The 72,089-nt window shown below is 36.7% G+C and overlaps 3 protein-coding genes and 1 pseudogene across 4 annotated transcripts in view; 2 read left to right on the forward strand and 2 right to left on the reverse strand.

The window, feature by feature from the left end:
- The first annotated feature begins 8,782 nt into the window (after positions 1-8,782).
- LOC131165705 (eukaryotic translation initiation factor 4G) lies at positions 8,783-42,103 on the forward strand. Of its 2 annotated transcripts, none has more exons than XM_058123711.1 (10): positions 8,783-9,346; positions 9,432-9,657; positions 9,857-9,993; positions 10,190-10,336; positions 10,551-10,618; positions 10,702-10,758; positions 10,923-12,311; positions 12,417-15,685; positions 41,320-41,514; positions 41,621-42,103. In XM_058123711.1, exons 2-10 carry the CDS (start codon positions 9,473-9,475, stop codon positions 41,949-41,951), a joined length of 5,778 nt encoding a protein of 1,925 aa, XP_057979694.1. In that variant the 5' UTR covers positions 8,783-9,346; positions 9,432-9,472; the 3' UTR covers positions 41,952-42,103. The 2 variants fall into 2 exon arrangements, with proteins under 2 accessions (XP_057979694.1, XP_057979693.1); XM_058123710.1 differs by having other exon boundaries at positions 8,804-9,346; positions 10,545-10,618.
- Positions 42,104-46,058: 3,955 nt separating this feature from the next.
- On the reverse strand, positions 46,059-52,196 carry LOC131166593 (metacaspase-1-like; annotated as a pseudogene).
- A 6,948-nt stretch (positions 52,197-59,144) lies between these two features.
- LOC131165706 (metacaspase-1-like) lies at positions 59,145-70,250 on the reverse strand. Its single transcript, XM_058123712.1, has 5 exons — positions 69,661-70,250; positions 60,445-60,775; positions 59,921-60,041; positions 59,602-59,814; positions 59,145-59,381 (listed from the first exon to the last, which is right to left on the reverse strand). The coding sequence occupies exons 1-5, from the start codon at positions 70,034-70,036 to the stop codon at positions 59,322-59,324; spliced, it is 1,101 nt and encodes a 366-aa protein (XP_057979695.1). The 5' UTR covers positions 70,037-70,250; the 3' UTR covers positions 59,145-59,321.
- A 1,157-nt stretch (positions 70,251-71,407) lies between these two features.
- Positions 71,408-72,089, forward strand: part of LOC131165708 (large ribosomal subunit protein eL43) — a 3,531-nt gene continuing 2,849 nt past the window's right edge. The window contains exon 1 of the mRNA XM_058123715.1: positions 71,408-71,667. Coding sequence (XP_057979698.1) covers positions 71,665-71,667 — 3 coding nt within the window. The 5' untranslated portion in view covers positions 71,408-71,664. The remainder of the gene's footprint in view (positions 71,668-72,089) is intronic.

Genomic DNA, 72,089 nt, shown 5'->3' on the forward strand with positions numbered 1-72,089 from the left:
GGTTCCCTCATTTACACGATGACCATGGCCTCCTCTTTGACCTCTCCTTTTTCCACCCCGCCCTGACGACCCCCGCCTCTGTCACCGGAGTCGACCCCAACTACGTCCACCCTCCCTGACTAACTCGGACTACTCTTTGACCTGCCCTCTTCTTCACCAACTCCAACTGCTTCGCTGGAACCTAATCCACACCTTCGACGACCTTCGCTCTCTAGCTCGGCTAGCCGCTTCCCAGCGCCACCGTTGCGTTTCTCCCGTCACCGTCACCACTTTTCCCTGCGAAGCGAATGCCAAGACTCAAGGTTTGTTGTTTTCTGAGGAGACACACGAGGGGTAGCACAGAACAATGATTTGTGCCAAAAACTGCAAGTCGTCGCCGTCAAGGACAGATCACGGAAACTGCAAGTCGTCGCTGCTCAGGGAGTCGCCAAACAATACAAGTCAGTCTCTTTTCCATTTAGAAAAGTTTGGCTTTAATCTCAATATATTACAATACAGTGTCGTCCCCCGCCGATGGCCACATCATCGGCAGGGAATGCCGTCCAGGCTAGTCTCGGGGTGTAGTTATATGCACAAATTGTGAGTAAAAAAGTGGAGATGCTTGCGTTCAAAACTCCTATGAGATTGCCCGTTAATATCAATGGGGAATTGGGATTTATTTTCTCATAAGCAGAGTTGGTTAAGGTTGAGGAAGAATTTCGTTTTGCATTAGTAATGAAATTTTTGAGGAATCGGTCATTTATTGATAAAATTCGGCTTTTGATTGTGAAAATGTGGGGTTTGACGTAAATTCTCCAACGATCAGTGTTATAAATGATTATCACGTGTTAATTCACATGAAAAATGAACGTGACTTTCTGCATGGTTGGGCAAGGGTAGGTAGAACTATGGAAGGCAATTCTTTTTGGATGTTCAAGTGGACAAAGGATTTTGATATCAAAAAAGAATCCCCATTGGCTCCTCAATGGATTTTCTTACCGGGGTTACCAATGCATCTTTACCGAACGTATTTTCTCCAAATAATAATGACTCGTTTTGGTCGTTACCTTGGAACTGATAATGCAACAATCAATTGTACGAGAGCATCGGGGGCACGTATTTGCGTGGAAGTTGACCTAACAATGGAGCCGGTAAAGGGATTTTCTTTTGTTTTATCTTCAAAACAATGTATTTGGCAAGAAGCCAAATATGAAAAGATGGGGTTTTTTTAATCTAAACGTTGCAGGCAAGGACATACCTCGATTGTTTGCAGGGTGGGAGAGAAGCACAGGGAGGATGAAAAATATAAAGAAAAAAATATATGGAAACTAAAGACTAATGACGGTGTAATAGAAACCAATACCGACGTGGATAAAGGGGCAAAGAAGGTGGTGCAAGAAGCAAGACCCAATAATGTGCATATGACAAAGTAGATTAATGATTGGGGCCCTAAAATAGCAGAAATTCCTATAGTTTAGGAAAAAGGGGATCATGCAAGGCAAAACTCTGATATACCGCAGAGAGCATTAGAAAATAATGGGAATGAAGATTCAATAGAGAGGAATGAAGGGGAGTGTGAAGAAGCCAGATGTGATGATGATCCTCGAGTTTCAAATGATGAACCTCTATCTCAAGAGGAAGTGGATCACATGGATAATTCTAAACTGACTGAAGGTGGGGACCAAGGTTTGCAACATGAGGAATTGGCTCGGGGTTATTTTTCTGAGAGGGAGGAAGGTGAAATATCAGTTTTAAAGGGCAAAGAAAAAATGTATGAGTCTGATACAGGGCAGGGATGGATTTCCGTAAAAAATTCGGTGAGGAAATCTCAGAGGGTTCTCATCCGACCGTATAAATTAAATTTATGATGAATACAATTCTTTTCTGGAATATTAGGGTGTTGGGCAGGTCTAGAGGCAGGTTAAAGAAGCTAATTAAAAATTTTAATGTTGGGTTGTTTGCTATTTCAGAACCGTTCGCGACTGAGGAGCGGATGGTAATGCTGGGTAATTTTTTGAATTATCACCATTTTATATCTAATGAAAATCAGGGTAGTAAATTGTGGTTATTTTGGAAGGATATAAATGCCTTTGAGGTGATTTCAATCACGACTCAAAAGATTTCTAGGTGGTTTTTTAAGGATGGTCAAACAATTTTGGTGAGTTTTGTCTATACCAAATGTTCTTATGTTAAAAGAAGAGAGTTATGGCGGCAACTGGAGAAGTACCAATTAGATTTTCCTTGGTTGGTCATGGGTGATTTTAATGTGATTCGAGCGGATACTGAAAGAATTGGTGGAAATCCAAGACCACTGTTACCTATGATGGAGTTTAATGACTGGTTACATCATTGTGGTCTCTTTGATTTATCAAATACAGGCTCACGAATGTCGTGGTGCAATGACCATGAAGCGGTGGCTCGTAGTTGGACTAAGCTTGATCGTGTTCTTATTAATAATGGTTTTTCCAACCTATATGGTTCGGTTCAATTCAAATATCTAAGTCGAAAATCATCAGATCATAGCCCTATGGTGATGTATACAAATTCGTCTTTCTCCCGGTATGGCCCTACCCTATTTCGATTCTTGAATATGTGGAGCTTGCATGATATGTTTTTGTCATACGTTAAAGATGTCTAGATCAGGAATGACTCGGCCTCGGGTCTTCTGAAACTTTCTATTCGCCTTAAGAGAACTAAAGTTGCATTATGTGCATGGAATAAAAATATCTTTGGGAGAGTGGAAGAAAATTTAAAAGCTCTTAAGGAAAGGATGAAATATCTAGAAAATCAACTACAAGCAAGTTTTTTTGATGACCTCGAAGCTAATTACTTGACTACAAAGGTGGAGATTCAGGTGTGGGAGAAGAGGGAAGCATCTCGCCTAGGACAAATTGCGAAAAAAAAATGGTTGATTGATGAGGATCAAAACTCTAAATTCTTTCATTTAGTTATCAATCAGAAGTGGAATAAGAGTCGTCTAGACCGTATGGTTCTGAACGATGGGAGGATATAGGAGGGTGCAGAAGCAATTCATAATAAGGCAACTATTTTTTTCTAGAATTTTCTTTCAGAGTCTTCAGCGGTTGAACCATGCGATCTCTCCGAGTTAATTCAAAGGCAAATTTCAGATGTTGATAATAATTTCCTCTGCGCCGAATCGACAGAAGAAAAAGTTAAAAGAGCGGTGTTCTCTATTCCCAAAGAAAACAGTCCGGGACCGGATGGATTTGGATCTGAATTTTATAAATCTTACTGGGACATTGTAAAAAAAGATCTCCTGGATGCGGCAATGGATTTTTTTCAAGGCACTACTCTTTTCAAGTTTTTTCCCTCTTCATTTATTGTTTTAAATCCGAAAGTGGATAATCCTTCTAACTTTGATAAATTCCGGCCTATTAGTTTATACTCTGTGGCTTATAAAACTTTTTCCAAGATTATTGTTTTTAGACTAACTAAGGTTGTTGATAAGTTACTCTCGCATGAACAAGGCGTTTTTATTCCTGGGCGAAGTATTTTTGAAAATATTACACTGACTTAAGAAATGGTTCAGTCTTTACACAAAAAAATAGCTGGTGGCAATGTGATGATAAAATTCGATATGGCTAAGGCTTATGACAGAGTGAATTGAAATTTTCTTCTGGAGGTTCTTAAAGCTTTTTGGTTTCCCTGAGAGGTTTTGCAAACTCATAAAAAATTATGTGGAGTCCCCATGGTTTTCTGTTTTGATGAACGAAACCTTTAAAGGGTTTTTTCAATCTATGAGAGGCTTGCCGACAAGGGGATCCACTCTCTTCTTATTTATTCATCATAATGGAGGAGATTTTGACAAGTTTGCTTAGGAAAAACTATGAGACTGGTCGAATTGGTAAATTTAATCATCCGATTAGGACCCCATTAGTTCTACATTTGTTATATGCAGATGATATTCTTATTTTTGTGAATGGTGGGAAGAGGTCTATTAGAAATTTAGTTTACGCTCTGGAAAGGCATGAGAAGTGGTCGGGTCAAAAAATCAGTAAGACTAAGTCAGCATTATTCCTTTCAAAATACATCACTCCCGCTTGGAAGCGTGGTTTATTGAGAATCACAGGTTTCATGAAAGGTAAATTCCCTATTACATATTTGGGCGTGCCTTTGGTGTTTAGAAAATTGTCTTCTAGGACATTGGAGCCTATTGTGGAGAAGATTAGAAAGAAAATTGGTGGGTGGAAATCTAAGTTGCTCTCGCAAGGTGAAAGATTGATTTTATTAAGACATGTGTTGTTTAGCATGCCTATTCATTTGATGTATGTTATTAAGGTTTCGCAGGTTACATATTCTCGCATTAAATCTCTTCTTTCTAATTTTTTTTATGGGGAGAGGTGAAAGATAAAAGGAAGATTCATTGGTGCTCTTGGGGTAAAATTTGTAAACCTACCTCGGAAGGGGGTCTGAGCCTAAGAGATCTTAAGGAAGTTTAAAAATCTCTTCTCATGAAATTTGCCTTCAAATTGCTCAATTTTAACAATCTGTGGGTAGGTTTTTTCAGAGTTAAATATTGTAGAAATGATCATTTATTAATAAAGAAGGGGAAACCAAATAACTCTCGGTTTTGGAAATCAATTATGGCCACCATTCCAGAAGTTATGGATGATGTTAAAATTTTGGTGAGAGGTGGCAACTCTTCTTTTTGGTTTGACAGGTGGCTGTCATTAAGCCCGTTATTTGTGAGCACTGAGAATATTTTAAACAAAAAACTGTGTATTAAGGATTGCTGGCTAAATAATAATTGGAACTCTGATTTAGTACGTGAATTGGTTGGTACTGATAAAACAAGGAAAATTTTGCATCAGGTGTCGGCGGGAAAAGTGGGTAGGATACTTTTGTCTATAAGCCTGCCCCAGAAGGTAATTTTCTACAAAAACGGCTTAGGAGGCAGTGAGGAGCAGAAGTGATAATTTTTTGTGGAATGACTGGTTTTGACATTCTTTATTGCCCAGAAGAATTTCAATGTGTTTATGGAGAGTCTGGTTTAGATGCTTGGCTGTAGATGATAGAATTTAGACTAAAAGAATATCGATGGCTTCGACTTGTGATTGCTGCGTTCAGAGAAGTCAGGAAAACATTGATCATATTCTTTCTTTAGGTGAGGTGGCTTTAGAGGTTTGGTGTCAGGCTAGTGTGGCGTTGGGGATTCCTTTCCAACAATCTCTTCGCTAGAAAAACAAAATGGCAAATTGGTTCCACTATGCTAAAAAATCGTCTATTGAAGGTATTTTAATTGAGCCGATTCCATGTTTGATTACGTGGTGCCTCTGGAATCAAAGATGTAAAGCAAGAATGGAAGGAGTTTATCAAAGTGCAGATCAGATGTGGAGAAGTGTTCGATTCTGTGTTAGTTTTATTGCTGAGAGCACCAATTCTTTTCAAAAATTGAAGAAGTCGAACATTAAGATTTTGAGTGAGTTTCAAATTAAGCATCAGAGAGTTTGCAACAGACCTGAAAAAATTATTTCGTGGGTTAAACCTCCAGTAGGGTGGGTAAAACTTAATTGTGATGGGAGTTGTAGGGGCAATCCGGGTACTTCAGGAGGTGGAGGAATTATTCAGGATTGCCATGGCATGGTAAAAACAGTTTTTTCAAGTTATTTTGGCAATGGTATGTATAATAGTGCGGAATTAAAAGCAATCAGGGAAGGAATTCGTTTGTATAAATGTTTGCATTATGTTAATATGATTATTGAAAGTGACTCGCGAATTGTAATTGATTGGCTTCGAAAAGGTAGATGTACTTTGTGATATTTTGGGAATTTTGAGAGGAGCTCGTGGCAGAGTTAGAAGGAGTGAATGTCTTGGTGATCCATCAATATAGGGAAGACAATAGTGCGGCTGATTTTCTTGCTAAAGAAGGAGAAATGGGAAACAATGTAATCTACGAATAATAACACCTTCTACCACGTTATCTGAAAGGTATCCTTCGAATGGATAGGTGGGTTCTCATTTCTGTTCGTCGTTAGTTCAACTCTAAAGTTTCGTTTGGTGTATTTCGTTTTGATTTTGGTTGTTTTTATGTTTTTATCTCCTTTGTTAGTTATGTTTAATTTTGTTTGTCCTAATTTGATTGGTTTGTTTTAACTTGTAACCACGGTATTCTTCTGTCAAAGTTGAGGATATATTAATAAATAAATGGAGGTGTCGCCCTTTTTTAGTTAAAAAAAAAAAACCCCATATCGTAACATATACACGTATGTATAATACAATTCATTTTCTATTAAATTCATAAAAATTCTGGTTTAATATATATTTTTTCCCTTACCTGATTTCTTGAATTACGCCAACAGGGACCTTGAAAAATACTTGCGGTGCTCACCCAAGCCCTGAATCAAAAATTTTAATTTCATTAAATTAATCCTAAATAAAATATTATTTTAATATTTCTTAAACTCATAAATTTCAAATAAATAATTATACTCTCAAATATAACTAATTTACCAAATTTTCCAAATCCTACTCTCGCTTTGGAGTGAGGCCTAGAAAACTCCAATTGAAAATTTGCTCACGTTAAAATGACGACGATCACGACTAGGACCCCGTAGTGGTGTCTAATCATCGATTTAACGATAAATTTAAGGAGAAATTAAGGATTTAGAGGAAATATACCTTTCCCTAGGAATGGTACCTACGCCACTCCCACGATAAATCCGCTTCAGTAGAAATATCGGTGGCGGAGTTAGGAACCCAACGGTACCTTCCGTTTTCCGATCAACACTCGTTAGACCGACAAAATTGAGGAGAGAGAGGAGAATGACAGAGGAGTGAGACAGAGACAGAGAGAGAAATTGAGAGAGATGCAGAAAGGCGCTAAAGAAGATGGAGTTGGATTTCAAATTGAAATCCAAGTCATCCTATTACATTTAATATATATTATTATATTATTAAATCTTATATATATATATATATATATATATCTTCATTCCAATTTTTTTTACTATTCCTTTTTATTTATTTATTTATCTAATTAATTTAATAATGTTTAATTAATTAATTAATAATTACTCTTAACTTTTTTTTTCATACTATTTCTTTTTATTGTTTATTTAATACATTAATTTAATAATGTTTAACTAATTAATTGATTAATAAATTTAATTAATTAATTTTTAAAATTTTTTTCCTGGGTTATTACATAGACCATATTATTACTAATCATTATTGTTGTTTTTTCTGATTTTCATGAACTTAGGGTTTTTCTTTAATTTTCTTTTTTCTTTTAAATAAAGGTGGTGATTTCATGTCTTGTATGTTTGTGTTTGTATCTGTTTTACCTCTCTTTTAATTTTCTTGCTTGGGAATCGTCATGCAAAATACAATCCGTAGGCACCCCAAACAAAATTCGATGTCAACAATCTCTAATGTTATTGGAGATGAATTATGTTGTTAGCTTTGTATGCTTTGTACAAAAGTTCCTATATAAGTTAGAGGGCTACCATTATGACACCTATCTAATACTTTCTAGTTTTCTATGCTCTGTGCAAGCTTATTGTTGAAACAATTAGCCATGCTATTGGGATTTCTAAATATTGGAATTGGCTGACTAGCAAGATTTTTTTAGAAAGATTTCACTGGACGGGTCACTGATAATGTCAAATCCATGATGAAAAATTCAAATTGGATATAAATTTTTGTATTTACATGCTAAATAATATGGACATTGTGCAACAAAGAAACCATTAAAGATATTTACCTCAACACTAACAAACTTTGCTTCTTTCCACAAATTTAAATAGAATAACAAAATCCTTCAAAGTTGGCGTGGATGGTGGTGGGAGGACCACACTTTTCTAGTTAATAGGGCATCATAGTTGCTTAATATTGCTTGGAATATAGTTTTTGTGAAGTTATTTTGAAAACAAAATCTCAAGAAACTCTTTAGCTTTTATTAAGGGCAAGTAAGATCCATCATATTTATATTTGATATTTGGTCTTTCATTTGTTGGATTGGAATTGTAAGTGCGATGTTAATCATGGGAGAAATAGTTGCGCCTTTTTATTTTAGCAAATTAGGGGCAAATCCCTCAATGACCTATTACCTCTATGCTCAGGCTCTCGTCACATTTTATCAACAAGTATCTTTAGAATTAAATTTTATGAGGCCTTAGATTTTTATTTTTCGATTTACACCAAAACTATACAAATACATTTGAATAAAGGCCATTGTTTGTTCTTGATTTATTTTTGGTCAAAGTAAATGTTGACTTAGGAAATGGTGACTAACCCCAATTATGAAGAAGAGTGAGGCTAAGTGCGAGCCAAATGACCGTGTTCAAATCAAAACGACCTCTCTTTCCTTATAATTAGTCAAGAGAGAGGAGAGAAATATAATATTTTACAGAGTTAGTGTCATATCCTAACTAAAATACTTCCCCAATCCAAATAAAGACTTTTTCTTAATTAGAATCATTTTTCATTATAAATTTAAAAAAAAGGAGAAAAAAGCATAATCTTTTACGGAGCTAGTGTCACATCCCAATTAGAATACTTCTCAAATCCAATACAAATAAAGTGTTCCATCTCAATTAGAATCCTTTTTCATTATAACTTTTAAGGAGAATAAGGCCTTTCCTCATCAAGAATCCTTTCCCATCTCAAACCCTAATTGAAATTTACCTCAATGCCAACCTAGCTCTGTGTTGTAAAGGACAACCAATTATTGAGAAGCCCATCTATTTGTTTGGGTAGAAAGCATAGCCCAGCCCATTAAGAAAAGCCCAAACCGAGGCCAATTTCGAAATTGATAAATAGGGGTAGTTCTCTACTTGTATCAGGTAACACAACCACCTTAGTAACCGTAAATCCCAAAAGCTCTCCCACTCCCACACTCATCCTTCCTTACGCCCGAAGTCTCCCCGCTCTCACATTGCCACATATTCTCCAATGCTTCCCCCTTTTTTATTGAAAGCATCTTTAGGATTAACTTTTTAACAAATTCACCCTGAACCCTTCTGCCCCACCACCACCACAACCAAAGAAAAGAGGCCGCCAGCGGAGGCGCGTGGCGGGATGCGCGTGGGAGGGATGCGCAGCGAATAGGAATAGAGGGAGGTCGGTGACGAAATAAAGGCTCAAAAAGGCAGAGTGATTGAGCGAACGAAGAGCTCTGCTCGTCGCCACGCGCGTCTCGATTTCGATCTCCTAAAAAACCTACCCCCCATTTGACCGTCCCTTACTGCTCAGTTCCTTGTCACTCTTTCTTTCTCTCTCTCACATTCACCTCTCTCTCTTTCTCTCCCCCCTCGTCTCTGTGTTGTTGCCATGGTTCCCGCCAATCGGCAGAATCCGTTTTGTAGATAAAATCCTAATTTGCGAACTAGCGGTCTTGTTTATCCAGGTGAGCGATTGTGAGGGGGAGTTTTGGGTTGTTGGGGGGTGATTTTGGGCGGAGGGGATTGATGTTTGGATCTGTTTGGGTGCAGGGAAAACCGAGGAAAGTTGGAGGATTTTAGGGTTTGAATATATGTCCCTTAATCAATCAAGGTCGGACAAGAGCGAGACCACGCAGTACAGGAAGACAGGTCGATCCGGCAGCTCCGGCCAGCAGAGGGGTTTCCAAGGCGCTGGGTCCGGGAAGGGCGGGGGCGGCGTCCCAACCGGGCCTCCACCGATCAGTTCGTCGTCTTCGCCCTACTCCTCGAATCGGAGGTAAATTGTGAAATTAGGTTTGATTTTTGGTCATGGGTTTTGATGCTTATTTATTTATTTGGATTGGGGAATTAGGGTTTGAGGGGGTATGAGTGTACGGTTATTGTTTGGAGTTGCTGTTTTTTTCTGGATTGTTCTGGACTGTAGAGTTAGGGTTTGTTATCATATAGGGTTTCATAGTCTTGTATTTGTTTGTCAGTTTCAAGAAGTCTAATAATAATGCACAAGGAGGGCAGTCTAGGGTCACTGGTTCGAGTTTGATTTCTGAGGCCAGCAATGCATCTGCTGTGCCACGCAGTGTACAGAATGGTGCCCATGGCCAACCACCATTACATGGTAAGTGTGATTATTTATCTCTCTTGTTCATTTTTATGGAATCATGTAATGGTGCTTTATTCGTTTTGTTGCCAGAGCAAGGACATTGTCAAATAATAAAACATGAGAATTGGAGTAACAAATTTGTTTCTTTGTCCATGATGCTAATTTGTTTTGGCTTGTTTGATAACTCTGTTTATTTCATCACTATTTTTAGGAGCATCTGATGCACCGGTTACGAGTGGTGCCATCAGGACTACTGATTCATCAACCCAGAAAACCACCCGACCTGATCCGAAGGCCCCAGCTGTTCATTCTGCAGCTGCTGGTTCTGATGCAACTGCGCCCACAACTCCTGCTAAGGGTACATCATTCTTGTACTTTAAGCTGTGAATGTGGTTTTGATTGATATGAATTATGAAAATATTTATACTATTTATTATTTTTTGATTTTTAAACCAATGGGCACAGTTGTCATATTGTAGTTATTTTTATTGTTATGCACCCTAGAGAAACAATTTCGACACTTATTTATTTAATGATGCCACATTAACATTGTTTTCTTGACATAGCAACAGGCGATGGGTCTAGGGGTTTCCCGTTTCAGTTTGGGTCTTTAAGTCCTGGTTTAATGAACGGAATGCAGGTATTTTTGTTGTCTCATATATGTGCAATTCTCCTTCTATTCGTTTATTTTCTTAGAAAATGTTGCACCAATGCTATATGTAGATACCCGCCCGAACTAGCTCAGCTCCACCAAATTTGGATGAGCAGAAGCGCGACCAGGTTTGTAGGTTTTCCTATCCTCTTGTCACAAATGCATGTAGTTGTCTAGTTGGGTTTGAAAAATCAATATGAGGACTCATCAAGATTTAATCATTTCCACAGGTGTGTAAAAGCATGACTGAATTGCTTAAACAGTTGTCAAATTCTTGTTCTTTATCTTGTAGGCACGCCATGATTCTTATAGGGTTGCGCCAGCTGTCCCAATCCCTTCAATTCCTAAGCAGCATTTTCCGAGGAAAGAAACAGGTGCTGCTGACCAATCTAATTCTGGGGAGATGCATCATGTATCAAAGGCCAAAAGGGAGACTCATGTTTCATCTTTGCCTCCTGCAACGCAAACGCAGAAGCCTTCAGTTCATTCCATGTCAGGGATGTCGATGCAAATGCCATATCACCAGCCACAGGTTTCTATGCAATTTGGTGGGCCCAACCCTCAGATGCAGCCTCAGGGCTTGACGGTGCCAATGCAAATGCCACTATCAATAGGAAGTGCACCCCAAGTGCAGCAGCAGATGTTTGTACCCGGTCTCCAACATCACTCTATGCAGGCACAGGGAATCATTTCCCAGGGTCAGGGCATGAACTTCGCAACTCAAATGGGTCCTCAACTGAACCCCCAAATAGGCAACTTGGGAATTGGCATCACTCCACAATATCCTCAACAGCAGGCTGGAAAATTTGGCAGTACTCGTAAACCTATCAAGATTACGGATCCCAATACACATGAAGAGTTGAGGCTTGATAAACGGGCAGAGTCTTACATAGATGGTGGATCATCAGGCATGAGGTCACATACAAATGCACCTCCTCAATCCCAGCCCATCCCTTCTTTTGCTCCAATTAATTATTATTCCAATTCTTACGGCTCTAGTCTCTATTTTCCAGCTCCTAGTTCTGTTCCCTTAACCACTCAGATTACTTCCAGTTCTCAGGCACCAAGGTTTAACTACTCAGTTAGCCAGGGTCCACAAACTGGACCATATATGAACACATCTACACTCAGCTCCGCGCCTACTAATAAAACAGGGACCGCAACACATGAATCACTGAATTTGGAACCTGCTGTCGTGTCTTCTGCTCCATCACCTGTAATTCAGGTGACTGTTAAACCAGCATCTGTTTCTGTTGGAGAGAAGGTTGGTTACTCATCACCATCGATTGGCTCACCTGCTGTTGAAAAGGGTGAATCACCTAGCCTGTTAAGAACAACTGGGGAAGGTGGTCTAAATAATCCTCAAAGAGATTCTGAGACTAGTTGTGAAAGAGTTCCACAGCAGTTAAAGCCTAGTCATGAACCCCCAACTTCCACGTCATTGGCAGTGGCAAGTAAGGAAATGGCTGGGACTGCAGCTGCTGCTGCTACATCTGTGGAAAGTCCAGCATCCAACGCATTGTCCTCGGCTCCACCTGCCCCAACTGCTTCATCTGAGGAATCAACCATGGTTGTCCCCAATGCTGAAACAAGAAGAAAGGAATCTCTTAGTAGGTCTAATTCTATCAAGGATCATCAGAAGAAGCCTGGAAAGAAAGGACATCTTCAACCACAGAATCAGGTATGTTATGATGCACTTGTCAGATGACCCATTTCATCAGATTTTCAATTTGTAGTTCAGCCAATAATGATACGTGGGCATGGGTTTGCATTTTTTTTTTCTCAGGCTCAGGTGAACCTGTCTGTTGCTACATCAACTTTGCCATATCAGCCTTTAGAACATGGTATTTCTTTTAATGGTGGGGTCTCTGAATCTGTAGAAGCTAAAGCAGCAACAATGACAACACCACATGCTTTGTCAAAAGCCAGTGAAAGTGTGTTGGAGTCTAGTGGAGAACAAAAATCAACCATTCATGGTCCCACTCTGGATGCTTCTGAAATAAAGGCTGATAGTGTTAGATCTGACTGGAAATCATGTGAAATATCTAATGCTGGAATGACAGATGATACTGTGGTCACCATTCCTCATTTTAACCAGGATAATTTTTCTCCTCAGGATGAACACCTTGAGGGAACTGCTGGAATGGGAGGACAGGAAGAAATTAATTTGCCTGCGGGGCTGAAAAGAGATGACGGTCGATTTGAGTCATCTTCAGAGTCAGCTTCTTCAAAATTTTTGGGGAGTAGTAGACAAACTGAACAGGACATGGTTTTGAATGAAACTGCCATTGGCAGTGAGGTTGAATCCTCGCAAACTGCACAGAGGGAACTGGAAGAACCTGTGGGATGTCTTGCAAATGATGATAGGCTGGACAATGATCTAGGGGTTTCTGCTTCCACAACTGCTGATTCTATTAGTGCTGAAACTGCCCCATCTAATGTTGTTTCTTCAGCAATTTCTGATGCTAATGGGGCTTCATCTTTGGATGCCTCTTCAAGTAGAAATAATAGCATGGGCAGTAAAGAAGGTGGTGTTATAAAATCTGGCACATCTAATCAAGATTTATCTTCTGTTCTGACTTTATTTCCATTGGAACCTACTTTGAAACATGAAGGGGAAGGGGCAGAGATTGTTAGCAGTGGTGGCGGCCTTGTTTCCATTCCTATATCAAGTCCCAAGGATAAACCCGCTCCAGAACTAAATAGATCAAAGAGCACTTTAACAAGGGGAAAGAAAAAGAGAAAAGAAATACTTCAGAAAGCAGATGCTCTTGGGACAACTTCTGATCTTTATATGGCTTACAAGGGTCCAGAGGAAAAGAAAGAAACTGCTATTTCTTCAGGAAGCACTGAAAGCATGTCTAGTGATAACTTGAAGCAGTTACCTGCTGGTGTAGTTCAAGAAGACATCATAGTGAGTGAGAGAGGTGGACAGAGTAAAGCTGAGCCAGATGATTGGGAAGATGCTGCTGACATTTCTACTCCAAAATTGGAAACTTCAAATGATAGGGAACAGATTCACAGAGGAGAGATGCATTATGATGAAGATGGAAATACCATTCTGGCCAAGAAGTATTCTAGAGATTTCCTCCTGAAATTTTCTGATCAGTGTACAGCTCTTCCTGATGATTTTCTTGTTAAAACTGAAATAGAGGCCTTGATGGTTGTCAGTACTACTCACTTTTCTGATCGTGAATCATACAATAGTCCTGGGAGAATTATAGATAGACTGTCTGGGGGATCCCGATTAGATCGCCGTGGGAGTGGTGCTCTGGATGATGACAAATGGAGTAAGCCAGGCTATTCTTCAGGACGGGATATGCGGTTAGATATTGGTTATGGGGGTAATATAGGGGGACTTCGACCTGGACAAGGAGGCAGCCATGGTGTTTTAAGGAACCCACGAGCACAGGCTCCTGTTCAGTATACTGGAGGGATCCTATCTGGACCTATGCAATCCCTGGGTCCTCAGGGTGGAATGCAACGTAATAGCCCTGGCCCTGATGCTGAGCGGTGGCAGCGTGCTACTGGTTTTCAGAAGGGTTTAATTCCTTCTCCTCAGACTCCATTACAGGCAATGCACAGGGCTGAGAAAAAGTACGAAGTAGGTAAAGTGACAGACGAAGAACAGGCGAAGCAGAGGCAGTTGAAAGCTATCCTAAACAAGCTAACGCCTCAAAACTTTGAAAAACTTTTTGAGCAAGTTAAAGCAGTTAACATTGACAATGCTGTGACTCTCACCGGTGTTATCTCACAAATATTTGATAAAGCTCTAATGGAACCAACCTTCTGTGAAATGTATGCCAACTTCTGTTCTCATCTTTCTGCAGAGCTGCCTGATTTTAGTGAAGATGATGAAAAGATTACCTTTAAGAGATTACTTCTGAACAAGTGCCAGGAGGAGTTTGAGAGGGGTGAAAGAGAGCAAGAAGAAGCTAATAGAGTTGAGGAGGAGGGTGAGATAAAACAATCTGAAGAGGAAAGGGAAGAGAAGAGAGTAAAGGCACGGAGACGAATGTTGGGGAACATTAGATTGATTGGGGAATTGTACAAGAAGAAAATGTTGACTGAGAGAATAATGCATGAATGCATCAATAAGTTGTTGGGTCAGCATCAGACTCCTGAAGAAGAAGATGTTGAAGCTTTGTGCAAATTAATGAGCACAATTGGAGAGATGATTGACCACCCCAAAGCTAAGGCATATATGGATGCATATTTTGACAGGATGGCAGACCTTTCGAACAACATGGAACTTTCTTCTAGGGTGAGATTCATGTTGAAGGATGCGATTGATCTGCGAAAGAATAAATGGCAGCAGAGAAGAAAAATTGAAGGGCCAAAAAAGATTGAGGAAGTGCATAGGGATGCTGCTCAAGAGCGGCAAGCACAATCAAGTAGGCTGGCTCGTGGCCCAGGTATCAATCCTTCGGCAAGAAGGGTGCAACCTATGGATTTTGGTTCAAGAGGGTCAACTATGGTACCTTCCCCGAATGCTCAAATGGGTGGTTATCGTGGGTTGCCAACACATGCTCGTGGGTTTGGCACTCAGGATGTTCGGGTGGATGATAGACATCCTTATGATGGTCGACCTTTGTCAATTCCTTTGTCTCAGAGACCCATGGGTGATGATTCTATTACGCTTGGTCCCCAAGGTGGTCTAGCTAGAGGAATGTCTATCAGAGGACAACCATCAATGTCAACTGCTCCTACGACCGATATTTCTCCCAGCTCTCATGATCCTAGAAGATTGGCGGCTGGTCTGAATGGTTACAGTTCTGTGCCAGAGCGGACAGCTTTTAACTCCCGGGAGGATCTCATTCCACGATACATGTCAGAAAGGTTTGCTTATGACCAATCGGGCACGCAAGAGCGCAATATGCCTTTTGGGAGCAGGGACGTGAGGAATTCAGATCGTAGTATTGATAGATCTCTTGCAGCTTCTCCTCACACACAAGTGCAGGGAACGATTTTGACACAAAGTGTTAGTTCTGAGAAAGTCTGGCCAGAAGAACGCTTGCGCGACATGTCCATAGCAGCAATTAAAGAATTCTACAGGTACTGGTTCTTCTCATACATGGTTTTAATTATTTTATTTTCTCAAAATCGCTAATTATTTGGTATCATCTCGAAATAACTATGTATGACAATGTATAGGTTCACTGATGCTTGCATGGCCATCTCTTTTCCTTGTTCTGCTGAGAATATTTTGATAGTAGCACTATAGATGGCAATTGATAGCTATGCATAATTCTTGATGGAAAACACTTAAGTACCAACTATAAAGAACAGTGCTTATGTTTGGTCAGACTCTCAAGATATGGGCACAAAAGTAAAATAAAGGAGCTAAAGGATGCTTCCCTAGTAATGAGTGGTGGTCCAGCTTCTGTATTTATTTATTAATTTGCATTGTTATTGTTATTGTTATCACAGAATGTTTCTTGCAGTCAAACTAAGTAAATCGACCCATTTCCTGTTGTGGATTCCAGTAAAAAATTGAATCTACAAGGTGCATCATTTTCAATGCATGGCTGGGAACATTAAAAGGAAATAAAATCTGAGAAAGTTATGATTTAGATTTGTAGTGATAATCCTTTTTGCTTTAAAAATTGATGGTGCATTTGTTGCAAGAAAAGATAATCTGGAGTAGTTACTATATATATATATGTGTGTGTGTGTGTGTGTGTGTGTTTATGTCTTTGATAGAAAAAAGAAATATATTGAGAGAGAAAGCATTGCGACTTTGGGGAGGACAAGAAATCCTAGAACAGAAAAAGTTCAAAAAGCAAGAAAACAAAAACAGTAAGAGTAACACAAGCAAATTCAAAGAGCCTCTTTTTTTAATCTTTTTCCATGATACATTGTTGAATGATTCAAATTATCTAACTCTAGTTGTCCCTTTCTTTGCCTTATTCTTACCACAATCCAACCAAACTACTTGTCTTCTAGGTTCAGATAACCACAAGCTTACCTGACCAAGCAATTGTTGAGCCTCAAATTTCTCCCCCTTAATCTCCTTTACAGGAGAGACAGGGGTAGGCAAACTGTCACTTTTGTGGTCTGTCAGCTGTAGTTCTTTACCTGTTGCTAACCATTGCGCTCCCCACCCAACTCAGATCTAGCCCCCCTCCCTCTTTCTTTTTTCTTTTTTTGCCCCCTAACTTAAAAGTAAAGGCTAAAATTAATACCAGTTTTAACCCTAAAATTTATTTGGCTTTTGGAAAATTTTTTTATGCTAATATATATATTTTAAAATTGTATTTAGGAGCAAATTTAAGTCTTAAATTTAAAATTTTGTATATTTAGACGACAATCAGTATAAGTTTGTGTTACACTTTTTTCTCTAATTTTACACATTTAAATTTTGAAGTGAACATTCCGAATACCTATTCCAAATCATCATTTGTGCTCTCATGTAATACTTTGAAGTTGTATTTTTTTTAGGAAAAATATTTTGAAGTTGTTTTTGGAAGTAAATTCTAAGCCTTGAATTTAAATTTGTGGATTTGGATGAAATCAATCTAAGTTTGTGTTGAATTTTTTTTCTAATTTTACGCATTTAAATTTTACTCTACTAAGGAGCGACAAGTACAATGATAAGATTATTAATAAAGTTAGATTATTAATGATATGTTAACAATATATATATTTTTTGTATACACTATTACACTGTACTCATATTTTTGACTCGTATAATATTGGTGAGCTGAAATTATTCACCATTCTGTTTAATGAAACTTTTCTTTTTGTTATTCATTAATGTTAATATAGTAGATAGTTTAGCTAAAAAAATATTTTTAATAACTTTATATATATAAGTGTATATATATATAACGTGCCCCCCTCCCCAGCCACGATTCCTGGCCCTGCCTATCTTTTAACAGAGTTTCTTGACACATCACTGACCAGATCAGAAGAGACTGACGCGTACCCATACTGTCCATGAAAATCATCTCGTAATAATCCACCATCACATGCAAATTCACTATCAAAACCACCGTCATCATTCTCATCATCCCATTTCTTATGTGCGTTTATTTGATCTCCTTCATTAACCTTCTCATCTGCTCCCAAACTCAGCTTTGCCAGGGTCTCCACTATAGAAAACAACCAGCATGATCTTGCTTTTAAATTCTCTTTTAGTCAAAAGATCACAAAGTTGATTCTTTGTGATTCAACGCCCTTCCCCTTCCCCTTCCCCTTCCCCTTCCCCTTTTTTGCATTCCCACATGACAAGCATAAAGTTTAGTATATTCATCTTGAGTAGTTAATAATTAAAACTCATATATTTTTTTAGTGCTTAAAATAAAGGCAAGGCCTCAAACCATGAAATTCTGTCACTGTCAAACTAATTCTCCTCAATATCTTTAAGAACTAACAAAATTTCTCCACATTTTATTTCTGCAGGTGATCCCAGCTATATATTGCTTGTCTTTGATAAGTTAATTTTGAACAGCTGATCAAATTTAAATTACTGGAAGTCTTTAATAACACATGATCAAAAAATTAGTAGAGAATAGGTAGTACACATACTTCATCTATGGTGTGTCCTGTGTTATGTAGTGTTCCCAAGTTCCCTTACTTTATCATTCATTCCTTTAAGGTCTTTGCAAATTGGACCTGAAATTCTCAAATTTTAGTGCCTTTTAAAAATGAAAAGTGTGATTCCATATGAATGGGTTATTTTAAATTAACACAATTGTAAGAGTTATAAGGAAAGTGTCTGGGAGGTTGGATGAATGGTGGGGGAGTTCCCCTGCATGGGGGGCTGGATAACTCCAATTCAAGCTTGTTTATATTCTATCATCTCTATTCTATCCCATATTGCTTTTCCTTGTTTAGGATTCTTGTAAAAATGAGTTATAATGGGAGAGGAATTAATGTTTGCTCTTTTTTTGTGTGTGTGGGGCCTGGGGTTGGGGAGTAGTGAAGGACCTTGTGAGTTGGGATGTGATTTGTGGGTCTAGGAGAGGGAAGGTTCGTCTAGGTGTTTTGTTGTCCAGACACATCTCATTTGTAGGGATAAGGTTATTGTAGTTATTTACAAAGCCTTATTCCATCTGTAGGAGGGCAAGACTTCAAAAGATAGTTGGAGGAAGTGTTACTTATGTGAGCTTCTAGAGATTTTTATTTATTTATTTATTTTCCATAATTTCATCATTTTTTCCTGTGAGTTTTACATTTGGGAATTGGAAGGGGGTTTTGGAAAGGATCATTTGGTTGGGGATGCTTCTTTCAATTGAGCTTCCCCTTAACTTTGCTGCTTGCCTATTCTCCATAATGCTCGTACATTTTTTCCTTGCACTTGGGAGCATGGCTACATTGAAATATCATTTTGTGAGGACTCTAAATGAGGAGTCAAATGATTTGCTTCTTTGGTTGGAATCTAATAATAATTGAAGTGAAGTCTTTCACTGTTTCACATGGATTTCCCTTCTTAAAAAGCTAAAAATTTGCTTCAGATGACAAATAAAACATTATCTCATTATGTGTCTGCTCTACTATTGGAGTGAGGCTTGTTCACCCTTTCTTTCTTTTTCCTTTTTTATTTTTTGTGTCGTTTCTATTCTTGGGGTGTTTAGACCAACTTGTTTGGTATTTTGGGGAGCATTGAGTCAGTCCTCTTTGGAGAGTTTGTCTCTTTTGGTTAAAGGTTTCTAGGAAGAAGGAGAAGAAGGGTCTTTGTAAGTGGATTGTTTTTGCAGTAGTTTGGTTTATTTGGTTGGAGCATAACGCTCTAATTTTTTAGGGCTTTAATGCTTTTTCAGTCAGGGTTGGAGCAGTGTTTCTTTTTTAGATGAAAAGGGAATTTATTAGAAGACAAATGTTCCTTCTGAAGGTTTTTCTGTTTCATTGCACTTCAGTTTGTGCCCCTCTCCCACCCAAAGGCCTGCGTGAGAAAACAGACCGAAAAGCAGAGCAGCAAAAACAAGTCAGAAAAGAAAAACACTACACGCTAACTCTTGGTCCTTGCCCTCCCCTTGAAAATTTTAGAATTATATTCCAACCAAATACTCCACATAATTGCAGAAGTAGCAAATATACAAGATATTTTTGATTTCTGATGATAATCAAACCTCTTGTATCTTTGAAGTGAAAAACCCTTCCAATCTAATGCCAGTCATTAGCATTAATCCTGTCAGGAATAGCAGAACAAATAAAACTGCTGATTTTAAATGGAGTTTCGGCTTCCAAATCAAGGAGTATGAAGGAAAATGAGAGCCATTAGCATCTTGAGGTATATCATAAATGATAAAAAAACTCCTTTGACCCATCTGAAACCCAAATTATACAATGAGCAAAAGAAGATGGAATAAAGGAATGTAACACTTTCAAGAGTTGAGCCAACTCCTCAGCATGGTATAAAATTTTGGTAATTTTTCTGAAATTTTGGATTTCAGGAGGCTTTGAACTGAAATTAAGATTTTTTTTTTTTTTTGGAATTTTGGCTAGAATTTGAGGCATATTGGCTGAAATTTGGGAATTTAAATTGAAAACAGAAGAAAAACCCCAAAATTTTTTATCTTCATGTTGTTTATAAATTATTGACAGTCATTTGTTTTGAATTCTCAAAGTTTCATCCATAATTTTCATGATTTATTATAATTTCCTTTTGTTTGTTTAAACTGAAATTGAATCCATAAATTGAGACCCTCTTAGTCTTTGCTCGGTGCTCCTTGGCTTCTCACTCAAAGTCCTCCTGGGAAAAAAAGTTCCAGGAGACAACAAAGAAAACGAAACACAATACAGGAAAGTTCTATTGTAATCTGATAATCTTCCCAAAATCAAACTCTCTCCTCATGATTCAACTGGGATATAATGGAAGTAAGAACTGTGGAATCATAGAAATGAACTTCCAGGGGCTCCCATTAGTCACATTGATACTGAATCTGTCATCGCACTTGCGCTGGAGTCAAAATTTGCTGCTAATTTCCTTATGCCGTACCGATCCAGGCTCTAAAGTAGAACACCATGACCATTTGCCCACCAAGGCAATGCAATGAGAAACTAGTCTACACAATCCCAAACCACCATCCTGCTTGGCTTACAAACCCTACCCAAATTTACAAATTGGAGGATGTTAGCTTTCAACTGTTTAGGAGTATTTGGGATTTGAGGTCTAGGGAGTGGACAGTTTTTCCTTCTTCTGGGACCTTGAGGGGTCAATTAGTGGCCTGAGACACTAGAGTTTGTTTGTTGAATAACTGTTTACTAGGTTCTTTTTCCCTCTGTCGTATTACATATTAATGGAGTTGGGGAGTGGTGGTTTACTTCTGTATGGCCCTACTATTTCTTCTCATTGGAGTAGCCTTTTTTTTTTTTTGTTCTGAAGAGTTGTCTAGTTTGTTCAATCTTTGTAATCCATAGTGGGTAGGAGGTGATTTTAATGTTGTTCATAATATGAGGGAGAGGTTGAGGGTCTGTAGGATAAATAGTGGGATGCGAAGATTTGATAATTTTATTCGTGATTGTTCCCTCGGAGATGTTCCCTTAAATAATGGCAGTTGTACTTGGGTGGACTTGGGGGATAGAGCTTGCTCTCACATCGTACAAGAGGTGCTGGTCCAACATACATCCAATCATAGTCCTATTTTCCTGGATTCTAATGTCATCCAATGAGGACCTATGCCCTTTAGATTTGAGAATATGTGGTTGGCTCATTTGTATCTTTGGTTAAGAAATTGGGAATGGTGGAAGGAATGCCAGGTTTAGGGCTGGGCTGGTTTTTAGGTTGATGCTTATGGAGTGGAAAGAAGAGGTGTTTGGGAATATTGGGTTCAGAAGGATAACATTTTGAATACTTTAAAGGGTTTAGACAGATTACAGGAGTGCGGTTTATTAGAAGGGGAAGAGAGGATAAGGAGGGATCATTTGTGTAATGAGCTGGAATTGCCTTTGTTTAGAGAAGAAAGAAGTTGGCGTCAGAAATCTAGGGTTTATTGGGCTAAGGATGGGGATTGTAGTACTAGATTGTTCCATAGGGTTGCTAATGGGAGGAGAAGGAAGTGTTCAACTAAAGAACTGGAATCGGATTTGCGTATGATGGTGAGGGATCAGTTGCACATCGAGGAAGGGAGTATGAAAATTTTAAAATCCTCTTATTTTGCAGTTTGTGGGAATGGGTTAATGGTAGAGGGGCGTGATTGTGAACCCACTGGGGGAGAGTCTGCTAATTGGCTTTAGAGGCCGTTTGATATAGAAGAGATAAGAAATGCGGTGATCGAGCTGGGTAGGGATAAAGCTCCAAGTTCGAGTGGTTTTACTTTGTCTTTTTTCCAGTATAGTTGGGATATTTTGAAGTAAGATGTATTGAGTTTTTTTTTGGGGAATTTCATAGAAATGGTGTCGTGTGTAAGGCATTAATTCCTTTTTTATTGCACTCATTCCCAAAAAAGAGAGGTTGAGGAAGGTTAGAGATGTTAGACCGATTAGTTTAGTCACTAGCATTTATAAGATTCTTACTAAAGTCTTGTTGAGGAGACTTAGGGAGGTGTTGGGGGATATTATTTCATTAGCTCAGTCCGCTTTTGTTAAAGTGAGACAAATTTTGGATGCGGTTCTAGTAGCTAATAAAGTGGTAGAGGATCTTAAAAGAAGAGGTAATTAGTGCATTATATTTAAATTAGATTTAGAGAAAGCTTACGAGATGGTTAATAGGGGATTCCTGGATAAGGTGATGGTTAAGAAGGGTTTGGGTTCTTATTGCATAAAGGGATCAAAGGTTGCTTTAGTTCTTCCAATTTGTCTGTGATTATCAATGGTAAGCCTAGGGAGTGATTTGATGTGTCCAGGGGGGTTTAGACAAGGAGATTCGTTATCTCCATTCTTGTTGGTTGCAGATGGTTTGAGTAGGTGGGTATTGTGTGCTCAGGATTATGGTGTGATTGGGAGTCTGGAGGTAGGCAAGGATAAGGTGGAAGTGTATCACTTACAATGTGCTGATGATACTTTTTATTTTTAGAGAATAGTAGTGAGTAATTTAGCAAGGCACTTAATCTGTTAAAACTTATTAAGATTTCAAGACTGAAAATTAATTTGGCTAAAAGTGGTTTGGCTGGTATTAATTTGAGCAATAGGGAGTTGGAGGATTTTAGATCTCTTGCAGGTGCGATTTGTTGTCTTGGTCCATTTCGTGTCTTGGCCTTCCTCTTGGCTGTAATCCTTTTTGTCCACCACTTTTTGGGATTCAATGCTTGAGAGGGTAGGGAAGAGACTAGAAGGGTGGAAAAAGGCTTATATTTCCTTGGGTGGTAGGATTACTTTCATCAGTGCTTGTCTCTCTAATATTCCTAACTACTACCTCTCTTTTTTAAAATTCCTGTGATAGTATTCAGGAGTTTAGGGAAGCTTATAAGAGATTTTTTATGGTCTGGTATTGGGGAGGATGAGGGGTCATCTTGTTATTGGGAGGTGGTCAGGAGACCAAAATCTGAGGGAGGCCTGGGCATTGGTTGTTTGGTTTCTAAAACATTTCTTTAATCGACCAATGGTTATGGAGATTCCCCTTAAAAGTCTGGTTCCTTATGGTATAAAGTAGTAAAAAGAGTTAGTATGGTATTCATAAGAATGGTGGGATACTAAGGGCAGTGGAAATGGTTCTCATGCATGCCCTTGGAAATTTATCTCTTAGCTGTCTGGTTTTTCTTTCCCCTCTCATTTTCTGTTCATGTTGGGGAGAGGGTTTGCTGTTGGGAAGATATTTGGGTGCATGAGACTTCGTTGAAATACCTTGTGCCTTGGTTGTATAGACTTTCATCTGTGCATGATGCTCCTATTTCTGAATTATATTCTTCTGAGAGGGGTCTTGTGTCTTGGGACTTCCATTTCTTTAGGAGTATAAATGAGAGAGATAGAAGAGCTTACTTGCCTGTCGATCGTTCTGAATTCATTCATTCCCAGATCCAGGGGAGATAGTAGGCTTTGGATTGGGGATTATCAGGGTTCATTCTCTTCAAAGTAGTTGTTGTTGCTGTTGTGGTTTTTTTTTCGTTTGTTCATCTGACCACCAAACCTATTATTCCCAGTCCTTTTCATCTCAATAAAAGTGTATAAGGGTGCTGCTCCTTTTAAGATTCTAGCTTTCATATGGACTTTGGCTCTCAACAGGATTGATACAAATTACTTGCTTCAGATTAGGAGGCCCTATAAGGCTCTCAATCCTGACGTCTGCTTGATGCATGACAAGGAAGGTGAGGCTAACTATCATTTATTCCTACATTGTGTGGTGGCAAGGGCGCTATGAAACAATTTGTTTTCATGCAGTAGTGATGATTGGGTGGCTCTAATTAGTTCAGTTTTAGGGCATTGGAAGGAAGAGAAAAACAGAAAAGGTTTTGGTTGTGTTATTTTTGCTATATTGTGGACTCTTTGACTTGAAAGGAACACTATAATAGTCAGAGATCAGAAGATTCCAATGCATTTGATTTGGGAGAAAGCTTCATTTTTGGCTGCATTTTGGACTTATTCCTTTGGAGTTTTCAAGGGTATTTCTCTGTCTGATGTCATAAGGGATTGGAAGGCTGCATTGATGTATATACTCTGTTTCTTTTTTCCTTTTGATTTTGCTGCAAAGGAGGATGGCTTTTCCTCTTTTTCCTGTAATTTTTTTCCCCTTTCTTGCATTAATGAAGTTTTTGTTGTCTAGAAAAAAGAATTTACAAAATGGTCTTTGGTACCCTTCCCCACCCCCATCCAAAAAAAATCTCTCATAAGCTTTTCTCATTTTCTAGCTGCACCACCTTAAAAAAAGAAACAAAAATAAGGAGGAATGGATGACTAGAAGCCTCAATCAAAGTAATATGCCCTCCCAAAGCTTCAAAAAAAAAATTCCCCTGTCCTGCCATCCAATCTCCTAGCTATCCTCTTCAAGTATCCAAATCTTTCTCTAAACTATTACCTGCTAAACCACGCATATGAAGATTTGCTTTTAACCTAAAAGCTTTTTCGAACACTTGCAAAAGAATCAGCTAATTAACAGAGGGACCTAGCTTGTTAGAAAGGAAATAAATACTATCTTCAGCCAACTGTAAAGGAGAAATAATCCCCTCTCCCAAGCTCACTCTAAGGCCCACCCCACCACCCCCTCTCCACACCTGAAATTTGTTTAATTTGTTAAACTTACTACCAAGGTTTTAGTTTATTGATAGTTGTCATAAAAGGCCAAATATATAAAATTTTAATATATTTTACATTGCAAGTAGAATCTTACGATCCACGATCCAATCCTATGATCTGATCTTCAGGACCCTCCAATGATCCTATGTAGGATCTTGATTCTAACAACCTTGCTAAGTTGTCCATTCTGTGTAAACTCCAGGCCTATAAGTACAGGTAATTTAGTTAAAGTTAAGTTGCTATGCTTATGTGTTGCATTCATAGTATTAAAAATAAGTGCATAACAGCCGGTACGGCATAATGGATCGGTGACTTCGAAGACCATTATGGGGTGATAACTCGGAGGTACATTGATTCACAACTGTAACAGCCGTTAAGGTCCATTACGGTATTCTAACGGCCATTACAGAAAGTTATGGGCTGTTACATTGCCAGATTGTCTGTGACTGGATTAGAACAGGTTTTAGTCCTTTTTTTTTTGCATTTCTTCCCTCACCTTTCCCTTTATTGAAGCTTAGAAACTCAATTTTAAGTTGGTTTATTTAGTTGGTGATTTTTTATTAAAAAATCATTTTTTGGGTTTATTTTCCTTGACATTTAATATTGCATTTTTTTCAACAACTACCATTAAAATAAACCTAACTTTTTCTTTCATTAAATTACATAATTTTGTATTCTAAGTTCTTTCAAACTTTTTTTTTCTGTTTTTCTAACACCTAGTTTGGAGACTCAAATACATTCTTATATGCATTTGTGTTCTTGTTTAACCTATGAACATTCTATATTTTATTTTTTGTATTCTCTTATCTTCTTTATCGGCCCTCATCTTTGTCCGTCCTCCCTCCCGCATGATTGCTTCATCTGTTTTTTTCATTGACAATCTATGTGAAGTTGCCTATTTCACAAGTTACTGCCCGGTATACGCTATATTTCAAGCCTAAGGAGCCTATTGAGCATGTACATCTCTCTCTCTCTCACACACACACACTCTCACACTCCCTCTGTCCCCTCCGAAAAAAAGAAGAAGCTATTCTTAGTGTTGAGGGTGCAGTTGAGTTGATTGAGTTGAACTTACAGTGCTAGACTCAATATTTGCTGCTTGAAACTCTTTTCAATCTCTATCAAGATTTGTTCCATAATCAAAGAAAATACTCTGTATGCTCCATATTGATTGGATTCAACTTGACTCTATTTCCAAGAGTTCCCTTCACAACGAAGCATGAGATTGTGATATAAAGTGAAAAGCCAATTTATGTTCATGTGCTTAATTTAGAGGCTGTCTGGTGTCATTTCTGTTTTGTGCTTTTGTTGATGTACAACAAAGAAACAGATTATGACAACGCATTTGTTTTTTCTGTCTTTATTGTCAGTTTTGAGTAAATTTCATAAAAAAATGAAAACTAAGATTTTATAGTTTTCAATTGTTTTGACAACTAGTTGCTGCAGTACTTTAATATCCAAAATTAATTTTTAGGGATTTAATTATCTATATTTTTCATAATTTTATTAAAATTAAAATAAAATGGCCATGTGAATTTAAAAATAATTAAATTAAAATCATCCATAATTTTTTTAAAAATAAAATAGTATAAGTCATTCAAAAAATATTTCTACTATTTTTCAATTGTAATGTAGAATAGGGAAAATGTGTAAAATCCTTTCTCGTGATGACATCGTTCAACGTTTCCCTTTGTCAACTCCCCTCGTCATCTCCTTTTGTCATCAGCTATGGCGGAACTCTTCTCGTGGTTTTGACCTAAACAAGAGATTGCATTCCCACTTGACCTCTCATTTTCTCCCTTTGTCCTTTTCTCCTTTTGCCACAAGCTTTAGTTTGCTCAACTCTTTTCTCCTTCCCCACTACTTTAGCCCTCTGGTCCTTTGTTGCCGAAGGTCTTCTCCAATGGCAATTTGGGCTGTCCTTCCCTCAACTTTTCTGTCACACTTTTTGTGTTCGCAGTCTTCTCCCTAGTTAAAGTCACCTGTTTGCTTTTTTGCTGCAGGCCATAGTCTCGAAGCCTCCTCTCCTTTGGAGGATAGGCTCTGCATATCTCCTTTCCCGGGCTCTCCAACAGTTGTTGACTGCTCACTTCCTTCGGTGAGATGCTGAGAGATGCGAAGTGTATTGTGATAGCTAGAAGGAAATCCTTCGATTCGTCATTATAAGGGGAACCTCTAATTGAATTAGAATCACTAAATACCACAAGGGAAGAAGGATCTCAATTTTGTTGGAGTTGGAGGAGTTCATATCGTTCCTTGAAGTATGGAGGATTCTTGAGTGTTGAGAAAAGTCCTGCCCCAGACAACTTCATGGTTTTTTTCATCAAGGAACTATTATAGAACCCTTACTCTGTAGCTAAACTTGAACAAATTGGGAATTTGTCTAGCCTTATGGAGATCAACAATGATGGTTGGAGAACCTTTGCATTTCTAGAAGGGTATGACCGCCAAGGGCTAGATGAGGAACTTCTCCTTGGAAGCCGAGCTAGGGTGTTGGTTATTTCCTCTTGCTAGGAGGTTGTCCAAGGCCACTACAAGAGTTAAAACATCTGTGGTCATTGAGCAACCCTCACCCAGTCAGCTTCTTTGTGCCCTTGCCCTCATTGTAGCAAGCCTTTGAGTCTAATGCTTTAATGTCCAACTCACAGGGGGTGGAAAAGACAAGGGGGCTCGTGCAGTCCTTTTTCTAGTGTTGTTAAGAAGAATTGCAGTGCTGCATACATTTTCTATGCTCCCATGCAGACTAAAGGCAGGCCTAAAGCTTTTGACTCATTTGAGGATGTCAAGTGTGCGCCTTAACTTGGGCATTAGGGCTATGAACATAAGGTTTTTTTTTTCCCCAGCCTAGCAATCTCACTAGACATCTCAAAGCCGCAGCCCAGCTCGTTTTCTCCTTTCAAGAACCACAGCGGTCCATCTCTAGAGTTGTAGAAAATATGTTCTACTTTGGGAAGGTTGCCCCCTTGTAGAATCATCCCATACAAGAAGCAGCAAGTCAAGAGGATTTGATTGATAGGCCTGATTTTGAAACTTTGAATCCCATACGTTTTCTCAAGAATTGGAGTGTTGCATATGTTTTATTTGGCCCTTGTTTCAGCCCCTAGAACATGTTTTGCCTTTGTGTGCATCAATCCCAACTTGGAGATTTGAAACTTTGAATGGCCTAGACCTAGACAACACCCAATTCAAGAATCAGGTATCCGTTTGGATTTCTTTGAAAGTTGAAATCTGTAAGCAAAACCATAGGTTTGTCCCTCGAAGTGTTTAAAGGCAAAGCCTTGCAATTGTTTGAGGATATTGAAAGTAAGAGAAGAGACGAGGTGGGTAGCAATCTAAAAAAACCATCAGATAGTAACAGAAAGTTGGATATCAATAGGAAATTAAAATGCAAAAACCATCAGGTAGTAATAGAAAGTTGGATATCTATAGGGAATTAAAACGCTTGGAATGCTCGGTGAATATTGGTAAAATGGGAGGATGCTAAAAAATGTCAAAGGGATGTAGTAGTCGGAGCCCTTGTGTTAAATTATGCTAAGGAAAATCATTTCTTGGAATGTGAGTTGACTCGATGACAGATCCAATAGGAGGGTGTAATCAAGTCTTTTCTTAGGGATTGGATGGATGATGTTGTGTGCTCACAGGAAACAAAGGTGGAGAGAGTGGATAAACTCTGAATCAAAGACCTTTGGGGCCAACTTGTGATTGGATACCCCTTGGAGCTGAGGGTAGTGTAGGGAGTATTCTTGTCTTCTGGAAGCCTAGTGTTATGGAATTGTTTAACCATTCCATTAGTTCCTTCTCAGTCTCCTATTTGTTCTAGAATTTCAATGATAATTGTCAATGGATTTTCATAGGGGCTTACAGCCAGGTTAAGGACCCTCCAAATATGTTATCGGGAATGAGATCGTTTAGATTAGAAGTAGGTGGGATGCACCTTGGATCATTCAAGGTGATTTCAATATGGTAGTTTATTCGCATGAAAGAAGTGGGGGCAGCCATGAGACTAGTTGCATGAGAGAGCCACCTTCATTTTCAAGGATCGGCATGTCCCTATTATCAGTAGACTTGGAACTTCATTTTTCATCATGACTTAGTGCCTGCTTCCGAGGCTTATCTCAGATCACATCCCTGTTGCTTCAGATTGTGGTAAAGCATGATGGGTTCGAGGAGTTCGTTTAAAAGTTGGTGTTCCTCTCTTTGTACCATGAGGAAGGCTAGCTTTGTGCTCATATAAAAAATGGAAGGGTTGAGAGAAAAGTTGAAAATATGGAATAGATGCACTTAAAAAAATGTTTGAGGGAAGAGGACGACTATCAAAGAACTTGATGAGCCGGAGATAATATAGGGTCTAGATGATAAAAAGAGGGCCAAAAGCGTCGTGCTCAAGAAGGAATTGCTTGAGGTTATTAGCTTTGAAGAAATATCTTAGACAAAAATCTAGATTTTTATGGGTTAAGGAGGGGGACTGGAACACAATTCTTTCATAGAACAGCAAATGCTCATCTCATACAGAACACCTTATCCAACATTAAAATTGGGGAAACCTCCTTGGCCAGGGAAGGGGATTATAAAAAGGGAATTTGTGACTTCTGTAAATACCTTTTTTAACTCTGTAAGTATGATTTTGAGACCAATAATCTCCTAGTCCCTCCACTGCAGGGTGGCCAGAGAGACTCTTTGATGAAGCAAAAATCCTTAAGCTATTAAAAATTGCATTGGGGACAAAGCGCCCAGGCAAGATGGTTTCTTCTTGGCTTGCTTTCAAGTTAATTGGAGCCTTCTCAATCATGAAATTACAAATGTGAGTCCCATACGTCAGGAAGATTTGTCAGTTGCATCAACGCCACCTTTGTCACTCTTGCTCTGAAGAAATTGGGGTTGTTAACATCAAGGATTGGAGTAGTGTGTAAACTGGACATGGAGAAAGCATTTGATCACGTTAACTAGAATTTCCTTCTTTATCTTCTCAGGAAAATGGGCTGTGGGGTGCTTTGGTGTAATTGGATTGCACAATGCATCAAATCTCCAAGCTTCTCAGTGCTCATAAATGGCTGCCCTTATGATTTCTTTCGATCCTCAAGAGGCTTGAGACAAGGGGATCCCTTTTCCCCTGCTTGTGTTTATTCTGGTGATGGCGGTGCTAATTCTCATGTTGTTGAAGGCTACTGAAGCAAGGATCTTTAGAGGTCTAAAGGGTGGGGGGAAATGGAAGACTTACAGAAGTATACACTTTTTTTTGCAGGTGATGCAATCTTTTTTTTTTTGCAAAGACAATCCCCTTCATATCCTTAATCTTTGATGCATTTCGTTAGGGTTTGAGGCTTGATCCGAGGCTTTCTCAGGCATGAAAGTTAATCTTGTAGAATTTAGCTCATTCCAATTGGAGAGAACTTCAGGGGACCTTCCTTGCTAGTCTTCTAGGTTGTAAGGTGGGATCCTTTCCCACTACTTACTTGGATCTCCCTCTTGGCGCCAAAATTAAACACAAAGGAGTTTAGGACCCCATCATCAAGAAGTTTGAAAGCAGATTGGCAGGTTGTAAAAGAAATTTCTTGTCAAGAGGTGGTAGAATCACCCCTTAAGGAGCACTTCTTCAAGTCAATTTCATGCCCTTTATACCCTTACCAACCTTAGTTGCTAGGAGATTGGAGGGAATACGGAGAACATCTCCTTGGGAGAGCTTAGGGGAAGAGTTTAAATTTCACCTTATTAGACGGGGAGTGCTTAAACAACCCATATGTTTGGGAAGTTTGGTTGAAATCCATTTTTCACTTTTAATAAAGCCTTCCTTGGGAAGTGGTTGTGGAGGTTCATGAAGGAGCAAGACCACTTCTGGTGGGAAATCATATCTTCCAAATATAGGCTTGAGCGTAACGGATGGATAACTCATAATTGTAGGGGACCCCTATGGAGTGGGATTTTGTAAATTTATCAGGAAAGGATGGAGCGGTTTTTCTCGATATGTGAGATTTCAAGTTGAGAATGGCGCCAATGTTTAATTTTGGTATGACGTTTGGTGTGATAACAGTAACCTTATAGCTGCCTTTCCTTCCATCTACAGTTTGGCTTGTGGTAGAGGTGCCCTTATTTGCCATCATCTCCAAATCTCTAATCAGGGAATTTTTTGGAATATTCCTTTTGCTAGAAATGTGGCAGATCAAGAACTTCATGAACTCTGACTTTTACTGCGATCTCTACAATTTCCATTACAAAATATCCCCAATGAACCAAAATAGGCTTTGGACAGAATGGTGTTTTCATTGTTAGATCTTTCTAAGCTCTCTCTGGTGGCAATAAATTGCACTAACTCTCTTTGGATTCATATTTGGAGGACAGTAGCCCCTTCAAAGATTGCATTTTTTGTTTGGGAGTCTGCACATGGAAATGTTCTTACCTTAGACAATCTGCAGAAAAGGGGGCTTACAGTAACAAAGAGATGTTTTCTTTGTATGACTGATGCAGAATCAGTCAACCACATTTTTCTCCAGTGCCTCTTGACAAGAAATTTGTGGTACATGGTTCTGTCCTTGACTGGATATCAGTGGGTTACTGCAAATTCTATGGGAGGGGAGATTTGGGTTTGGAAAGAAAGGCATCAGAGCTACCAAGGAGAGCCTTCAACTATTCAATTCCCACTTCAAATTTGTGAGCAGTGGATTGCAGTTGTTTCCAGCTGGCGTAGTGGGCAAATTGTGAATAATCATAATGTAATTCTTGATGCTTGTGAAACTCTACAGAGGTTCACTTTTTGTACCACGGGGTGGCATCCACTTGATTTCCAGCTAATAAAATTCTCTCTTTACCTACAAAAAATCGTATAATAGAACTGCTCTTGTTGCACTAGGAAGTGAGTTTTGAACTATAATAATTAAGTAAAATATAGAATAATTTCAATTTTTATTACAATATTTTCAATTTGTATTCTTTCATATTTCATTATTTTAATCATATTTTTGAATTGTTATTTGACTCGAGGACAAAAATGAACATTTGTTTAATTAGCTTTTTAGTTTGTTCCAATTTTGGAAATATTAACCAAATAGGTTGCTAGTTTTCGGTTTTTATTTTTGTGTTTTAGTTTTTTGTTTTTAGATTTTTTTTGGTAGTGATATCAAATGGCCCTTTTAGCTTGCAAGCCATTTGGGGTGAGTATTAGCTGAATCAAAGGTAATATTCTCTCTCTCTCTCTCACACACACACACACACACACATTTTCTGGATCATACTTTTAGTTGACCCAATACAGGGTGTTTTCAGGCTGTGTCAAAGCTCCTTTATTATTATTGTTGTTATTACTATTAATATTATTATTATTATTTTAAAAAGTTAGCACCTTATTTCAAGGCGAGCGCTTTTTTGGACCCTGGTGCCTTGGGCAATATTGGGATCTTGGGAACTTATGAGGGCTTCTTTGATTTTTAGCAACACTGGTTTGCTGACGGAGTTTTGGAGAGTTACATTTCTTTTCGATCATCTTGTTGTAGCCAGTGGCAAATATTACATTGTTTACTCCATCAGTTAGCACAGTTCACAAAATATTACTTCTTTGCCTGAATGGGGTTAGCTGAATCAGTGAATCGTCTATTTCTGTTGTAGCATAATTCATTTTCATGGTAGATATTGGAAATCTCATTTAATGTTTGGTTGATATCTGTGAGAGATTCCTTTGTGCTTGCTGTGTACGACAGTAAAACTTCATAAAAAGTGAAAAACTGCAGTAGAAAAAATGCAAGAGATCTCAAAGGAAGCTTTCACCTCTTTTACCATCACCTAAAATCCATAGCTTAGAGAAGTAGAATCTTTTGTACTGTACTTTTGTATTCATTGGATAAATTTTCATGGTCCTTCTGCTGAGTAAGGCATTTGAAACATATTTTCTCTGGTGGAAAGTTGTTGGACTAAATGTTCATTTATTGCAACTGCGCTAATGACTTTTGATTGTTATTTGAACCTCTTCTTTTGTATTGTTTTGTATTTTAGATCAGAAAGGAAAATTAGACAGCTGCTGAACAAAACCCAGTTGTCCTATTCTGGACAAATTCTGTAAACCTGGTTGTCCTATTCTGGACAAATTTTGTAATGACTACATTGTTCTTAAAAGCATATTCCTTTATATTTTAATGCCTATATTGCCCCTTTTAGAAAATGAAACAACCACACCCAAGATTTTTGGTTTAATGTGTTAGTATATTAAAAGAGAGGGAAAGCAAGCAAGCGAGCAAACACAACCAAAGGGAGGACAAAGCTTAGTACTTAATAATTTTGCTAATTTTTTTTTGAAAGGTTTCTTTATTTACTTCTATTCCGGAAATTTTAGATGGAGGAGTTTGAGAATAATTGATGATGTAGTGGTTACGAGGAAGTTGGTATTATCATATTGCTCTTTGGCCAGACTTATTGTCTGCACAAATTTGAATTTTCATAGCCTGTTTTTTTTAGGCCTTCTTTTTCTTCTCCTTTTAACTGTTCAGAAGTCATTGATGGACTCTAGATCCAAGAAGACTGACTTCCAATGAATAAAGGGTTGGTTGATAGGGTTCCTAGGGAATTGGAAGGTAGAGGGTTCTTATTTTACTTAAGGGGGCACGATTATTTTGATTCAGTCCTGTTTTTCATCCACTCTCTCTTATTGTTTTATCCTTTTTCATTACTTAAGTGCGCATATCTTGTTGGTTGGGTGAGATTTGGTGTGCAAGTCTTAGGATGAGAAGGGTTGGGCTTGGGCGATTTGCTGTCTAAAAACATTTCCTTAAGGGGAAAGTGGTTTCAGCAATTTCCTTTAGAAACTACTCCCTATGCAGAAGATGATCCATTGCATAGGCTTCAACAAAATGGGTGAGATGCTGAGGCTGGTTGAGTTGCATGCAAGTCGTTGGAAATTAATTTCTCAATATTTGCTTTTGTTCTTTTCACACAAGTTCTTACTTGTTAGAAGATTCAGTTTTGTGAATATCTTTGGATCGGGGGGAATTCCTTCATTTCTTTCAAGCTTTACCCCTTGTTATTGCTTATTTAGTTTTCATGATGCTTCTACGGTTGATTTCCTTACTCAAGGGAGTCTACTTTCTTGGAACTTCCATTTTATTCGTAACTTGAACCATAGGGAGACCAATGATCTTCTTTTGATGAATATACTTGCTCAGTGTTTGGTACACTGGAATGGAATGAAAAATAATATAGGGAATATGTAAAATTATATTGACCACTTATGCTCCATTCCCGTCCGTTGTGTACCAAACAAATCATTGATTTTTTCATCCTTAGCCATCTAGATTTGTTTTGATCTTTTTTTTTTTTTATGTTTTGTTTCTTTTTTTCTTTTTTACTATAGGACGTAACTCCGCCTGTGATGCACTTAATGTCCTAATTTTTTCACACATAATCAGTCCCAAGCTTGGGTAAAAGAGGAGGGCTGCGTTAGGCAGCTAATAGCCAGCATACAATTTGTCAAATCACTATGATATGAATCCTTACCAAATATTTGCTTGGGCATCCCTTACGAGTGACGCGTTGCACTTGTATCACTTGAGTGCAACGAAAAGTGGGCAAGGGTGGGCAAGGTCGTCGCCTTGAAGTGACGCGCTTGTCGGCACCTGGGTATGGTGTCAAATATGTGAGGGTTTCTGCATCATTTTGGACGTGGGCAAGTAAAGAAGCTAGTTCAGGAAATTTAGATTAGATTAGCAACTTAAAATATAGGGACACTTACAGGTAAAAACATAAAAATTGTGGACACAATGATTTGAAAAAAATTAATATAATTTGCCTTCAAGAAACTAAGTAGGTGGGGGAGAAAGCTAGAGAAATTGATGAATCACGATTTAAACTTTGGTATACTGGAAAAAGAAAAAGCATAAGAATGGAGTAGGAATTATTGTAGACAAAAACTTAAATGATAGCATTGTTGATGTAAGCAGAGTAGGGGATAGAATTATAAAAATCAAGATGGTATTAGGCCAAGAGATAATAAATATCATTAGTGCTTATGCTCCTTAAGTAGGCTTAGTAGAAAATCTTAAGGGACAATTTTGGGAAGATATGGGTAGTATTATACAAGACATAACAGGGACTGAGAAAATATTCATTGGAGGAGATTTGAATGGACACGTTGTAAGAGATAATAAAGGTTATGAGAGGATACATAGAGGATATGGGTATGGAGACAAAAATGAGTGTATAGAGATGATCTTAGACTTCGTTATGTCATTTGATTTTATTACAATGAATACTTGCTTTAAGAAGAGAGAAGAACACTTAATACCTTTAAAAGTGGACAAAATAGACGTTAAATAGATTTTTTTTTTTTTAAATAGGAGGGTAGATCGTTTATCATGCAAATATTGTAAAGTTATTCCAGGTGAAAGTCTAACCACACAACCTAGAGTCTTAGTGTTAGATATATGTATTATAAAATGGAAGAAAAAGGATAAAATAAATCAGTGTAAGGGGATTACGTGGTGGAACCTAAAGGGGGAAATATAATAAAATTTAAAAAGATAGCAAAATAGATTTTAGGTGAATCAAGGGGACGATTATCGAATAGCAAAGAAAGTTGGGGATAAAGATGTCCAAAAAGCCGTAAATATAAAAAGAATTTGCTATAAAACATGGCAAAAATGTAGAAACATGGATAACTTTAAAAAGTATAAAGAGGTGAGAAAAGATGCAAAAAAGGCCGTTAGCGAAGCTAAACACAGATCATTTAATAATTTGTATGATAGATTAGATACAAAAGAAGGGGAAAGAGATATATTTAAACTTGCTAAAGTTAGAGAAAGGAAGAGCAAGGACTTAAGAAATGTAAAATGTATAAAAATTGAGGATGATATTGTCATGGTTAAGGATGAAGACATTAAAGATATATGGCGAAGTTACTTTAGTAAGTTGTTTAATAAAAACCTAATAGAAGGCTTAAATTTAGAATTGACAAATGAGGAAAAGACTTAAAATTTGAGATTTATTCGCAAAATTAGAGTTAACGAAGTTAAGCTTGCACTAAAAAAGATAAAAAATGGAAAAAGCTATAGGACCGGATAACGTCCCAATTGAAGTTTGAAAATGCTTTGGTGATAGCGGAATTATATGGTTAATTAATTTATTTAACACAATTATAAAAATTAAGAAAATGCCAAATGAATGGAGGAAAAACACTTAAATACCTATATACAAAAATAAAGGAGATATTCAAAATTGTAATAACTAACGTGAAATTGAACTTATGAGTCATATGATGAAATTGTGGAAACCGGTAGCTGAATAAAGATTAAGGTTAGAACCGAAGGTCTCAGAAAATCAATTTGGTTTTATGCCTAGTAGATCTACCATAGAACCTATATATATTTAAGAAGATTAATTGAAAAGTTTAGGGAAAAGAGGAGGGACTTGCATATGGTATTTATTGACTTAGAGAAAGCATATTATAGGATACCTAGAAAAGTTCTATGGTGGGTTTTAGAAAAAAAAATGTGTATGTAGTAGATATACTGATGTCATTAAGTATATGTACGATGGAGTAATGACTAGTGCAAGGACTGTAGATGGAGAAACTAGAGAATTTTCAGTCACCATAGATGTATATCAAGGATCTGCTTTGAGCCTTTTTCTTTTTGATTTAGTGATGGATCAACTGATTAAGAGCATTCAAAATGAGGTTCCATGGTGTATGTTATTTGCAGATGATATTTTATTGATTGATGAAACTAGGGGCAGAGTAGAGGCTAAGCTAGAATTATGGAGAGAAGTTTTGGAATCAGAGGTTTTAGGATAAGTAAAAATAAGACAGAACATACGAAATGTAATTTCAGTAATGGTAGGAGGAATATTGGAGACATAGTTAAATTTGATGATGAAGAAATAAATTGTACTTGTAGATTTAATACCTTGGATCTATAATGCAAGCTGAAGGAGGAATGGAAGATGATGTAATGCATAGAGTTATAGCCGGTTGGGTAAAATGGAGAAGTGTTTCAAGTGTGCTTTGTGATCATAGAACACCCTTAAATTTAAAAGGGAAGTTTTATAGGCCGGCTATAAGACCAGCTAGCTATATGGATCAGAATGTTGGGTGACAAAGAAACGGAATATCCAAAAAGTAAAAGTTGCCGAGATGAGAATGCTTAGATGGCTAAGTGGTATAATACTGAAAGATAAAATAAGGAATTAACATATTCGCGATAAGTTAGGTGTAGCTCCTATAGGAGATCAAATAAGGAAGGGGCAACTTAGATGGTTTGGGCACTTGCAACATAGGCCACATAGTGCGTTAGTGAGGAAGAATGAGTTAGTTACTGTGGGGAGCAGCAGAAGGGGTAAAGGTAGACCTAAAATAACTTGGAATGAGATAGTAAGGATTTAGTGACCCTAAATTTGTCAAAAAAATGGTCAATAATTGCATTAATTAGCGAAAAATGATTCATATAGCATATCCCGCCTAGTGGAACTTAAGGCTTGTTTTTTTTGTTTTTTTTTTACTATAGGATGCCTTATTATCCCTATTGTATTTTCTTTTCTTTTTTCTTATATAATTATTTATATATATACATATAACTTCGCATGAATGGGGAGCAAGCATGGATTGCGTAATGTAGTTCTTGATGTGAAGTAACTGTTGCAATGGAATTGATGTGCACAGAAATGCATGAGGAAGTTTTTTGTGATGTTAAATGGTTTACTTGGGATGTAAAGGTATAGAGAGTAGCACTAGACTTCACAGTTCACATACGAATTTATTGAAGTAAGAAAAGATTATAATTAGATCTTTGGGGAGCTAGTGATTTCTCCCCCCCCTTCTTTTTTCTTTGGTTTGGGGGAGGGGGGGGGGGAGAAGTGGGTGAACTTAAAGAATTACATGGTTGCTATTAAAGTGTTGCATAATAGTGTTACAATTAACATGTGAGCAATTGGAGACAGAGTGAAGTTATTTCCCATCCTTATCTGTATGCGTCAAAGGTCGACAATGAATTATTTTTCATGCATAAATTAGAAAATAGAATTCCATGGGGTATGTTTGACAATATTGTGCCAATTGATGAGACTAGGGTATGGATCAATTCCAATATTACCTAGAACGATCTCATGGTACGGGACTTCTGTAGGTATATTAATGAAAAATAAAATTACAAGCGCTAGCATATTTTGCAGAGAATGTTGAGATGTTGATAAATATGGAAGAGATTTTCTTTTGTGAAATAACAATGTGATGGTTTGCTTTAACTAATAATAAAAAGAATGTTATGGGAAAAATATTGAATTAAAACTTTGGATTGTTAGATTTAGCATTTTGGAACAAAATTTACCACATTTTGGAACCGTTTGTACCAATTTGTGATCTGCTACGGTGTTGTGTTTACTTTTAACTATGATCAATTCTAAACTAGAGTGTGACATGTAAGATATACTATCTAATGCATCAGAATAAGGACTATATGGAGTATGTGTAATGTAATTTAGTAATGATAAGTGAGTTAAGTGATGGAATAAACCGAAATAGTTGATATTGGCAGTCAAGAGGCATTAGAAAGGAATTATTCCACTTCTAAGATCATTTGACAAAAATGAAAAATTTATGAGGTCATTTCGCATGGAATCACAGCAGAGTGGTATGGAGAAATTTTGATGTTTTGTGTGATTGTAGAGTACCTATCAGGGTAAAAGGAAAATTTTATTAGATAGTGGAAGGAATGAGAGTCCTATGTGGCAGTATATGACAATAAAAATGAGTGCATAATGCATGTGTGAGAGCTTAGGCCAGTGCAATTGAAGATATGATTAGACAACCCCTAATTGTTGAAATTAAGGTTTGCTTGTGTTGTAATCTCTAAATTCCATTGCAACTAGTAGTTTGGGGAAATATGCTGGTAAAGTTGTGCTCGTGTATGTTTGAGCGTCCACATGCTTGTGAACTTATTTGAGTTGTGCTTGGTGATTGGAGGTCTATAATGGGCTAAAATGACTAATATGAGTGCTTTGTGCATGCTCCCAAAACAAGAGTATTCAAAACCCGCCTCTGAAGTAATGTTGGATTCTCACTGGTTCCTGGGACAAATATATCCTTATCATCCATTGTCCCTGGACGAAATTTCCTCTTCTTATTCACTTTAGTATCATCAGTGTTATTACTTGTTTTCACTATATTATCATCATCATCATCAGCATTAAAATGATTACAATTATTGTATATATGTGTGTGTTATTATTGTAGAGGCATTCCTGTAATTATATTGAAATAATTATGACACTAATGTAGGACCAATGTCTCAAAACTTTAATTTTTGGAACTTATGTAGTAATGAAACTAACTCATGGTGGCGTTCTCTAGGCTTACAATGCTTTAAAGATAAGGAAACTATTTTTATAAATTTTTAAAAACAGAAATACTGATTTCCTGAATAATAATACCCTAGAATTTCGAAGATGTGATCTCAATAAAGTAATTTAAAAAAATGATAAAAATCTGTAAAGTAAAATCACTTTTGCTTTCATGTTGCATCTTTCTACTCCAATTAGAAAGAATTTGACCTTGAATTCTAAAAAATACGAATTATGAAGAACCCTGATCATAACCAGGCCTGAAGGAGACTATGTAATGTGCTGACTTCAAAAAGGAATAGGATTTAGTAGCTTTCTCAACTACCTCTTCCTGTTGGATTACTACTAGAATTGGTGGAAAGGAAGGCCTCTCTTCTAATTCTCAATAATAAGTACAAGAGTGCAAAGCATAAATTCGAGTTCACTCACCCTATAATCCAACTTTTCCCAAGCCCAAGTTAATCACTATTTTTTCCTCCTAACCCCACCTTCCCAGATTTTCTTTATGGCTCTTCGGCCGGTTCAGATTTTGTTTTGGTTCTTCAGTTCAGTTCAGTTCAACAGTTGAACTGAACTTTTTGGCCCAGTCAAACTGAATTGCTTCAGTTCAGTTGAGTTATGGTGAGTTAGTTCAGTTTGATCTTTGAAAGGTGTCTTCTTTGTGCCATATCTTGTTTGCATGTTTGTTTTCAAAAATGGAAGGCTGTGCAAGTGGCAACTAGGCTGCTGAGCAAGGAGCAGCAATTTTGTTTTGATGTAAAGTGACTGCAAGGCTTGACATTGACGAGAGTTCTATAACCAGGGCTGGTGATGACAACTGGTTTGCCCGAACTGCTAGTGTTGAAAATCAAAGTCAAAGGCTGTGAGATTGTGGAGAGAAGTCAACAACAGCAACACAAACTTCAGCCCGTGAAGGTTTTGGAGGCTTCTACGAAAATGAGATTGAAGGGACAAAGGGAGTTTGATCTTTTGACAACACTGAAAAACTCACAGTGGTGAACCTCTGTGAATAGATAAGATGAGGGCCATGGCCTTTGATTTGAGCAATCGGGGAATAAGAATGATGCTAACAACTAGAAGCAACACTGGCTTGGTGATGACACTAGAATTTTGACAATAAATATGGAGGTCTATGATTTCTTTAAAGGCCTGGGAGGATTTTTTTTTTTTTTTGCGTTTTTGGTTTTTTCTCTAGAAATATATTTTATTGGTTGGAATGGAGGAGTCATGAAACAATGGAGGTCGGTGTTGAATATTGATGGTGGTGGAGAAGTTTGTTGGTCAAGGTGATTTGAGTTAAATTCATGAACTTGACTAGTTTCAGTAGAAACTCGCAAAGCAACTTGTCAAACACTGACAGTTGTGGAAATTGAATTGAAATTGTAAGGCCCCTGTCAAAAGCTCTGATAGATCTGTTGGGTCAAGGTCCACTCTGATAGCATGTCATCCAGGACCAACGTCATTCAAGATGAGCTTAGGATGCTAGGAAAATAAGGAAATTATTTTTAAAAGATCTTTTTTTTTTTTTTGGGTTTGGTAACTATTTTTAGGAACCTAGATGAGCTAAATACTAATTTTTTTAATGATGATAGCCTATAATCTTGAAGGTATAAACCCAATACAATTGCTTAAACAGTGAAAAAAAAGAGAATATTATAGAAGTTAGAAAAATAAAATTTAGTTGGACTTGGTCCTTTTTACGCTTATTTTTAGACAATGAGTGGCTTTCAAATTTGTTGCTTTGCCATTGAAGTTATTAGTGCACCATAGTTGGATTTGGTAGCTTGAATGTATTCTGCTGATTGCTACTGACTGCTTTTAATAGTTTAAGCATCTAAATTGATGAAATGATTCAGCTGGGCCAGATTTGTTGTTTATCTTGACCTATTAATTGGTGGTTCTGGATTCTTCTTTTTGATTATTACCAGGTGACCTGCCTTTTAAAGTGACAAATATGTCTGAACATAAATAGTTGCAAATCTCATTGCATTCGTAGGTGCATTCTCTTTTTAATGTGGTTTTGTTATTTGTAAAAATATAAAATGAAAAACGTAATTTGCATTTTTGTGGTCAAAGCACCACACCCAGCCAGGACTTGATTGCCATGAATTGTTTTTGGGACGTCTTGCTCGTGTCCCTGCTGTATATTTGTATAGTTGCAGAATGGCAGTCAATCCAGTGGAGAGACTACTGGTGTGTGTGCTTTCTTAGGATTAATAGTGTGGGATCCCAACCTTCCTGAGATACTCATTGAAAGCTGCTTGTTTCAGTGCCAAAGATGAGAAGGAAGTTGCTTTATGTGTCAAAGATCTGAATTCCCCTGGCTTCTATCCAACAATGATATCGATTTGGGTGACAGACTCTTTTGAAAGAAAGGATATTGAGAGGGATCTTTTGGCTAAGCTTCTTGTTAATCTTACAAGATATCGGGATGGCGTGTTAAGTCAGCCACAGCTCATCAAAGGGTAAAGCTCCTTGATTTTCTTCCTACTCTTTGAGAGAACTAGCTAATTAGATGGCTCAACTTTTCTGTTTTAATCATTGCTCTGCTGCTTTTGTTTTTCGGGCCAGGTTTGAAGCTGTACTAACCACATTGGAGGATGCCGTGAATGATGCCCCAAAAGCAGCAGAATTTCTTGGCCGCATCTTTGCCACGGTCATTCTGGAAAATGTGATTTCATTGAGAGACATTGGCCGGTTAATATATGAAGGGGGAGAGGAGGCAGGAAATCTTCGGGAGGTTGGACTTGCAGCGGAAGTTCTTGGAAGTACATTGGAGATGATTAAAACAGAGAGAGGAGATTCTGTTTTAAATGAGATCCGTACAAGTTCGAACCTGCGGTTGGAGGATTTCAAGCATTCAGATCCATACAGATCAAGGAAATTAGAAATGTTTATTTAGTGGATAGTGATGCTTGCTTACTGTATTTGGTTTACAATGTTTCTGGTCTGATGTTTTTAGGGTAATCTGATTATCCAGAAAATTTTCTTTTGTGGGGCGGTTTCTTCCTTCTCCATATCTTAATATTATTATTATATTTTTTTTCTTCAAAATTTGTACTGTCATTGCAAAAAGGGTTCAATTGAGCATCTGAAATTAGCTTCTGCCTAATTGGCATGTCTGTGTCTGGGAATTTACATACACCAGTTTTGATTTTTAAGCCAGGTTTTTAAGAAAATGAATAAATAAGTGGCTTCTGGTGGGAATGTTGGTTCTAACAATTAAAAAAAAAAAAGTGAACTGCAGAAATCCTGAAGGATGCGCCAGTGCCATGGATTAGTAGGAAATTTTCTCGGAAGGAAAAAGATTTTTTTTTTGAAATATTTTTTTGTTGGGTTGAGAACTATGGGAGTCTACTTAAGAGTATCAGGTTGTACTTATTTAATTAGCAGGCAAGAGGAGAAAGAGGGTAGGTTTGATCAATTAACTCTTTTGACAAAATGCAGGCAATGTTAAAAGTGTGGAAGGGCTAAATAAAATAATCTTCTGGCTATGAGGTGGTGTTTACTGCTCTTTTTGTTCAACCCAAGTAATTGAACCAATTATACAATTTGCAGGCATGGAGAAACTAGTGAACAAATCTTAGAAGATGAGAGTGGGTCTTAGGGCTAAACAGCCCCTTAAAATATAGCAAAATTGATGACTGTCTGGGATATCTTCATGAAACATTAAAATTACATATATCTTTGGAGAGGCAGCAGACTTGAAATGGATTTTTATGGAAAATGAAAAATATCCTGGCAACCTTACGAAAGTATAGGAGAAAGTTTCCTCTTGAAATAGAGAGATGAGGACGCTTGAGGAACAATTAGCACGATGAAAGAAATGCAAGGGAGAAAGGGCTTTCCTTCTCTCTCTCTCTCTCTCTCTCTCTCATATTGAGGGTTGAGATGGGGTGCCATTAATTAGGACTTGGACTTGGCAGCGGAGACATTATGCATTGTAGAAAACTGAAGTAAACCACTTTGTCTCCCCTACTGAAGGAACTCTGGTTTGCTTTTTCAAAGTTCCTCTCCTATTTTTTTTTTCTGTCTGCTAGGTAAAGCCACTGGCCCACATGAAGTAACCCTTGCCTTGATCTATTTAGAGTGTGACAGAGTGTAATGGTCTCTCTTTGAATGCATACAGGGAGAAAGCATAAAGTGGGTAAATTCTACACAGGTGTGGACTGATTTAAGGAGGACGTCAAAGATTGAAGGAGAAACCATGTCATGGTTTTACATCGGATGTGTATCAAGAAAATTTTGGACTTATAAGGATTGTTCAGATACCAAAAATATGAGGTGTCTTGTATAGGACAAAATCATGTAGTCAGTAAATCAAAACGAACAATACCTTATTGTGTTGGACTAGAGATTGTAGAGTCATGCCTGTGTAGCGACAAGACTACACCAAATCTTGCCTAGCAATACACATCCTCTTCCATGGAAGTTTTCAAGTCATTGGCTTGAAGGCCCTTGTCCTTGTTAAGGTTGACACTAAGGAATCATAATTTGAACTATCAGGTAGTTGAATTCATATTCCACCAGCACTACTGATGACTCCAATCACCACAACAAAATCCTTGTGTTACATATTACTTAACGCCCACTAGCTAAAGCTAAGATAAATGATGTCACACTACTTGAGCAAGGTCATCAATAAGGAATTAGTAGAGATGATATAAATAAATATAAGGGGAAAGAGGTTTCCTTGTCTCTCTTCATCTTGAGAGTTGAGTTGGGATGCCATTAATTAGTACTTGCCAACCGGAGCCATTATACATTGCATTAGAAGGTGATCCCATGTGCCCTTAAAGCCAATTCGGCATCTAATAAGTTCTCAATTAGTCTCCATAGCCTTTATTCATAATCAAACTTCATTTTAGAAAAAAAAAAAAAAAAAAAAATTCTTCACATTTGTAATTTTAATAAATGAAGGGACTTTGAGTTTAGCAACTTGAATTCCAATGAACACATCATAAAATTGTATTGAAATACAATTATATCCACACAAATTCAAATACAAGATTTAAAATGCTTCCAAACACAACTTGAAGGAATTTATGGCCAAGAAAAATATCCTTAGAAATGACTTCATGTAACAAAAGCATTTCGGTAAGGAAACAGAAGACGATCAAGAATTAGCTTGAGTTAGATGGAAATTATTTTGGAAATCAGTTTATGGAAAATGTTTATGTAATTTCACCAATTATTTGGCTCAAATTAGCAAGTGCACCATTCACTAGTACCAATAAAAAATATCACTTTTTGCATAATCAAGAAGATAAAGATGGGTCATCGTGTCGATGTGCATATGAATAAGCATTAGTGCCTTCCCACACAGCCATCCTGAAGGGATAAAAGATGTTAACATTGAAAAATATGAATTTTGCAATGTTCATTGTTCATGCACAATACATGGGCCACAAGTTGTTCTACTCTCCTTACCAAACAAATCTAAGAGAACCCAATTTTGAAAAAAAAAAAAAAAAAACCCCTTTCTTCTTGCGAACCAATTCCTTTCATCTGACGACGAATCTCTAGATGTGCTGTAAACATATCATATGAAAAAGGGCTCCTTATACTTATACACATCAAATGGCTAGCAGGTGGTCAACTGCGGCTCCTGTTTTCAGACAAAACATGGAAAATCAGTGAAACTATCAATACTCTCTTCCTTGGATGCATGAAATGCTCCACACAATTATATCCATAGTTGAAATTATGGATATAGGTCTCTGCTAATCATAATTACAGCGAAGCTTATGCTGACCAGTTCAAAAATTGATCCAAGGCATTCCAAGCTCATCAAACCAACTAGTGGAATTATCTCGCATGCCACAAGAACCAGAACGAAGGTAAATGACATGCATATGTAGCACCTAGACGTGGGTTTTTGATAATATCCTCAAAATTTGTTTTCTGCTCTGTTTTCTTCATCAGTTGCAAAACTATTTCTTGATTGTGCATGCGAATCCCCTCATTCAATTATCATATGCATGCACATACATATACACATACAGATGTAACCGAGCATGAGCTGTGCAGGCATACAGGGATACAAAATTTCAGTGAGTGATACGAAATTTTATGAGATCGTCATCACTTTTATGGGCCAGAACCTCGCTTTTGTTCCATAAAAATATCAGCGTGCCTAAAATTGAAAATAATATGTTTCCTGACATGGGTCAATGTCTCCAACTCAAACAAATGACTGTTATATGCAACAACCATGAGAATCAATACCTGTCTTAGCCTGCCTCTAATGTTTCTACTCATGCGCCAAATGACTGAACGTATTGCATTTAGCATGGTACCATATGTAGTCCCATTTCCACGCTCAAGGGCTTGGATAAAACAGTATGTCATGATACCTGTTGAAGCAATTTTTGAAAGAGCCTGTCCCCAGAGAAGCAGTAGAATGAAATCTTTTCTTTCTGTTTCTAGGATATAATACCATAGGAATCAAGTTTACATACATCTGACCCTCATCCCTATGGCCTGCTTTAGTTGGAGCCTCATGCACTCGGCTACCCTTTTAATATAGGAAGGAGGCCAGATCTCAAGGGGTTTGTGCCAATTGACTCCTTGCCACAAAAACATTAATCCTATAAAGAACCAGAAAAAGGAAAATCACAATTTTTATATCTCATTTTGATAATTTGGTTGAGGGAAAGCCTTGACCCAAGGTTAAGGGTGTTATATTCAAACTTGAAGTCATGAGTTCAAGTTACCGAAACAACCTCACTAATTGTGGAGATAATTGATAAGGCTCCATATGTCATACCCTTGACATACCCCAATGTAGTTTAGGATCCTTGTGCAGTGGGCGTTGAACTTTTTTTTAAAATTTGGTCCCTCAAACATCAAAGCTAGAAACTATCCTTCTAGTACTTTGCTCCTCTCCCACACCCCCACCACCCCCCCCAAAAAAAAAAAAAAGGACCAAGAAAAAAACGAAGGTCATCCTAGATCTGTCCCTATTAAGGAAGATACCTAATCAGTTTTATTGAAACTTACAGTTGTACTAAAAAGAGCTCTCATCATCATCACAGGAACTGAAGCAAATGACCTCTCCACCACTGGTTCCTCTCCATACACCTGATCTTGGGCGGTGATCCTCCCACACATACTGCCCACTCCTATTTCCAAGAAGGAAAACTGTATGATAATATTGACACAATTGAAACTAACAATTTGAACGAGAAATAAGTGGTCATAAAGAATTTCTTTCAAATATCAATAATTAAATCAGAAAAAAATTAATAGCAGAGAGATAAGGAGAGCACAGCATGCCTGAGAGAGAGAGAATTTTATTTTTGAAATAGCAAGAATAATTTCAGAACACAAATAACGGTATACCTATTCAAAATATGTCATATTAATAAACACAAGATATTAAAGCACTATAAAAATTAAACATTTGCTTAATATGCAAGAGCAAGATTATGAGAATGGTTCACATCATTGCACTGCAAACTGGAAATACATATAATCACACATTGAAAATCCTTGAAGTGGTTGTTGGTGCTGCGTACAGTTCTGAACTAGATACTAGTACAGAGGTAAGAGATATTAATTGAAAAGAAGATGGTAGAAATTAACCTGTTCATCCTGCAAAGGAATGGTAAATACAAAGCAGTGCCACTGTGGCAAGTATCTACTACTGCATGGAGCTTAGCTCCCTCGGGAAGAGGTCTAACAATCGTTTTATTGATCTCATCATCATCATCATTTGCGCCATCCACAAGAAACAAAGTTATATCATATCCTGAAACTTGGCCACCATCATTGTTCCTCTCTTGTGAACCATGATCAGAATAGTATAACAGCAAGGAGTCACCTGGTCTACAGCCTTGTACAAGCCAATAACGCCATACTTATACTGTGTTTAGTAGGGATTTTGTAGGGATCAGTTTCTTCCTCTGCATTTCAAATTTGGAAAAATATTAACCCAGATGTTACCTGTCAAAAGAACAAAAAAATATATGGAAGAGAGGAAAAGAGGCGGCGAGAGAGAATGAGACATACACCATTGGAAAAGAAAGAGGGTGGGGTGGCGAGCTCTAGAAAATAGTGTCAAAAAATTAAGGCTCCATTTGGAACTTGGAAAGCATGAAGAAAAGAAAAGGAAAATATCAAGTAATAGACTTTTTAGTATTTGGTAATTAAAGAAAATGTGTATGAAAATAAACCTAGCAAATCAATTAATCAAAATTTTATTTTACATAGCATTAGAGCATTAGCGTATTATTTTTCTTATTTTTCATTCATATTTGAATGACTTCACCCTTGATGGGAAATTGATTTCCATCTTATTTTCTTTTCCATTCCTTTTCTCTCTCAAAAACCCTAAATCCAAACAGAGGCTAAGAGAGAAAAGAAAGAAAATATTGGAATGTACAAGAACATTCCAAAATAAAATAGTTAAAATGGGCTTTGAATTGTTTTTCGCTTTTCTTCCACCCATTTGGCACACAAAGTAACTGGTAATGAATCCACAATTAGCCTAAGCTCTAACAAGTGAAAAGCAAGAAAACTCACATTCTACGTCACATGAGCTTGGGAATGCTTGTCCATAGTAGACATATTTCTTTGTTCAAATCTGAATCTTAAAGAGGATAGCGGCTAAATTATCAAAGCTGTCTAATTATATTCTTCTGTGTCATATGGTGAAATAAAATGTCTGCAATTTATATGCAACGTCCTAAATGGAGCCTTTACTCCTTTTGAAAGTCCCATATTGCATGGCACTGAATTTAGAAAGCATTATGAAGCGACAGAGGAAGAAAGAGGAGAAGAGAAGTAGAAGCGACAGAGGGAGTAGGGAAAAGATTTCACTTAAAGATCCAATTTTGCCCGTTCCTTAAGCTTACTTAGGCATATAAGAAACTCTAAACATACAAGAAAAAAATAACAAAATAACCTCAGCATAACTAAAATATCCCAAATCTAGACAACCCAAATTGAGACAAAATTGAAATCCTGTATTTCTAAAACTTCATGCAGAATATTATCTACTCGCACAATTGCAAGAAGCCTTCCAGTAAGACTTAGTATTCCAAGTTCAACATATACATGAAAAACCTTGTGTCAAATTCAAATTCAAATTAGGTTAGGTCATTTCAACAGCTTCCCAGCAGTTTTTTGTTATTTTTAGCAACTTTCCATTAGATTTTCATTTCTTATATAGAAATGTCAGAATTTTGCGAGCTTTTTCGAGTGATTGTGTTTTGTAATTTACAGGCTAATCTCACTTTTGGGTGATTTTATGAGTTGTCTATTAGGGTGTTGGTTTGTTGAGGTTTAATAGTATTGTTAGGCTGCTAGCCATCTTCAGCACATGATTAATAAACTTCAGTCTTTCGTATAATCTTCGCTAGCAGAAACTATTGCACTGATTTTGAAGAGGATTGGCTGTTTCAGTGTTAAAGCCTAACAGCCAAAACTTCTATTCTGCATTTTCTCAGCTAGTATAATCCATATGGGGTCCCCCATCAAACTCCCCTAGTTAGAGAAAACTCCATCTTGTGTTTTGAAATAGTACAGTAGCAGAAACTCAGCATCAACCCAGCAGCAAAAGCATTAAGAGCTTTATCGCATACTCAAAACACTATGGAAAATGGCAAATAGAATCTCCAACTAAAGTCTCATCTCTCAAACGCTTCACATTGCCTCGAGTATAGACCATGGTTGACATATGACAACTCCAATGGAAACAACATAGAAGCACTAGCAGATGTAAGAATCTTGTGCAAACTTTACAGCAAACAGATGGTTTTACCTCATTTTTTTGGGCCAGGAGTGAGCAATTGAGATTCAAGAATTAAGTTAACTAACAAGCATCTCAGTCTCTGAATGAAGTTGGCAACCCATGTGAAAGCTCACTGCGAGTCTTAGCAATTAAGTTTGTTTATACGAACATCTCTAAACTAGAAGAAGCATCAAGTCTTAACAAATTTATGATTCAAAGTAGAAAATCTATAAATGCTGTTTTGCTCGCCCCTCCTTGTAAACCTACTAATATAATTCAAAGCATTGATTTAAATCTCACTAGCCCACCATACTCAAAACAACAAAATCGTTACAGATCTTGCATCCTTTGAACCTTAAGTTGCCTTCATCTTCTCTGCACACACTAAAAAATAAATTCACAATGGATAGGTCGCATGCCTTCCACAGGACAATATACTTTTTAGGTACAGGTAAATTATATTTAAGTTCACCAAAATTGTTTTTGGCCACGCATGCAGGAAATCAAATTTCCAAAATTCAAATTGAATGATTTGCTATTTTTTCCTAAAAAATAAAAAATAAAAATTGTAAAATCCAGATCCAAATTCAAGTCAGAGTTGAATTTGGATTTTCAGAATCTGTTTAGATTTTTATAATTTTTGTGAAGAATTTTTTTTTGTCAAATCAAATTTTAAATAAGCTTCTTTAAAAAATTATTTTAAAAGTTCAATAAAATCGGATCTTGAAGAACAAAGGGACATCATTTTTTTTTACCAAATTGGATATTCAAGATTTGAAAGTGCAATTGCTATGTGTTAGACCAAGTTGTTAAGGGTCTTTCATTCCTACCGTGTTTTGATGACAACAACCCATTAGTAGTTCTTAAGGCTACTAACGGTTCTCTCTAAGTCATGTTTCAACTATACAGAAAGGCATCTGAACCAACAAACAGTCAAAGCAACTCATACCATGACCAAAAGCACAAGCCTCTCAACGCATTCATGAACGATGCACAATAGACAAAGTCATCTGAAAGATGAATATGAGAATGAGAGAGAGACCATCTTGTAATAACTTGTATATAGAGTAAAACTCAAAACTAAGAACAAGAAATGGGCGTATCACACACGCACAACAAAATACAAGTAAAATTATTTAAAACCGTGAAAAGAAACCCCCAAAAGAACAAGAACCTTCTTTGTACTTAAAAGAACAAATCATAAAGAAGGAACTCGTCGACGAACACAGGGATTCGTCAACGAGTGTAACACAAACTTCGTCGACGAACACAGGGTTCTCGACGACGAAGAAATACAGAGAGACATCTGAATTCAGAGCCACAACTCGTCGACGAACACAGGGCGTTGTCGACGAATATAATGAAGAACTCGTCGACGAACACAGGGTTCTCGTCGACGAAAATATACCGAGAGGTTCTTGAATTCATAACAGCAACTTGTCAACGAACACAGGGCCTCGTCGATGAATTGACTGAAGAGCTCGTCGACGAAGGTTGGACTTTGTCGACAAACATCGGGTAGCAGCAAACATTAAATGCCGCAGAACGGCTAGTTTGACACTTGTCTCATATTCATAAATGCCCAAAGGCTCTCCAGCTTTGCCCTCGCCCATTTGATGTTTAAATAGGAGTAAATAGCATTTATTCCTTACCAAGAAAGTTGATATTGTAAGAAAATCATTCATTGGTGTTGGTATCTTCTAGGGTTTGGTTATACACTCACTGCCCTCTTCTTGCTGCTCTTAGTCTTGCTTCTACTCTATTAACAAGAGGACATTGAGTAAGGTTTTTATTGTTATTATCAACTCAAAGGGAGTATTCAAGTTTACATTTATTTCTCATCTACCTCTTGTAAGGAAAGGCTCTTTGTGAGCTATTGTTGGGTGTCTCTAAGTGAGCACCTTGTTGAAAGCTCTTTGTGAGCTGCTGTGTATTGGCTTCTCCGCCTGAAGGAGGATTATAGTGGATTTTGGGAATCCCTGAGTTGGTCTCAAGGCGTGGACATAGGCGGGGTGCTGAACCACGTAAATATCTTTGTGTTCAGCTTCTCTTCTTTCATATCTTATTTACTATTATTGAGATTTCCTGTATCTTTACACAGCAACTTTATACACTTGCTCTTTGTAAGATTTTTTGTGGTTGTAGAAAGTTGCACTTCTGTGAAGAAAGTCTATTCACCCCCTCTCTAGACATTCAACCGGGCCAACACTATGGATTTGACATAAATGCATAGACAAGAGCACACACACACACATATCACTTACTGTCTTATATTAATTATATACTATTATATCTATAAAGTATTGTATAAACAAATCATAAAAATATAATAAATTAAAGTATTACAAGTAATATAATTTTTAGTACTAATTATATTTGACAATATAGTAATATTATAATTTATAATGATTTAAAATTTGTAATTATCTTCAATATTTGACATTTGATTTACTCAAAATTGTATTGCAGCTGCCCTCACACCATGCTTCTTTTGTGATGGCTCCACATAAAATTCCTTGGGACTTTATCTTGACATACCATACCAGGGATCGATAATCATGGTTGTGATGGCAAAGCAATAACCCATAATTTCGGATGATTCGTTGAGATTTTGACTGAAATTATGTAAGACAAAAATTGATTGCCGTTTCGATTTTGAGGGTGATGGAAATCAAAATTTTTGACAATTTCATGAAAATTTAAGATCATGATTAAGATGAAGTCTCAATGAGTTTTTGCTTCATAGGACTTGGTTTCCTAAGACTACACTGGACTAGATAGAATTAGATTGTGTTGGCTATAAAGTAGTCCTGACCTAAGTTTGGCTTGGCATCTATAACGGGCATGACAACCTTAATGTTAATATATTATATCGTATGTCCTTGGGGTGCAATATAAATGGTATAGGCTAATCATTCTAAAGACCAAAATCTTTTCTTGTGTTTTTATACCAAGGCAATTAAGCAACAAATCAAGTATTGAAATATTATTAATGTTATAAAATATAATTAATAATTATTATCATATCACCTATAATATTTATTGTTGCTGGATAAAATGTCAAAAAATCTCCGATGAACCTTCCGATCTCGATCGCCTGAAAAAGAAGAAAATGAGAGTGGCTTGGAGGACCCGGGGTGTACTCTGGAGAATCACTCTGATGCCTAAGTAAGGGACTGCTTTAGAGAGGTTGCAAACAATAGTAAAAATGGATTAGAATGAGATACCTTTGCCTCTCAGGAATACCCCCTTTTATAGTGGCGAGATTTGACCCTTGAGAGATTTACCATTATGGCGCTTGGCATGGATCACTCCAGCCATTACAGCCTCGGCGTGGATCACTCTGGTCATAATTGGGCTGGAGCCAATTGCTCTATCCGGGTGATTGACTTGGTTGATGACGGCCCTCATCAATGCTGGGCTTTAATTTCCTTTTGACTCAGTGGTTGATATATTTAGGGTATATCAATTGCCCCCCTTTAGTTTCAAATTTTGAAGTTCGTTTCCAAAGTTTGAAAGTTGTTCCCGTTGGGCTTTGTGGAGCCTAGTTGTATTTGATTTGAATGATGACCCGATCCAAAATAATGGTGCGTGGTTTTTTAATGGGAGATTTCTTACTCAAGTTTAGTCCATGGAGCGATGTTGGCGCATTATCAGTTTATCCAAGCCAATTTTACTGTGTGCACTTACTTTGCCAAGCCAAACTCTAGGGTGTCAGCTAATCCAAGCCAAGGTTAAGGTGTGCACAAATTTACCGAGCCAAACTCTAGGGTGTCAGCTAATCCGATCCAAGGTTGAGGTGTGCACGACTTTTCCGAGCCAAGGGAATCCGTTATCGGTTGATCCAAGCCGATGTTGCCACGTACACAACTTGCCGAGCTGATGTCTATTCTGAGCAACTCTTTGGGAGACATTTCGTACCGAGCAACTCTTCGAGAGGCAATTTATGCCAAGCAGCTTTTTGAGAGGCACTTTGTGCTGAGCAAATCTTCGAGGGGTATTTTGTGTCAAGCAGCTCTTCGTGAGGTATTTGTGCTGGGAAGCTCCTTTGTGAAGCATTTGTGCTGAGCAACTCTTCCCGAGGTTTTTGTGTTGAGCAAATCTTCTTAGGGCATTTGTGTCGAGCAAATCTTCTTGGGGCATTTGTGTCAAGCAGATCTTCATGGGGCATTTGTGCCGAGCAACTTTTCTCAAGGCATTTGTGTCGAGCATCTCTTCTTGGGGCATTTGTGTCGAGCAGCTTTTCTCGAGGCATTTGTGTCGAGCACCTCTTCTTGGGGCATTTGTTTCGAGTAGCTTTTCTTGAGGCATTTGTGTCAAGCACCTCTTCTTAAGGCATTAGTGCCGAGCAGCTCTTCTCGAGGCATTAGTGCTAAGCAGCTCTCTTTGGGGCATTTGTGCTGAGCAACTCTTCTCGAGGCATTTTTCTGCCGAGCAGCTCTTGTCGAGGCTTTTTGTACCGTCTTCTGGCCTAATGGGTTGTTCGATGCCCGTGCCAACGCTGCTCGTCGAGAGAAGGTTCTTCAAGAAGAGATCGCGAGGATTCGGAGTGAAGAGATCCCTGTTGCCGCTAGCGTAGCAGTTTCAGACTATCGAAATTTCAAGAAGTTCATCCTCGATACTTCTAAGACTTATCGAGTAGGCTTTCGGAGGAGCCGAGAGCAGGTCAGGATGATGCATCCTAACCTTTCTTTGATTGGTTATGTTTGTACGATTATGGCAACGAGAGCCCAAAATTAGGGGAGGAGATGGACGAGACTGAAGAGTTTGAGGAAGAAGGTGGAGAAGGAAGTAAAACTGGTGATTAGGAAGCCCAACCTAACATTTTATTACTTTTGATATTGTAATTTGGCTTTTCGAGCCTTTGTAACTCAAGTGTACAACTTTTGCAATGAAATTTTAAGAGTAGTATTTTTTCAACATATCTGAATTCCATGTGTTTTTATCTCCTTCCCCTCTAAGTCCTTTAAAGTGTATGCTCCCAGCTTGATTTCTGATGCTATTTGGTATGGTCCCTCCCAATTAGGCTTAAGTTTGCTTGAACCTTATGCAGGGTTGCTTCGCACCTTCCTTAGGACCAGATCCCCTAGTTTAAATGTTCGTGCCTTAACCCGAGTGTTGTAATATAAGGCCACCTTTTATTGGTATGCTGTGATTCTCGTTTGTGCTTGGTCTTGTCTTTCCTCCAAGAGATTTAATTCTTCTCTTGATTCTTCAGTGTTGTTCTCCTGTCAAAATTTTGCCTTTGCCAGGAACAAATTCCAACTTCCGCTAAGATGATCCCTTCTGCTCCAAAGGCGAGCATGAAGGGAGTTTCCCCCATGGCTATTTGTCGAGTCGTGTGGTATGCTCAAATAATGGATGGGAGTTCTTCAACCAATTTGCCATATGAAGCCTCGAGCTGCATTCTTAGACTGTGCAAGATTTTCTTATTCATATTCTCTACTTGTCCTTTACTTTAAGGGTGTGCAATAGACGCGAATAGTAGTTTGATGCCTAGGTTAGCGTAGAATTTTTTGAAACGATCGTTGTCAAACTGTCTCCCGTAGTCAGTGGCTATAGCCCAGGGGATGCCGAACCTATAAACCATCGAAGTCTCTATGAACTTGTTAATGTTGTGCTCCGTTACATGGGTCAGGGCTTCTACTTCTATCCACTTAGTGAAATAGTCAATAGCCATCAACAGGAACTTCTGTTGCCCTGTCGCTTGAGGTAGCGGTCCCAAGATATCCAGTCTGCATTGATCAAAGGGATAAGGACTCGTCAAGGGAGAGAGAGTACTGGTCGGCAGGTGTGGTATGCTAGTGCACCTCTAGCATTTGTCGCATCGTTTAACCATCTTAATTGTGTCATTCCTCATGGTGGGCCAATAAAACCCTTGCCGCAGAGCCTTATAAGCTAAAGCTCTACTGACCAAGTGATTCCGCATATCCCTTCGTGAATCTCCTTTAACACGTATTCTCCTTCTTTGATGCCTAAGCACAACACCTTTCCCACAACCTTTGTCAACTCCGCATCACTAGCCTGCGTAACTTTTATACACTTAAACAAAGTCTGAAATTTCCTGAATTTTGGGATTTTTTCGTTGACGACACCTAAACTTCGTCGACAAAACTGAAGGTCATTCGTCAATGAAGATAAGGGATTCGTCGACGAGTCCCACCACTTAGCTCTTTTAAAATCTCCCTTTCTTCTTTTCTTATTTATTTATTTATTTTTTTTCTGGGTTCGGGTTTCTACACTTATGATTTGGTAGAACTACCAAAGGTAATGAAAGCACTCAACAACAAATGAGTGTTTAAATTGAAAAATGAAGAAGGAAACCCATAGCCAAGGTACAAGACGCGACTAGTTGTGAAAGGCTTTGGTCAAAGAAAAGGCATTGATTTTGAAGAGATATTCTCGCCCGTGGTGAAGATGTCATCTATTCAAGTTGTTCTCCGATTGGCTATCAGCCTGAACTTGGAGATTGAGCAACTTGATGTAAAAGCTGCATTTCTTTTTGGTGATTTGAAAGAAGAAATATACATGAAACAACCTGAAGGATTCGAGCTCAAAGGAAATAACAGTCGGTGTGCAAACTGAGAAAGAGCTTATATGGCCTCAAGTAGGCACCAAGATAGTGGTATAAGAAGTCCGATTCCTTCATGATGGAGTACGAGTATAACAGGTTCACAATTGACAATTGTGTTTTTATTAAGATATTTTTTAGTAATGATTTCATTATTCTCATGCCTTATGTGGATGATATGCTAATTGTTGGTCATGATACTAAAAAGATAGGAAAGTTGAAGAAAGAACTAAGCAAATCCTTTGCAATAAAGGATTTGGGGCTAACAAAACAGATTCTTGAAATAAAGATCTTTCGAGACAGGAAAAATAAAAAGTTGTGGTTATCTCAAGAAAGGTATATGGAGAAGGTACTAGAAAGATTTAATATGAGCAAAGCAAAACAAGTCAGCTGTCCACTTACAAGACACTTCAAGCTTACTTCCAAGCAATATCCTATAAGTGAAGATGATAAAGAAGAAATGAAGAAAGTGTCTTACTCTTCAGCCGTGGGTAGCTTAATGCACACCATGGTATGCACAAGACTTGATATTGCTCATGCAATTGGAGTAGTCAGTCGATTCCTTTCTAATATTCTGGCAAAGAACATTGGAAAGTCGTCAAGTAGATTTTCAAGTATCTAAGAGGCACTTCTCATTTATGTTTATGTTTTAGTCATGACAAACCTGTGTTAGAAGGTTATACAGATGCATACATGGCCGGTGACGTTGATTCCAGAAAGTCTACTTCGGGATACTTGATGACATTTTCAGGGGGAGCAATGTCATGGCTATCAAAGTTACAAAAATGTGTTGCATTGTCTACTATTGAGGCAGAGTACATCGCCATCACCGAAGCAAGCAAAGAGCTTCTATGGATGAAAAAGGTTATGGAGGAACTTGGCCTCAAGCAAAAGAAGTATGTTCTCTACTATGATAGTCAAAATGCTATTCATCTTAACAAGAATCCAAGTTTTCATTCAAAGTCGAAGCATATTGATGTTTAATATCATTGGATTCGTGAGGCATTGGAGTCAAAACAGCTAAGCATAAAGAAGATTCATACTGATGACAATGCATCAGATATGATGACTAAGACAACGTCCAAGTCAAAGCTCGAAACTTGTAGAACCGCAACAGATTTGGTGGAACTCTCCGCATGAGTCGGGCGGGGGAGATTTGTTGGAGCCCGCCTCATTTAATAAAAGGAGGAAGTCAATGTCAAAATTGGCTGCAATTTTTTTGTGTTTAGAGTTCCACCCACGTCTTTGAAAAAGAAGGGAAATCGTTTTTTTAGAGGGAATTGGGCTGCGGTGATCTTCTCCTATAAAAGGAGCACTTCCCCTCCGTTGTGCATATACATAGAGAGAGTGAGAGTGAAAATATAATAATTGTGAGTGCACTGTGAGTGTGCATTTAAGGTGAGTGAGTTGAGCGTATTGTAATCATCCTCCTCCTTCACTGTATATATATATAGTGAAGTTACTCTTCTCTTGTGGAGGTAGGTTAAATTGGCTGAACCACGTAAATATTATGTATTATTTGTGTGCGTCATGTGATCTTGGCCGGGATTATCCCAACACTTTTTTGGGCACTGCTTAGCTGCTTGTGGGGGGGCCATGCGTTGGCCTACTGATCCTTCATTGTTTCCCTGCGAAAGATGTGAAACAATTCTTCAGCCTGGCTATAATTGTACTATCCCGGTTGAGAAGAATAGTAGAAAGGGGCGGCATCGACGTAAGAAACCTGACATTCCTATGCAGAACAATGTGGTCTACGAGTGTCACTTCTGCTCCCATTGGAATATTAAGATGGCCACTCCAGAAAGCCATATGAAAGAGAAATGTCAACTGAATTGTAAACCATCTTCAAAATTAATCTATAGTTCCGAGGTGTGGGTTGGAGAAAGACATGAAAAGCAGTGTTGAGGTTGATAAGATGGATCACATAGCATCAACCACAATTTCCGGAGACATTCCTATGGTTAGTAGTCCAGAAGAAGTTTACAAGAAGGATGAGATAAGTTTGCCTACAGTAGCTAGGGATATTCATAATGCGGACTGTCTAACAACTCCGTCGGTGCAAAAAGGGGCAACTTTGTTGGAGGGGAGGAAGAGGAAGAGGCAAAAACCGGGATCTAAAAAGACAGCTGAATTTGAAAACAATTCTGCCACAACTGATGCAGAGAAATCTGTCAGCACGTCCAACAAAAGAAGGAGAAAATGGACTAGCCTGAGAGAGATTGCAGAGAGCACTGAGCGTGATAAAATCCGGAGTATACCCAATTTAGCAATCCCTTTTTGTACGTCAGTGGTATAGTCACTTAATGATTATAGACAGCAAAATAAATGGCACATATCCAATTATGGTACATCAAAAGTGGAAAGAAAATGAAGCTGCTGGAAATTTCGATCATGGGAGAGTGAGTTGCTTGTCTAGCTTTTTTAGCAATTCAAGTGCTAGCTTTCAATGGAGAGATTTTTAATGAGTTAAAACTGTTCTAGCTAAAAATAACTTGGTGAGATGCCATTGCCGACCCGAGGTCAGATTTATGCTGTCACTTGATCATGATCTTACTTTAAACCTGGGGGAGATTTGGAAGAACCCTAAAAACAATATTAAAAAGAATGATGATCGACGGTGTTTGCTAATAACGAGTCGGGAATTTCGAGTTCAAGTTATTATGGATTGACAAACTAAATTTGTTATTCATATTTTTTTCTCCTGTTGAATTAAACTTGTAAATGGCGCCATGGTTAGGTTTGGCTAGGCCTTCAATTTTGAGCGTTTGAATTTTGTAGAAGTTCAACATTACATCTAATCCTAAAAGCCTTTTGGATGATCGGATGCTTAAGTTAATCTGCTGGATCCATTCTGCAAGCACTATGAATGCCATTGTTGCATCTTGTAATTTTCTTCTTCCTGTTACTAAATAGAATTTAGAGAGAGAGAGAGAGAGAGAGAGAGAGAGAGAGAGAGCCTCAAATTTTTACGAAAAATTGTGCAAATTTTCTTCAAAATTTTTACGTTCTACCACTGTCAAATTTTAAATAGCAGTCAATTTCTATCTTAATTTTAACAAATCACTCAAAATTGACGAAAGACAACCATCCGTGCAAAAAATTGTATCATTCTATTCAACTTGAAGTAGGACAAAATATCTATCTATCTATCTATATATATATATAAAATATATTTGTATGATAAAATTAGAAAGTCAATCTCTTTTTTGTTATGAATTTGAAATTTTTTACACTGTTATTTACCTCAAGATGATAATACATTTTCTTGTGCAAAATTAGAACCCTTAAATTAAATTTGATTTACAGTATGTTTATTTTTAAGAATAAAGTGATTATAATATAAAATTTTAATAGTTTACAAAAGAAAATGATATTATTATAAACTAAATTCCAAAAAAATATAAATTTATAACACAACAATAAAGAATAATTATTTTCAAATTTACAATGAAAATATATATTTATTTTTTATTACATGTTAGATAAATAATATAAACTTTTACATAATTGATTACACCCACATACAATTTTATTATAATTTTATTGTATTATCCTATCATTAGGTATTCTATTGTATTATAACAATTCTACTCCAACAAATAAACATTCATGAGCCAAACAGAACCTAAGGGAATAAAGACTTCATTTATGCTCCATCTTTCATTCATATTAACCAAACAGGACCTAAATGTTCTAGAAATATTCTTTAGATATTCTCTAAAAATGTTCCACCCAAAATAAAATTCTAAAAATAAATAAAAGTAGAATTACCCATCACACCATCAAAATCAATCAAAACAACAAACTTAATCTTAGACAACAATGTATGTATATATGCACCCAAACTCGTACATACACATTTTTTACAGAGAGAGAGAGAGAGAGAGAGAGAGGCTGGCAAAAGCAAGACCCTTCTTACAATACAATTCCTCTTAATCTGATAAATCTCTAAATATAACTAAAGATCATAGGACAAAAGGCTTCGTATAAACATCGAACGGCTCGCATGCAGTTAACTGTGGTTCCTGCAGCAGACAAGAAAACAGGAAAATCAATCCCACTACCATAAAATGGAATTGTCTGATCATTTGCACAATGGCCAACTATAAAATGGAACTCGATGAACAGTAAATTTAGAGATTTTCGGAGGCAACCAGGATGCTTGTATGCATTTCTTAGCATTCACCAATATCCCACTCAAATTAATGACTTCAATTAATACATAATCACCATGATTGTAAGTACCTGTTTCAGGCCGTCACCATCAATTTCAAGACCACTGCTCAAAATCAAGGTAACTAGAGCAGTTGCAACACCACCAACGGGGTTGCTACCTGTACTCTGAATAACTGAACGCATTGAATTTAGTATGCTTCCATATGTAGTTCCCTGACCACGCTCAATTGCTTGGATAAAACTGTAAGTCATAGCTCCAGTTGAAGTTATTTTTGAAAGAGCCTGTTCCCATAAAAATGTAGGAAGATGTCTCATCAAGTCTAGAGGCTATGGAGTTTATAAGCCAAAGGGTTTGGGAAGATGTCTAATAAAGCTTTCGGGTACTTACAGATGTATCTGCAGAAGTTTGATCATCATCACAACCGCTGAAAGAAAAGACTTCTCCACCATTTGTTCCTTTCCACAAACCTGATCGGGGACGATGATCCTCCCATTTGTACTGCCCACCCCTATTCCAAGCGGAATAAGACAATGTTGAGAAATTTGGGACTCAAATTATTTGGTGCGAGCAATAATCTTCTAAAGAAAATTGATCACAATTGGGTAATAAAATTTATAACAGGAACATCTAAGGACAGCAGATTATATAAAACTTAAAAAGGTTAGGTAAGGCATGAAGCTTCTCTAATAAATTCAAAATGTTGTCAAAATATGCAATGTGTAAATGCAGGGTTGAGGAAAACATTTCAATAGTTCATATTTTAAAAGGACAAAATGGTGGTCTATGCGCTCACATGTTCAAAATCTTGGAAGCAGCTTTGGGTGCTTTTATACACAATGCCTTACTTGCAACAACTAATGAGCAAAGAAAGTATGTATCTCAAACTGCAGCCATAAATAGTAGAAAGTAACCTTCTCATTCTGCAAAGGAATGGCAAATCCAGCACAGTGCCACTATGGCAAGCATCTATTATTGCATGAAGCTTAACTCCATAAGGAATAGGTCTGACAATTGTTGCATTGATCTCATCATCAACAATCATACCCTGAGTTTCAAAGTCCAGTGGACATAAAGTTTCATCATATCCATCAACTTCATCACCATTATAGTTCCTTTGCCGAGAACCATGACCAGAATAGTGAAACAGCAAGGAGTCACCTGGCTGACAGCCTTGTACAAGCCAAAATAATGCCATCATTATGTTGTGCTTGGTAGGAATTCTGTAAGGATCACTTTCTTCTTCTGCATTTCATAGTTTGGAAGGGATTAATGCCAGAGAGAGAACATGGAAGCATCCCCAAAAAATGGTTCACAGTAAGGACATTCAACATAATTTTATTGTCAGAACTCAGGAGACAAAGGTAATCCTGATATATGATTACAAGGAATATTTAATTAAATGATTGCAGGAAATTAGAGGAAAAGGAAAGAAAATATAGAATAAAAAAATTTTGAGAGCCCTTCCAACACCAAATAGTTATAAAATTTGAGATATTCCTATATTCCTCACTTTTTCTTCATCCATTTGGCACTCAAATACATTAATGGTTCAATTTAAACCAAGAAATAAATGAAAAATGAAAAGCACATAATCTATGCTACAATGCACTCAGGAATGAAAATAATATGCTGAGTACAATAGGTCAACCAATGAATAGTATTCTTTCATAATTTATGCAATAATAAATAATGTTTTAGAAACCAACTTTGTTTTAATGCTTATAACTAATAAGCCATATATCTATTGAATAATGAGGTAAATAATAATATTTTAAAACTTATTTTTGGAATGTTAACTACTAGGGATTAAGTATACTAAATTATATAAAATATAATGCATTTTGTTAAAAGTATATTGAAAGCAATAGTATCATAAATGTTTAATAAAGGACACAAATCCTAATAGAAATATAGAATACCTGAAACTCCTTTGGCATTTTCTAAAACTATTGCAAAGTGTCTAATATCATTATGATGAATAATACTTTAATATATTTATTTTGTTATCTAAAGAGATTTTGGTGAATGATAAACCTAATTTCTCAAATATGAATATCATGAGTAAAATCATATACCTAGAAATTCCAGTTGTTAATAAATCAGACCTGATATAAATGTTAAACTGCATAAGCATAAAGGAACTATTTATCAAAGCTATTAAAACTCTGCTCATAAATCTCTTTGTACATCAAACCAATGGAAACAATGTTTTAATATTTAGTGCATAAAACAAAGGGTAAAATATTGCCCCTATTATAATTTAAATTCTATACACAAATTAAATTTCATTTTACCTAATAAAAAATAAAAGCTAAATTTTTATGCTATACATAAAAGCACAAATATTGTAAACCATTCTATAGACGAAAATATCCTTATTTTGAAAAATAAGATAAAATAGCTCTTAAAAGAATTATGTTCAGCAAAAATATTATATATAAATCTACACCATACTATGTATAAAATTTCAAACACCGTAAGATATTTTGTAGATGCAAATATTAAGAAATATCCAAAAAAAATTAAGTTAAACCAAAATAAAATAAAATTGTATTAAGAGCATTTATTTTTAATGTTAAGATTTGAACTTGAAAAGTTTTGTGCATGATCTCAATTTGCTTCCAGTATCCAACTTTGTTTGTGATGCAGGATTTTTAATTTTTTGACAAAAGTGATGCGGAATATTTAATCAATCTTTAACTTCAACAAATATTGAATTGCCTTAATTTTTAATCATGTCAACCAAAATCTCATCTACACAAAAACAAATGCAAAAAAAAAATAAATAAATAACAGGACTATAAATGTTCCTGAGAGACAATACATATCTTGGGAAAAAAAAGAAGTCTACAATAGATAAATCTCTTTTAATCTTTCAAATCTAGCAAAATATGTGGTATCATTTGGATGAACAATAAACCTATAAATTAGGAATAAAATTATAGGACTATAAGCACTGTCTTGATAACAGAAGTTCAAATTTATTTGAAACCATAAAGAATTTACTAATAGACCATTAGCAAACAGAAAGAAGCAGCTATAAAAGGAAATTTTCAGTTAAGCACAATTTACAGAATTGTCAAACTACTGATGCATAGGAGTGTTCCAAAATGATTAAATTCTGATCATGAATCCCTTGTGCATTACTCAAATAAAAATAGCTAATAATCAAAGATAGCTGAGCAAAATATGAAAACACTATAATAATTCACTTCCATGCATTGTGTGCACAGGCATGAAACAAATTCTAGACTGATATAATTATCAAACAATTTTTAATTTAAGTACATAGTGCTATAATATGCAATCTAAACATTATTTTGAAAATGTATGAATCAAATCCATGACTCATAACAGGAAATATGTTATAGGTGAAGTTAAAAAAGATGATAAAGAAAAGGATGACAAACTGAAAAAGCATCCATTGCGCAAAACTTACATGAAAATATCAAACAATAGTTGCACTTCTCTACAATGGACAGACAGGAACATAAAAAAATAACGGAGAAGAGCTCCTAAAATAAAGAACAAGCTCAATCAACAAATCCCCAAAACCACAATTTTCGCATTTTTTGTATGGAAATTTGTTGGTGTAACAGAAAAATTAGAAAGCTGTTCAACATAAAAGGTAAATACGTCTCTTCTTCACTGCAACAGCTGAGCCAGTTTCCATCAATTCCTTCAGGGTATTTAAATAAATATAGATAACTAAACAATAAAACCAGCTCACTAAATTCTTATTATTTAGAAATAATATATCAAATTTGAGTGAGTTGCATGACAATATTTATCAAAGATGATTAATATAATCTAGAACTCTCAGCAAACTGATTCCTTCTTCACCAACAGAGTTACAATACAATTTTGTTGAATTATGTAGTTCAAGTTTGTATTTGTTAAAGCTTGATATACATTATTGACCCACTACCTAATAGCTTAAGCTTTTTGGTAAAGCGGTAATCTAACATGGTATCAAAACCGGTCACCAGGAGGTCCTAGGTTCTAGTCTTGTTGCCCATGTTTATTTTGCGGCGTTTCAAAAAATTGTTGTATTCCCTGTTATGGATATTATTTATCATGTGTTAATCTCTCCATGTGCTATCAAGTTGCATGTGTAGGGGAGTGCTAAAGTTTGATATACATTGTTGGCCCACAACCTAATAGCTTAAGCTTTTAGGTAAAGTGGTAATCTAATAGTAATATAATAATTTCACCAACCAGAAATATAAATAACTACCTGTAGCTGGTCATGGTACAAGAGAGTCTTTAACCTAAATTTATAAAAAATAAAAATAAAAATTTAAAAATAAAATAAAAAAGGAATAACTTCAAAATTTTAAACTAAAGCCATGTTTGTAGTTAGATGTTTTTCATCTTTTATAATTAATTATCAAAACTATTGCAAATTTGAGAATTGCAATTTGTTTAGTTTCAAGTAAACAATATAGAAAATAATATATTTCTTAGTTACCCTATATAGCAAACTTGAACTGGTTCTTGGAAACCTAAATATATGTATAATCTACACCAATCAATCTTCACCTTTGAAACTTAACGGCATTTCCATGGACGAGCTCCATGAGAAGTCTAAATTTTATACACAAAATAAAATTCATCTGACACAAACAAATATAAAAGAAAATTTCACAGGCAACACACATACACATCTTATAAAATTAAATAATTATAAAAATCTCTACAAAATGTACAAATGTATGAAATGCTTTGTCAAAAACTATTCTGTTAAACAATAATTCTCTTAATTTTTCAAAAATACATTAAAATTGGGGAACAATAGTGGCAGAGGGTAACTTAAAGAAACGTAGTAAAAGAATGATTTGCAAATTGGACATGGAGAAAGTATGAGATAATGCGTGCAGTTCATTTTCTATGTCTAAGATAGCATAGGCTTTGGGTTTAGATAGAGGAAATGTATCAAAATGTGGTTTTTTTCACTCATGTAACAGAGTTCTTTCCAGTTTTTTCAACTCATCAAGAGGTCTGAGTCAAGGAGACCCATTCTCAACCATTCTTCTATTTTGAGGATGGAAATGCTCAATAAAATGTTGGTTAGGGTGGAGGATGATGGATTCATTACTGGATTTCACCATGGTAAGAAGTATGCAGGAAAGGTGTGTCAGTCACGTTCTCTCTGTAGATTCATTGTTTTTTTGTGGGCAAACCAAGAGGAGATTGTGAATTTGAGGATCATTATGCTTTGAAGTAGGGGTGTAAGCAAGTCAAGCTGGCTTGCAAGTTACTCAAACTTGACATGTGCTACTCGAGTAGCTTGATAAGCCAAGTTCAAGTTTTGCAACACTGCTCACAAGCCTAATCAACCTTTTGTAGTTTTTTACCTTTTATATTATACAAGATATATAATATATATTTTATAAATATATTTAATATTCTATATATTATACATACTTTGCACATGTATTCAATATTCTTTTATAATCAAATCAAATTTAATCGAGATGAGCCTGAGTTTAAGAACTTACAAGACTTGAGCTCCATGGTTATAAATAACGGCCTAGACTGGTACATCACACCATTACGTAATGATTTTTTGGATTACCAATACCGTTACACACCGTGAAATCGGTCGGAAGAAAAATCACAGCCGTAACATTCGTCATGTAAAGGCCACTATGGCCGTTACGTAATCGCTACAGAATTGTACGCCAAAAAAATTATTTTATTTTTTACTTTTTCTTCTCACTTTTTCTCCCTCTTTCATAAATCATTCTCAATATACTATGTGGCAAGAGGGGTAAAAGATTATAATGAGGATGACAACGATACAAAATTTACTATTTTTTTAAATACTCACAAGAGATGCATTAATTACAATCTAAAAATACTAACTTGTTAGGAAAATATTTTATTTTGATAACATTAGTAATTTGATATTTATGTTCTATATTTAGCAACTTGGAATATAGGGACACTTACAAGTAAAAGTATGGAAATTGTGAACACAATGATTAGAAGAAAAATTAATATAATTTGCCTTCAAGAGACTAAGTGAGTGGGGGAGAAAGCTAGAGAAATTGATAAACCAAGATTTAAACTTTGGTACACTGGAAAAGAAAAACATAAGAATGGAGTAGAAATTATTGTAGAAAAAAACATAAAAGATAACGTTGTTGATGTAAACAAAGTAGGGGATAGAATTATAAAAATCAAGAAGGTATTAAGCTAAGAGATAATAAATATCATTAGCGCTTATGCTCCTCGAGTAAGCTTAGCAGAAAATCTTAAGAGACAATTTTGGGAAGATATGAATAGTATTATATGGGCGGTATGGGATTAAGAAATTATTCATAGGAGGAGATCTGAATGGATAAGTTGGAAGGGAATAATAAAGGTTATGAGATGATATATAGTAGATATGGATATAGAGACAAAAATGAGTCTGAAGAGATGATCTTAGACTTCGTTATGTCATATGATTTTATTACAATAAATACTTAATTTAGAAGAACATTTAATAACCTTTAAAAGTGGACAAAATGGAAGTCAAAAACACTTTTTTTAAACTAGATCCTTCATCATGAAAGGATTGTAAAGTTATTCCAGGTAAAAGCTAACCACACAACACAGAGGTTTAGTGTTAGATATATGTATTAAAAAATGGAAGAAAAATGATCAAATAAACCATTGTAAGAGAACTACGTGGTAGAACCTACAGGGAGAAAATATATTAAAATTTAAAAATAAAATAATCAAAAATGAGAATTGGACTATAGAGGATGGGATAGATACAAATACTCTTTGGAGTAGATTAGCTAACTCTATTAAAAAGATAGCAAACTAGATTCTAGGTGAATCAAAGAGAAGATTCTCGAATACCAAAGAAAGTTGGTGGTTGGATAAAGATGTCCAAAAAGCCGTAAAGATAACAAGAATTTGGTATAAAACATGACAAAAATGTAGAAACATGAATAACTTTGAAAAGTGTAAAGAGACAAGAAAAGATGCAGAAAAGGCCGTTAGTGAAGCTAAACACGGATCATTTACCAGTTTGTATGATAGATTAGATACAAAAAAAAAGGGGTAAGAGATATATTTAAACTTGCTAAAGCTAGAGAAAGGAAGAGTAAGGATATAGGAAATGTAAAATATATAAAAAGTGAGGATGATATTGTCTTGGGTAAGGACGAAGACATAAAATATAGATGGCGAAATTATTTTAGTAAGTTGTTTAAAGAAAACCAAATAGAATGCTTAAACTTAGAATTGACAAATACAAATGAGGAAATTACTAAAAATATGAGATTTATTCGCAAAATTAAAGTTAACGAAATTTCAAAATTAAGTTTGGACTAAAAAAGATGAAAAATGGAAAAGTTATACGATTGAATAACATCCCAATTGAAGTTTGGAAATGCTTAGGTGATAATGGAATTATATGGTTAACTAATTTATTTAACACAATTATAAAAACTAAGAAAATGTCTGATGAATGGAGGAAAAACACTTTAATACCTATATACAAAAATAAATGAGATATTCAAAATTATAATAGCTATCGTGGAATTAAACTTATGAGTCATACGATGAAACTGTGCGAAAGGATAGTTGAACAAAGATTAAGGCTAGAAACGAAGGTCTCAGAAAATCAAGGCTTTATGTATGGGAGATCTACCACAAAGGCTATATATCCTTTAAGAAGATTAATGGAAAAGTATAGGGAAAAGAAGAGGGATTTACATATCGTATTTATTGACTTAGAGAAAGCATATGATAGGGTACCTAGGAAAGTTTTATGGTGGGTTTTAGAAAAAAAAAAGTGTATGTAGCAGGCATAATGATGTCATTAAGGATATGTACAATAGAGTAATGAAAGAAGGCTATTATGAAAATTCCTATTCCCATCCATGGAAAGGAAGATAAATGGATCTGGAGATGCTAAAAACAGGTGACTTCTCAGTTAAAGTAGCATATAAACTCCTAAGAGAAAATGTACAAGAGAGAGGCAATAATTCTGAAATTAATATATCAGAAGTATTCAAATCCATTTGAAGAATAGATGGTATGCTCCAAATCAAATTGTTCTTCTGGGAAATAGTAAAGAATCTTTTACCAGTTAAAGTCTTCTAAAGAAATGCCATAAAATTAATGAAGATGTGTGACCCATTTGTAATGAATTGACAGAAGACATTAATCACTTCTTTTTAAGATGCTCAGGTGAACAAAAAAAACTGGTTGGCTTATCCCCTTTAAACCAAATTCAGACAACAGGAAGACCACCATTCCCTTCTGAATTTTATTCTGGATAATCACTGGAGCTACCAGGAAAAAATTAATAGTATGAAATTACTTGCTGAATGGTGTTGATGCATTTGCAAAGAAGAAATTTTCTTTGAAAATAAAGGATGGAAATATGAGAATAATATTAGGGAAAATAGCACATTTTGCTATCCATGACTTACCCTTCTCATTGTCCCAGGAGAAGGTCAGCAGCAGCAAATTGCAGCATATGCTGCATATTAAGGATAATCAGCAACATGCTCTGCAATCTACTGGTGAGAAATTCTATATGGTGTCATGCTGCTAGGTGTAAGGACTCAGGAGAAGCCACAGCTGGCATTGTGATGAGCGCACCAAATTTAACCATTTTGAAATTTTGGGGAAGGAAGGGATTCAGTTCCTCAACTAAACAAATGGAGGCATGGACAGTTCAGAGAAAGTCTGATTCAAGCTCTTCATCATGGCTGGAAGGTTATTTTGCCTATCTCAGATGTCAGATAGAGAAAAAATTATGAAAGACATTCAGGCTGGTAAATGTCTTGATTGGGAAGTCTCTTCTTGCATGGAAGACATCAAAGCATTGAAAGACATGTTTAGTTCTATTTCTTTTTGCTCTGTCCAAGGGAGTTTAATGGGCTGGCTCATTATATTGCCCAATGTACAAAGTTTTGTAACAATTTCTACACTAGGGATACCCCCTTTGAACTGCTTTTGCATAAAGACAGCGTTCTTGGAGGCCCTCCTAATGTACCAGGAATAATTTTATTTTATTTCTTCCTTCAATTAGTTCAATCACATATTAAAGCAGCTTATAGCTCCCTTGATATTTGCAGTAGTAAACTATAAACACCGTCACAGCAACCAAATGGCTGTAACATTGCACATAGCTAAAAAAGAAATTATCAACAAAAACTAAATTCCGGTATCTAAAATTATTGAAAAGAGCGACATACTTAAATGAACACAACTTTAGCCAACTGACGTGACTAGAGCTTCATTTTTTTTTTTTTTAATTTGAAAAAAACTGGAACATTTTTTAAAAAAAAATTGGGATAACTACATGAGAGCTTGTTGACAATCAACTACAATTAGCTTTAGCACTTCATTCTTTTCACTTGGAATTAGGATTCTGGATTATTAGAACCATTATCCTGCATCCAGAGATTGTTGACCGTAAATTATAATTTGCTTTTTAAAAATGCATTTGTCAAGTTAGTGCCTAAAATAAGATAAAACAACCAGCAATCCAGAATATCCATACGTTAATATTGATGTTAATGGCCAAAATATGTTACTCATTAGTAAAATAAGAGAAGAAACAAAATTAAGTATGTTTTCCGTCTTCTAATAGTTTACATTCTCAAGTCTCAACACCTTTGGTATCGATCCTACTGCTGCTTTTCATTGCAAATACTTCATAGAGGAGGAGAAAATTAGATACACACAATATTGAACGAATGATTTTTGTTTTTATTGTGTTGCTGTCTTTTTTTGGGGGGTAAGTTTGATTTATTGAAGAAATGGCTCATTAATGCTCCTTTCTTTTTCAATCGTGTTTCTCAGATTCCACTACCATAAACATCAGAATAGCTGATATTTTATCAGAGGAGAGACAGAAAGAATCAAATAAATCGCTTTCCGCTTTTTTTTTTTTTTGTGATTAGCAAAAAGAAAATAAAAAAGTTTGTTATTAAAAATCGCTTTCCACAACTTCATAGTTTGTAAAACAATTTCCCGACTAGACTAAACCCAATTAGCTAGATAAAAACAACCTAAATCAATCAAAAAGAAACTCCACAATCCACATACACCCGCGCGTGCGCGCAACCTCGGGTGGGTGGGGGGGGAGAGAGAGAGAGAGAGAGATGTACCAGTAAGCATGAGAATCGAATCCTCAGGGAATTGAAACCTATTGATCAATAGATACCGCATGCACTTGGCGTCGTTGATGCACCCCTTGAGCTCGTGCCGCGAGTACCTGTACGATATGCCGCAGATCACCGCCCTCTTCCGGCCGTGGGCCTGCGGCGGCGGCCCCGGCGGCGCATGGCCATATGGAGTTGGAGACGGGGACGGAGCCGGAGGAGGCGAATGGGCGTGCGGCGACGGCGCGTGAGAAGGCGGAGGGGCGGAGCGGGGGTCGGCGATGTAGGTGACGGCGTGGCAGATGGCACAGCGGATGGATCTGGCGTCGTAGGGCAGCTGCAGCGGCGTGCGGCAGTTGGAGCAATCCACCAGCATGAACATTGCGGCAATGAAAATGAAAAAACGCTTTCAGTTTCAGGTGGGAGCGATTGAGCCAGGGATTTTTTTTTTTTTTTAATGGCTGTTTTTACATACGTTCTATTTTCTGTTTTTATTTTTAATATTTTTATTTTCTGATACAACTAAGAATGAATGTTCACAACGAATTGGTGACTTGGCATTGCAAATTTTCAAATTTTCTCTAAAATTTGTCAGAAATACAAAGACCTCGCCTAAGGTTCTTATACTTTCAAATTAAAACAAAAATATTTTTTGATTCCCATTATTTCGATATTGGCACCCATATCAAACCAAAAGATTTCCATATAAACTTAAATAGAGTACAAAAAATCCAATTGTTTATTTAAATTTGTAGTATCGTTAATTTTTTTTCCTATTTTACATACGATGAACAAAATATCTAAAGCATATTTCAATTAATAAAGCAAAAAAATCCACCAATATTTTCTTCTCATGTTTTCGAAGATGATTAAGATACATAGCTCAAATAACATTTAAAAATATAAGGCAAAAGCAATATTATCTCGATTTGAAGAAAATTTTAGTGTGTTTAATTCCCAAAATGCAGATTAATAATTTTACATTCATCTCTACCATTTATTTCAACACCACAAGAGACTATCATCTGTAACTAGTAGGTGATCTAAAAACCCTTTTCGAGGGAAACAAAAAGAATATGTAGATAATTTTTTTTTTTCATATTTTACTAGACACATAATTGAAAAAAAACAAACATAGATACAATCACATTTAACTATATTATTACTTGTTTCAAATAATACCATTTACCAAATAATTATGATCTATTATGTTTGTTACTTTTTTAAATGGGGCAAACGAACATTTTCAATGGTGATATCTTCTTAATTTACTCAAATATCTTTTTATTTTCATAATTTTGATCACTTAAAACTTGTAACTACTTTGCCACTGCCATTATCGGATGCTCCATTTTGACAAATTCTCCTTAGTCAATCTTATAACAGAGGCAACATTGATCTTTATGGGGGGTATAAATGTAAGTTTACGTTACAATACATACGCATCCGACATTTGTACGCACAACGAAAGGGGTGAACTAGTGACTTGCTCTTAAGACCTATAGTAAAAGAGAAATTAAAGTAATTGGAAATAATAGCATAGTTGTATTTAACTAAAAAAATAAATATAGGAGTTGTGGGTCACACAACTAATTTTTATTTTTATTGTTTAATTCATAGATATCACCATAAACTCTTATTTGATATACTGACCAAAGAATTTAGTAAAATTACAATATTTTTAAAACTACAAAATAGAAAATATGGAAGGATAGATGGGCAAGAAAAATGGGCCGACAAAACAATTGCACCTCTTTCTTCAAATTTAAGCCACTAGACATACATGTTCGGGCGAAGCTATGAGGCCAGGCCCATTAAGCCTGCTGGCCCAATTTAGTAGGCGGGCCCACAACTTCGAGCTTTAATGGGCTTCTAGGGCTGCCTTTACCGGACAGGCGGATCCCTTTTTTTGTCCTACTATAAATAACAATCGAGGAAATTTGTTACACGTTGATTTGGCTGCTAGGGTTTACGTTTTTCTCAAGCTCATCTGCTCTCCAGGCCGACAAGATGGTACTATCTCTCTCTCTCCCTTTCTCTCGACTAGAATTTGGTTGAGATCTGTGGTTATAGTTGTTGAAGATCCATGACATGCTTTACTGTTTGCTTCGATCCTTAATTAAATTCGGGAATGTAGAGCCTGCTATTGTTATCGGTGTCTGTATCCAGGACTCTACGGGTGATTTTTTTTTTTTTAATTATTGCTTTGATTCAGATACAATCCATTTAGGTTTTTGTATGGATTAAATTTGGGTATTATATCAAGTCGTGAAATTTATAGATTATAGGTGTGCTTGAGCTTTTGAAGTAAGACGGTATCGTATGCGACTCATTTTCTCTCGACTTATTCACTTTGGTTGCTCAAAAAGTGAAGGAAATTGAATTTCTTGATCTTACACGCTTTCTATTTTAATTAACAAATTTCCAAGAAAATC

This window comes from Malania oleifera, chromosome 10 (genome assembly GCF_029873635.1).
Source record: "Malania oleifera isolate guangnan ecotype guangnan chromosome 10, ASM2987363v1, whole genome shotgun sequence".
Lineage (NCBI taxonomy): Eukaryota > Viridiplantae > Streptophyta > Magnoliopsida > Santalales > Ximeniaceae > Malania > Malania oleifera.

Bases quoted from the DNA above. Each gene is read 5' to 3' on its own strand.
- LOC131165706 (XM_058123712.1), bottom strand. From the start codon at position 70,036: ATGTTCATGCTGGTGGATTGCTCCAACTGCCGCACGCCGCTGCAGCTG. The intron at 60,042-60,444 runs GTTACTTTCTAC...CGCTTGGAATAG, and splicing joins TTCCTTTGCAGAATGAGAAG to GGGTGGGCAGTACAAATGGG. The intron at 59,382-59,601 runs GTACTTACAATC...TGTCTGCTGCAG, and splicing joins ATGGTGACGGCCTGAAACAG to GAACCACAGTTAACTGCATG.
- LOC131165705 (XM_058123710.1), top strand. From the start codon at position 9,473: ATGTCCCTTAATCAATCAAGGTCGGACAAGAGCGAGACCACGCAGTAC. The intron at 10,337-10,544 runs GTACATCATTCT...TTCTTGACATAG, and splicing joins GCCCACAACTCCTGCTAAGG to CAACAGGCGATGGGTCTAGG. The intron at 10,619-10,701 runs GTATTTTTGTTG...TGCTATATGTAG, and splicing joins GTTTAATGAACGGAATGCAG to ATACCCGCCCGAACTAGCTC.